This window comes from Furipterus horrens, unplaced genomic scaffold, assembly GCF_987537825.1.
Source record: "Furipterus horrens unplaced genomic scaffold, mFurHor1.1.pri manual_scaffold_3, whole genome shotgun sequence".
Lineage (NCBI taxonomy): Eukaryota > Metazoa > Chordata > Mammalia > Chiroptera > Furipteridae > Furipterus > Furipterus horrens.
This window is the reverse complement of record NW_028327173.1, coordinates 12,001,308-12,072,462: the sequence shown is the minus strand read 5'-3', so window position 1 is coordinate 12,072,462 and position 71,155 is coordinate 12,001,308. Positions and strand designations below refer to the sequence as shown.

The 71,155-nt window shown below is 46.4% G+C and overlaps 2 protein-coding genes across 3 annotated transcripts; one reads left to right on the top strand and one right to left on the bottom strand.

The window, feature by feature from the left end:
* Nucleotides 1-17,595: 17,595 nt before the first annotated feature.
* PLA2G5 (phospholipase A2 group V) lies at nt 17,596-37,578 on the bottom strand. 2 transcript variants are annotated; one of them, XM_090271475.1, is made up of 5 exons: nt 37,419-37,578; nt 23,142-23,191; nt 21,795-21,939; nt 19,464-19,570; nt 17,596-18,860 (listed from the first exon to the last, which is right to left on the bottom strand). In XM_090271475.1, exons 2-5 carry the CDS (start codon nt 23,179-23,181, stop codon nt 18,736-18,738), a joined length of 417 nt encoding a protein of 138 aa, XP_090127601.1. In that variant the 5' UTR covers nt 23,182-23,191; nt 37,419-37,578; the 3' UTR covers nt 17,596-18,735. The 2 variants fall into 2 exon arrangements, with proteins under 2 accessions (XP_090127601.1, XP_090127600.1); XM_090271474.1 differs by lacking the exon at nt 37,419-37,578 and adding an exon at nt 26,360-26,408.
* A 23,347-nt stretch (nt 37,579-60,925) lies between these two features.
* Nucleotides 60,926-65,086, top strand: PLA2G2A (phospholipase A2 group IIA). The gene is made up of 5 exons (XM_090271473.1): nt 60,926-61,005; nt 61,772-61,823; nt 62,019-62,163; nt 62,400-62,506; nt 64,632-65,086. Exons 2-5 carry the CDS (start codon nt 61,784-61,786, stop codon nt 64,772-64,774), a joined length of 435 nt encoding a protein of 144 aa, XP_090127599.1. The 5' UTR covers nt 60,926-61,005; nt 61,772-61,783; the 3' UTR covers nt 64,775-65,086.
* The last annotated feature ends 6,069 nt before the right edge of the window (nt 65,087-71,155 follow it).

Here is a 71,155-nt window from a genome sequence, read left to right as displayed (position 1 = left end):
TGAGAAGGTTTCTAGCTGCTGGGCTGTAAGCATCTTTAGATGATGGAGTGAGGACAGGCAGTGGCAACCTGACACATTTCCTGGTTTGCAGTTTACACGTCTCTGGTGATGGTAGCCCGTGTTGCAGTGAACTTTCTCAATGGTCCACATGACAACAGGCCCCAAGGTGGCCCATTCATGATCTTTGGTGGTGAATTCTCTCAAGTTTATGTCAAGCCATCCAGCTTCTGCTTGCTAGACTTCTGGACAAGGGCAGTTTTCATGCTCAGTGATGCCAAGTCAGGGAGGTGGGAGAATAATTAGACACTTTAATTTGGAGAATTGCAGCCAGATATGGGAGAACCCACAGGGTGTGCTATGTAGTTTTTCACTGAAACACAAAATGGCTCTCTACAATGACCTCCTCTTTGGATCAAAGGTAATGAAAGTAAAGCTATTCCTGTTTACAAAATAAGTCTGATCTCCTTAGATTACTAACAAAAGGACAGCAAGAATGGCAATTGACCATACAGGCGTGTTTGAGTTTGCATTGCTGGAATCTTTCATAAGGAATCTCAGACTAGACTTTTAAAAGCCTTTCAAAGCAAAGAAGCTAAACCAGGAACTCATTCCCAGACTTTGCCTTCAGTACGTACAGATTTGAGTGAATTCTTCTCTTCTTGAGGTCCCCAAGATGTCCTCCATTTCCTGGGCTTGCCAGGAAGTGGCTTTCCCTACTTCCCTCTAAGGCTGGGAACCCTGTAAGCCAGGTACCAAACAAGTTTTCTCAAGAGGTCTTTGTAAGCACTGGCTCCATAAGCAACCTTAGTTCCTTAAAACTGTCTCATCATACCTGAATCTATGCACGACATTCCAGTCAAAGCCTTGGTGACATAACCAGTGTTTCCAATCATTACCTGTTGCAAAGAGGACACACGTTATTACCAGGAAAATAAGAACAGTCAGTAAGAGTTTTTGAATGTTGGAGGAATCTGGTCAGGAGAAAACATAAATGTTTCATTTCTGTTTATGAAAGTATAGTTTACTAAATGGTGACAAGCACCGATACCTTAAGAGACAAGGGGAAAGGGCTCCTTATACCTGGAAAATTCGATTTTAAAGAATCAGCAGTGCTGCAAGCAAAAACCACAATGACCCTTCCTCAATTCAGTCAGTCCCAGGTAATTAATTCTTGTTCTACTTGCTCTTGGGTTAGCAGTGTCATGAAACCATCAGTCTCTGATGAATTGTGAGCATCCTTACTCAGTCCAGCAGTGTGGGCACTCAGCTACGTAAGCAATACGATCAGGAAAGAGATTGCAAGTGTTCTCAGAGATGAATCAGAGTGAAACAACAAAAGGCTTAAGATGGTTGTGGTTAAATACGTGATGCAAGTTCCTTGGGCCAAAAATTTGGCTGTTTCTGTGACACCTGAGATTTTAAGATAATAACTAAAAATATGACTAATAACATCAAATCAGGACATGTCACTGATAGCAAGGGCACTGACAAATTTCTGAGAGTTTGCACAATTTCTGAAATAATATTTTACACACAGACATATATCCTAGACATCCATTCTTTTGACATGGCCGAGCCACCTGAGGCGTCTCTCGCTAAGAACTGCATGCAAACTGCTCATATTGGCTCGCTTCAGCACCTCGGTGTTGGGGACCTTATCCTGCCAGGCGACATGCAGGACGTGTCGCAGGCACCTCATGTGGAAGCTGTTGAGTTTCCTTTCGTGCCTTGCGTAGGTGGTCCACGTCTCGCTGCCATAGAGGAGAGTGCTGAGTACGCAGGCTTGGTAGATGCGCAGTCTGGTTTTCTCAGTGAGGCTGGAATTGTTCCACGCTCGCCGGTTCAGTCTGGCCATAACTGTGGCTGCCCTGGCGATTCTCCGGTTGACCTCCAAGTCGACTGACAGAGAGCTCGAGATGGTGGACCCGAGGTAAGTGAAGTCGTTGACAACCTCCAAGGTGTATCCGTCGATGGTGATGCATGGGGGAGTCCCCGTGCCTTGAGCCATAACATTCGTCTTTGTCAGGCTGATGGCTAGTCCGAACTCCTTGCATGCGTGGGAAAGGCAAGTGACTAGCTGCTGGAGTACCTCTTCGGAGTGTGATGTCAAAGCTGCGTCGTCGGCGAAGAGCATCTCACGGATGAGCACCTCTTTGACTTTGGTCTTGGCTCGTAGACGGGCCAGGTTGTAGAGCTTGCCATCGGATCTGGTGTGAATGAAGACACCCTCGCTGCAGTCCTTAAAGGCGTATTGGAGGAGCATGGAGAAGAAGATTCCGAACAGCGTAGGCGCGAGGACGCAGCCCTGCTTTACTCCGCTGTTGACTGGGAAGGCCTCAGAGGTTGCGCCGTTGTAGGACACCGTGCTGTGCATGTTGTCGTGAAAGGACATGACCACAGCAAGCAGATGTGGTGGACAGCCAATCTTCCGTAGCAAGCTGAAGAGTCCGCTTCGACTGACCAGATCAAACGCCTTCGTGAGGTCAATAAAGGCGAGGTAGAGTGGTTTATGCTGCTCGTGACACTTCTCCTGCAGCTGGCGTAGGGAGAAGATCATGTCCACTGTTGAGCGGCCAGCTCTGAAGCCACACTGGGACTCTGGGTAGACGCGGGAAGCAAGGGTCTGCAGGCGGGCAAGAGCGACCCGGGCGAATACTTTGCCGACGACGCTGAGGAGAGAGATGCCCCGGTAGTTGTTGCAGTCGCTGCGGTCTCCTTTGTTCTTGTACATGGTGATAATGTTGGCGTCTCTCATATCCTGGGGGATGTAACCCTCCTTCCAGCAGAGACAGAGTAGATGGTGGAGCGGCTGTAGCAGGACTGGTTTCCCGCTCTTTAGGATTTCTGGAGGGATTCCGTCGCTTCCTGGTGCTTTCCCGCAAGCAAGGCGGTCGATGGCTTTGCCGAGCTCTGCCGCAGTAGGTGGGGTGTCTAGCTCCTCCATGACTGGTAGGTCTGGGATGGCTTTAAGAGCAGTGTCTGTTACGGTGTTCTTCATTGCGTACAGCTCGAGGTAGTGCTCGGTCCACCGCCGCATTTGCTGTTCCTGGTCAGTGATGACCTCACCTGTCTTGGACTTAAGGGGGGCGATCTTGGAGGGGATTGGGCCTGTTGCCTTCTTGATACCCTCATACATTCCTCGTGCGTTGCCTATATCGGCGGCTTCCTGAATGCTTCTGCACAGGTTTAGCCAATAGGTGTTGGCACAGTGGCAGGCGGTCTTCTGGACTTTGTTCCTGGCAGCCCGTAGAGCTTGAAGTGTACTGGGAGTGGGCGTGACCTTGTAAGCCAGTAGGGCCTTCCTCTTAGCCTCGATCACGGGTTCCATTTCTTCCCAGTGAGCCTCGTACCAGTCAGCGTTCTTCCGCTCTTTCTTCCCGTAAGCAATAATGGCGGAGTTGTATATGGCGTCGCGGAGACGTGGCCAATTGGATTCGATAATGTCATCTGCCACCACTCCCTCGCCGAGTGCATCTTCCATCTTGTTGATGAATTGCTGGGTCTTAACTGGGTTGCTGGCACAACTGGTGTTGATGCGTGGGCGACCCTTCATCTTGGAGTGGTGCAACCTCTTCGGCATTATGCGCACCTTGCTTACCACGAGGGCATGGTCCGTGTCGCAGTCTGCACTGTGGTAGCTGCGGGTGAGGAGGGTGCTGCCAATATCCGTTCTTCTGGTGATGACGAGGTCAAGCTGGTGCCAATGACGGGAGCGGGGGTGCCTCCATGACACCTGGTGGATCTCTTTGCACTTGAAGAATGTGTTTGTCACGCACAGGCCATGGTGACACAAAAGCTCAAGCAGACGCTGACCATTCTCATTGATCTTTCCTCTTCCAAAGTTTCCAAGGCAGGTGGGCCAGGCCATGTGGTCAGCTCCTACTCTTGCGTTGAAGTCTCCAAGGAGATAGAGAGCGTTACTTCTGGGAATCTTGGATAACGCTTCGTCCAGTGCATGGTAGAACTGTTCTTTCTCTTCGGTGGTGGCGCAGAGGGTTGGGGCATACGCGCTAAGAATGCTGACTGGGCCGAAAGTTGTTGACAATCGGAGGGTAAGTAATCTCTCTGTGCCTCCTGTGGGTGGCTCTATGGAGTTAACAAGCGTGTTCTTCACAGCGAACCCAACACCGTGCTGTCTTGGTTGGTCCGGAGACTTCCCTTGCCAGTAGAAGGTGTTGTTGGTTTCTCTGATAGTTCCGTTGTCGGCCAACCGGGTCTCCTGTAGAGCCGCAATGTCGATGTTTAGTCGTGCCAGTTCCCTATCGATGACAGCGGTTTTCCTGGTACCCTTGATCCACGGAAGGTCTGCAGTAAGTCCGGGGCACATGGTCCTGATGTTCCAGCTAGCGAGGCGAAGAGCCGGAGGCTTCTTTCTTGTTGTTTGCTTGGAATTAACTGGTGCGGGTGTTTTGTGGCCCACTTTTCGAGAGGCGCCTCTCTGATCCCCACGCACCCAGTGGGGCAGGCGAGCCATGGCGAGACGGTAGCTGTCCAGTGAGGTGCGATGACCTCTCCCACCGTCAGAGGAGACCCCTGGCGCTCGTTTCCTTCGCCAATCGGATGAGCTTATAACCGGTATCTGTCTCCTCCCGTGTTGAGTCGACATCTTGCGATGACGCTGGAGTGTCCTCTCCAGTGAAGCTGAAGCTACAGAGCCTGGGCAGGGTGATATGGAGGGTCTGCTGTTGCCCATGCAGCAGACCCCCCCTCTCTTCGCAGCTGAAGGGTCCAAGGGAAAGACAAAGTCAATACAGCTTGGCTTCAGGTGCGCCGCAGGAGTTGCCGGTGTTGACTACAATGTCAAACCGCCTTAGGGACTCCGGCTCCGGATTTTCTGTCGGGGTTTACTCCCTTAGCCTTTCCCCTGAAGAGGTATGCCGCAAGGCAGCAGAGGTTTTTTGGAGTCAGAGTTTTCCTTCTCTGATTTTAGAGATGTCCTTCCTCTTTCCTCCTTTACAGTCTTGAGGGCAGCATTTACAGGCTAAAATAGAAAACTGGCAGTGTAACCTTCTAAGCAGATACTACCAATACCCTGCTTGGGTATACTCACCCAACAATAAACATCTCTTAAATGTCCTCCAAGTGCCATGCCTCGAATTAGTAAATGGCAGTGCAATGGCAGCCAAACATTTGGATCAGTTTCACTAAGTAAACCACCAACACAAGTACGTTTTTAAAACAATAGAATAGTGTCTCATTTTATTAAAAATAATAACTATTTTTAAGCAACTTACCAGCAACACTGAATAAAAACCTGGCTGTGTTTCCCACTGTTTCAACTGCTCCTCAGCTGGCTTTAACACAGCAGTATCCTAACTGGTGGCCTGAGTTAAGACTTGAAGAACAACAGTGCTGGCACTATTGAGATCCGTGGAAACCAATTGGCTCAGTCCGAATAGCCCGGCTCTCCAGCTTCCACTGTCCAACACGAAGTGGCGTCGGTTGGTCCCGCGCCCCACGCTTGCAAGTCCATGCGCCGCCGCCCACTGATGCCGAAAGCGGCTTCTAGGAACGCGCCATGTTCTGAGTCGCAGCTCTAAACGATGCGGACGCTAGAATATCGCGTCACAGACATCCACAGCAATAAAAAAGATCAAAATACTGATACACAAAACAACACAAATGAATCTCAAAAAGCATTACGCTAAGTGAAAGAAGCAAAGCATAAAAGTCTACATGAAGTTCTAGAAAATGCAAAATTATAGAGACAGAAAGTAGATCACTGGTTGCCTTGGGCTATGGGGCTAGAGGAAAGGATGATACAACAAGACACAGGATAATTTTTAGGGAGATGGAAATGCTTTAATCTTGATTCAATAGTAGTTATGCTACCGAAAAGCAATTTGGGGTCCTGCTGCCTGCCGCCACCCTCTAGGCAAAATTCCAGAAGCAAAGGTTTGGTGATAAAGAAAGTCTATCCAGTCACAGCTTCAATTACTTAAGCCTATCAATTAAGGCTAAACTCTAACACCTGGGCCCTGCTATCATTTCCCCCTGTTTTAATCACCTTATTTCTATAGGGCTAGTTACAAACTAAAACAGCATAAAATACAAAAACTACACAACTTTGGAAGAATGACAGGCTTCTGCCTCATAGCCTGTTCCCTCTAGAACACCCAAAGAATAAACCAGGGACCCTCTGCCAGGCCAGCCCAATCCTTTAGAAAAATAGGAAGCCCCACACTTTGTTCTTCCACAGAGACACGAACTTAACAATATACTGTCTAAAAACGCTTTAAGAGAACTCCAGAAACCAGTTAAAAAGTCATAATATCCCAGGAAAGTGCAAAGCCAAAACCAGCTACATTAAAATGGTTAAAAAAATTATTTCACCCATGAGAGCCCCTCCCCTAAGCCAGCACAGAAACAACCTTAAAGAAATGAAGACCTAATAATTATGAGACAAAAATAAAAACGACCATCTTAAAAAAGTTCAATGAATGGATGCAGGCCGTATCCCCAAAGACCTCCTCTACGGCGAGCTAGCAGAAGGCAAGAGGATGACAGGGCGCCCAAAACTGCGGTTCAAAGACATCTGCAAAAAGGACATGACACAATGCTCCATCAATCTCAACACATGGGAAGTTCAAGCAGACGACCGCCTAGCCTGGAGGCTCGCGGTCAGGCAAGGTACGTCACGCGTGGAGGCTGCGCGCAACGAGGAGGCGGTCCAGAAAAGATCGAGGCGGAAGCAGCGTCAGCAGCAGCAACAACAGCCATCTGCCTTCACCTGTAGCAAGTGCGGCAGGGATTGTCACTCCCGAATCGGACTGCACAGCCATTCTCGGCGGTGCAGATAGACTCTCAAGAAGCTACGCCATCGTCTCTCGAGACGGACGGCTGCCGACGACGACGATATATCCTAGAAAAGGTTAAGTATCTCTTCTGATTTGACAATGCTTTCCATGCAACTTAATATATCAAATAAACCAAATTATTTGCAACAGCTCTCCTTTGGGGGAGTGGTCATCTGGGCAATCTCAAGGTCAGTTCAAGCACAAGAAGATTTCATTCAGGATTTAACTATGGGAAGTCTAGATTGTAAGAAATGTTTTTAAAATACCTTAGATCTTCTATATGTGAGAACCCAGTTCTCTTAAACAACCAAGGACATGATAAAAGTTAACATAATGTACAGGACAATTCTGATAAGACAAAAATCTTGATTCCTAGGCTGATTACCCTTTATAATCTCTTATTAATAGCAGACAAACAATCCAAGAAAACTTGGTTGTTTTAACAGAGAGAAAACCAAATTCTAGGTTTGCATTACTGTACTTTTGATATCAAAGTTAATTTTCAAAAGAACTTATAAATAAATCTATTCAACCTTAGCTGGTTTGACCACCATAAAATTCCTGTTCTGCAGGCCTACAACTTTCTACGCCTACTCAGATTTTGTTCTCTCTTTTTCCTCTTTCTCATTCTGGAATAATCTGTCTTCTTACTTTAACAAAATTACTCTGTCTTTCCTTAATAAAAACAAACCCTTCATACCTTGTATACTTTTCCATATTAAAAATACATCCTAATTTCCTTGCTACATTTTTTCTCTTGTTATTTTTAGTAGTTTTATTTTCATAGTTAAGTGTAATGTTTAACTACTGGTAATCTTTGTTCTACAGAGAAAACTGGAAAGTAGAGAACTGTGAACTATCACGTGCCAGCATTCTGCAGCAGGCTTGCACATTTAATGACTACACCTCAGAATTTCTAGAGGCATATGTTTCTCCTACTATAATTTTCTAATGTCTCAAAAAGAATGTGTTTATTAACAGACTCAAATTTTTTTTCTCTATATACCACATGAAAATAAGAAGCCAAAAATATGTGAACTTAGAGTCATGGTCATTAATTAGTGTTTCGGTAGTTCAGCTTCCTTATTAATGATCTAGACATTTAATAAATATCTATTACTTCATTTAACTTAGCATAGGTCTAAGGTTTCAAGTTATCAAAATGACTTGGAAAATTTTTAAAGCAGAAATGTTATAACATTAAAGTTCAATCTCAAGTTATTTCCCTATCAGCTGTTTTTACAGCCCATGCATGTTAGGCAAGTATCACCAAAGCAGAAAACAAGCAAACAAAAACACCTAAACCCTAAAAACAGTTAAATACATGGATATTTTTGTTTTGCTGCTGTGCTCAATAAACACAACATAGTGGATATCAAGCAATTTTTTAAACACGCTTCATCGATTATGCTGTTACTGTTGTCCCAATTTCTTTTCCCTTTGTTCCCCTTGACCCAGTGACCCCCCTCCCTCTAGTTGTCCCCTCCCTTAGTCCATGCCCATTGGTTGTGCACATAGTTCTTCTCAACATCTTCCTGTCTACTCCACTCCCTCCTACTATGCTTCTTAATTCCTGTACCATCACCCTCCCTTTCCCCCCCTCCCTCTCCCCACTGACCTCCCCCCAATATGTTCCCTGTACCTGTAATTCTTTTCCCACTCTCGTTGCCTACTTAGTTTGCCTTTGTTTCGATTCCCTAGCTTCTGTTGTTGGTTGTTGTGATACAGTTTTCATTTTAATATTCATAGTTTGATCCTCTTTCTCCTAAACAAGTCCCTTTAACATTTCATATAACAGTTGTTTGGATCTGATGAACTCCTTCACTTTTACTTTGTCCTGGGAGCACTTTCTCTGCCCTTCTACTCTGAATGACAGCTTCGCTGGATAGAGTAATCATGGTTGTAGGTTTTTGCTTTTCATTACTTTGAATATTTTTTGCCAGACCCTTCTTGCCTGCAGAGTTTCTTTTGAGAAATCAGCTGATAGTCTAATTGGGACCCCTTTGTACATAATTCTTTTCTTCTCTCTTGTTGCTTTTAAGATTCTCTCTTTATCCTTAATTATTGACATTTTGATTATAATGTGTCTTGGCGTGGTTCTCCCTAGGTCCAGTGTTTTTGGAACTCTCTGTGCTTCCTGGACCTGTAAGTCTATGTCCTTTCCCAAGTTAGGGAAGTCCTGCTTCATTATTTTTTCACATAATTTTTCAATTTCTAGTTCTTCTTCTTCACCTTCTGGTAACCCTATGATTTGGATGTTGGCCCGCTTATAGCTGTCCCATAGGTTTCTGAGCCTCTCCCCATTTTCCTCCCTTTTCATTTCCTCTTTCTGCACTGGTTGACTGTTGTTCCTTCCCTATGTTCTGATTTGTTGTTTGATCCCTGGTTTTCTTTCCCTCATCACTGGTTTTGTATGTGTTTTTGTTCATTTCAGCAGAACTAGCCTCCATTTCTTCCCTGTCTTAAGATCTGCTGTTAGGTCTGTAAGCATTTTTATAACCAAAGCTCTGAACTGAGCCTCAGAAAGATTTCCTATCTGCTGATCCGTTAGATTAGATATTTGCTGTCTGGTCAGCTGCATGATTGGGATCTCTATCATGATCTCTGCCATCCTGACAGTTTTTGTTTACCTTTCCTTCTTGGGTGGGGCTGTCACACCTCCTACGCTATAGGGGGTGGAGCCCCGTGCACTCGTCCCAACTGGGCGACCTGTCTCACCATGCTGTGGCATTTCCTTTGGGGGTGGGTGTCCAAGATGGATTCCTGCCGTTCACTCTCCGCTGAGAGACTGGGAGACTCCTCCTCCGTACCCACACCCTCCAGGCCTCGCAGTCCAAGGCACTGGGGGGTCTACCTTCCCCAGCGTTGCAATCACAAGCTGACATGTCTGGTCTGCAGCCAGGGGTGCTCCCCCAGGTGCTTCTTGCCTCACCTTAAATACAGGTGTCTGTGCTTACCGCTGTCCCGCTGCCGCACAGCTTGACCTCTGCTCTGGCTTCACCCCTCCTCCTGTCTGGACAAGCACCACCTCTTTATAACTTCATACGTCCGATTTCCATTTATTTTCTGGAACTTCTGGTTATTTCTGGTTTTGTGGTAGTTGTATTCCTTCTTAGTTGTGGAGGGAGACAGAGCATGTCTAGGCCTCCATCTTGGCTGAAGTCTCTCAAGCAATTTATTTTTATTGTATCTTTACCTGTACATTTGTTTTTAGGTTTAATTTATGATTTTATAATCTTGACTGTCTAGTAGATATAATATTGGCTTATTGAACTCGTAAACCCAAATAAAATAAAAATGTATGATCATTTTATACTTAATGCTGATTATTCAGAAGACAAGGCTGTTTTTATTAAACCAAAAATATTTCACCAATTGTATTTACCAATGATTTACTCAACTCACATGAACTTGAAAACATTTGAGTTAGTCTCTGTATTTATGGAAGCCTCGGGAATTTAATATATAAAAGCTCTTATTTATCTATAAGCCAATTTGAATAGAATTCCTCTAAGGGACTTTATAAATGAATTAAGTAATACCATCTGGAAGTGGAAAACTATCACACATACATAACATACATACCTAAACACACTGACACACACAAATAGAAAGCTTATAGCTTTCACGCTTAAATTTCTGCCATGAGTTAAGAAACACAGTATTAAACTTTCCCTTTTGTGTCATTTGCACATTTTTTATTAGAATTATATTTCTGGCAGGTGGGACAGGTGGAGGTTCCTCATTCAACATAAAGGCAAAAGCTTTTTACAGTATTTGTGGAGGAGACCTTTAAGACTTTCATTTTTCCTGTGTGTAATCTTAAGAAGGCTCTGGGCTACATTTGGGTGAGAGACTACATGACATCAAGCAGCTGCCTGGATGTCTCCGAACCCATCCGAATGGACAAAATATCCACTCTGTTTCCAATGAGTCGTCTTCCTTGTCAGCCTCAGTAGCGTTTGGGGATCCCTGAGGCCCTGGAGGGTCACACATCGGGATTTGAATATCCACGTGGCCAAGGGGCTGGAGAGGGCAGGGAAAAGGTCTGATGGGTGGACAGAGGAATGGAGGAGGTAGGTGTTTGCAGGGGTTAATATCAAAGGCTTCAAGGGAATTGGATAGGAGATCAAAGTGATAAGAAGGGGAGCTGGGAAGGAAAGTTCTTAGAGGGGCCAGTTTGGGGACATCTCAAGTTTCCCGAAGAGGCCACAGAAGTTCCCTGTTATCCTTAGTAAGGTCATGCCGCCAAGAAAGGAAGAAAACAGTCCTCAGCGATTCAAGACGGGAGTTTCCAGTCCACCGAGAGCTCCTGTGTTCTTAACGTGCCTGTACACCATGAACAGAGACACTTGAGACTCTAACCTGGCAGCTGTTCCTTCCTGAACAAACACAGATGTCTAGGGCTCTGACCCAGCTTCCAGAGTGTACTCAGAACCTTAGGGATCAAAGCCCGTCCTCACCACGCTTCAGTGGACATTTATGCAGAGCGCAGGCTTGGGACTCAGACCCATCAATGGATCCCGAGCCATCAGTCAAGAGTGAAGACAAAGGCCTCACTGGCACACACTTAGGGTCCTGGGTGAGAGGTCCAGGGGCCCAGGGATGAACTGGACCCTACCTGGGTCTTCAGCCCATACTGTTAAAGAAACCAGAGCTGGACAGTAGCTTAAGCAGATTTTAACCAGGAATGACCACAGCAGGGGAAAGGAGACCTCAGTTTGGGACCCCTCTGACCCCAGCCTGCTCCTTGGCTGTAACCCCCATGGCAGGATGGAAAGTAACCAAGCAGAAACGTCATGGGTACAGGGGGATTCTGGCAAACCAACTCAACAGGATTCCTGCTGAAGGCAGGCCAGGGTGATCGGACATCGCTACCTAGGGATAGTGAGCGACAAGGAATTCAGTCAGATAACCAGGGAGGGGGGTTCCCCGTAAACTCGCTGAACAAGATTCTTGCTCTGAAGGAGGAGACCCAATGGTGGGCACAGTCAGAAAAAGTGATCAGAGGCTGACTGACATTTAGTTAAAGAGATCTTGTCAGTAACCACATTTTGAGGGCCATGCTCGGTTTAAAAGGCAGACAGGTGAGTAACATGTTTTAAGAAAATGTTCTACCGTAAAATATGAAAAATGTTTGAAACACATTTTTAATTAAAAGAGAAAGTTACAAAGGGTGCATACCCTAGGGAGATAAGGATGGTGGTGGATAATTGTTTGTTAGGAGGACACACCGCTTATGCTTCTCCCCTGGGAGCACCATACCAAATTTAGAAATGAGTAATGTGAGGATCAGGACCACAGGTTGTCCCAGTCTCTGTGGATGTCATTGGGCTGTACCAGTGGATAGATGTGAGTATATCAGGTAAGCTTTGCTCACCTTTTGTGACACATAGAGCCTCCCAGGGTCCCCACACCTGGCGGCTGTCTGCATGGCTCACGGAGCTTGTTTACAAATACAGATTTGCGGTCCCCAGACCGGAGCTTCTGATTCGGCCTGGGGACTTGTGTTTAACAACAGGTAGTTCTGAAGCAGCCCATCCACCTGGCAGTCCCTAGGGCATCCTTGGGAGGTATCCGGTTCCACCCAGGCAGAGCTCTCCCCTCTGCACTGGGACTAGATCCCTAACCCTTCCCATCCCAATGGAGAATGTGCAGGGCACTGGGCAGCTGTGGTCTCTGAGCTACCGTCACGAGGTGCCCCTCTATTGGCAGACGGGGCCGGGTGACCTCTCCAAGGCCTGAGATGTGTGGGTGAGTCCTGTATGTGTGACACACACGCTCTTTGCTTGCTGTGATGGTGTTGGAGACGGAGTACAGTGGTCCATGACAGACCCCAGGAGAATCAGGGGGGCAGTGAGGGCCTGGCCTGCAGCGTCAGCCCACCACCTTCCTGCTTGGACAGTAGCCTCTGGCTCAACTCAGACTCCCTTTATCAGACACCCCATCCTCACTGTGCTGTGGAGAGCTTGTCTATCATGTGTCTGTCTCCTCCCCTAGACTGAGCTTCCTGGGGGAGAAATTTATGTTCTGTGGTTATTGTTCAATCTCTCGGTCCCCAGGGCCTAGGCAGGCCTGGCACCCACAGGGGCTCCATCAGTGTGTGTGTGGAAGAACTAATGGTGGGTGGGTGAGTGGACAAATGACTGGTGCTCTCTGAGAGCCCAGAAGAGGAAGGATGACCTCTGCTGGGGAAGATGTGACCTGGAACAGATGCCACCTGGAGGTAGCATTTGAGCTCGGCCTTGTGGCTGGGAGGGACTTAGCTGGTGGAGTCAGGGCACAGCATAGACAAAGGTGCAGAAACCTGTGGCCTCTGGATAGGCCGCAGCACCCGCTTGCCTTGGGCTCAGCTTGGGTCTCTCCACAGGTGCTGCTACTCCCTCCTGAGAGCTCCCCAATGCTCCCTAAATTGGGCCACTGAGTCACTCATGGCCACATCCAGTGTGGTAGGTGCTTCACGAGGCAGCTTGGGAGGACGGAGATACCTTCTTCCCTGGACACTGACCTGGCACTCCGGGCCTGTGTTTAGGGCTGACCATTTGCAGTCAGACCCCCTAGCCTGGGGTTTGGTGCTTCTCTCCCATGGCAGATACCACTTATTTGAGTGCCTACTGTATGCCAGGCACTGCAGTGGGTAATTTGTGTGCATTGTATCATCAAATATTTATAACAACCTAGAGCCCATTTGACAGTTGAGAAAACTGAAGCTTGGAGACTTGAAATCACAGGCCTTGAAGTTACATGGCCAGGAAATACGCAGAGTGGCAACATGAGCCCCTATGTGATTCCAAAGCCCTTAAACACTAGTTCCCCATGATTAAACTCAGTGGCTCAGACCTCTGTTTCCCAGCGAGTGTTTATTTATGTTCAGGTCCTGTGCTGGGGGGTTATCACAGGTGTGGAGCACCGCAGCCAGAAGCCCAGTTCTGATCTAATGATGTTTGAAGAGAAGGCTGAGGGCATCCAGAGCATTGCGCCCCAGGGCAACTTTTGGGGGTTTATATAATGAAGGTTAAGACACAGAAGCCATTGAGACACCCACAACTTCAAAGCCAGGCAGACCCTGAGAGGTCATGTGAACAAGGGTTTCTCAATTCCCTTAGACAGCAATTCACAGAACGTCACCAAATTTACAAGGACCCAGCCAGCCCCACACATACACACCCACAATAGAAACACCATGTGCTGAATCAGCACTTTACTCCTTCGTGATATATCAACACATGCACGCACACACACGTATGTGCACATACTAGATACGACCCTCTCTACTGATTTTATGATCCACTAATGGACCAGAGACAGAGTTAAAATGATTTATCAGACTTGCTCTTGTAAAATGGGAAAGCTGAGGTCAGGAAGGGTCAGTGGTCTGCCCAAGTTCACTCAGGACGCGTGCAAAGTCGGGACTAGAGCCCGGTGCCTAGATCGCAATACTTCCAGTTACCCACGATTCTGAGCAATAGAATGTTAACCCAGCTGAGTGTCAGGAGGTGTTTGGATGGTTTGGGTACAAAATGTGTACGGCTAGCGAGGGTTTCGTTCTGTGCTTCTCGTGGGCTCAGGGGGCCTCTAAGACACTGCAGGGCCACAGGGTCGTGACTATGGTCATCCATTCTCACTGAGCTAGTGGGGACTCAGGGGCCAGGCTTCCCCTCAAACCAGGCTTTCTGTATTGAGTTTCTAATTTGGACTCTTAGCTGTGGTTCCCAAGAAGACGCAGACATGGCCTGCTCTCTGGACATCTGGAATCTAAGGCAGCACTGATGTGAGGCAGCGATGTGTGGGGTCTGACTCAGAGGACATTTACAGAGAGCACCCTCTGTGCCAGGTCCCAGGACAAGCAGGTAGGGAGTGGTGAGAGCATCGGCCCTGCCCCCAGAGAGCTTAGGCTCTGGATTTGCACAATCCCAGGTCCACTCTGCCCATCTCGGGTTGCTTGGCCAAGGTTACGTTCTCATGCTCAGAGTACTCATTAAATGGGATCATTGTATCTATCTGTTGGTTTTGGGGGAAAATTAAATGAGATAACCTGATTGAATGTCCCTGGCACACAAAAGGCAATCAGTAAGTATTAGCTTTTATTATTATTATTATTATTATTATTATTATTATTATTAATGAGTAAGGATAAGGGGTGAACATTCCAGAGAGGAAGACACCACATGAGGAGTGGAGGCTTTGGGATGTAGGGAATATCGGAAAGGCAGTGCAGCCACTAGGGGGAAGACCTTCAATGTCAGGCTGAAGGACTTGGCAATGGGGAAACCACTGAAGGCTTTGGAGAAGGGAGTGATGCAATTGGAGAATAAGAAAGAAGTGCATACAGGGCTCTTGACTGATAATAGCAAACCCCTGCTGGGGGTTCACTCATTGCATGGTTATTGGCTTTCTGAATTCTGCAGGAAAGGGGATTCTGTCACCATCCTAGGAGGCTTCCAGGAGGTGGCAGGATTTTTGAGGCTCCTGGGTGAGGCTCTTGCTAGCTGGACGACATGTGAGTGGTTGGGTCTTGCTGGCAAACCAGAGGTGAGCACTCCAATTTCCTCCCCAGGCTGGTACGGAGCCCGGTAGCAAGTGCCAGAAGCAGATCTGCAAGCGTGACCAGAGTTGTCCTTGTGTCTGCAGCAGCATCGGGACACATGCAATGGCTGGAACCTTGTTTTCAGGAACAAGTCATGCAGGAAGTCCACACCCCTTCTGGACAACTCCACCGACCTCCTGAGAACACCGCCTAGCATGGTAGTCTAATGGCGCACCCATCCCCTCACCCAGCTTAAGTCCAGACCAAAGAGACATCAGTGACTGGGAGGCCACAGGGTGAGCCCAGCACTTCTCCAGACTTTCTCACCAGAGAAGTCAAATGTCACGACCACTGTCTCATCTGCTCAGTGTCTCAGTTCCTATTCCCAGACTGGTCTGTGAACTCTGTGAGGGCAAGGACTGTTCATTTGTCCCTTCAATCACTCATTCACTCAACAAACACTTGTTGAGCACCTGCTATGTGGCAAGCATGCTGTTGGGCACTGGGGAGCCTGCTGTATCAATCAGAGTTTGATATGAGCGGCAGAACTACTAGGGCAGTGATTTTCAACCCTTTTCATATCATGGCACACAACAACTAACTACTGAAATTCTGCAACACACCAAAAACCATGTGATATTTTTTGTTGATCTAAAAGAAAATTAGGTATACTTTTGATTCATTCATACCAGACAACTGTTGTTGTATTGGCTGTTGTCAATTTTTAATTTGACAACGTGAGGGAGAAGAGGTCTGTGCCCCTGACCATTTTTGGTCAGGTATTGCATGTTTTAAAAATTATGCGACACACCAGTGCACTGCAGCACACTGCTTGAAAATCGCCGTACTAGGGGATACTTTGTATAAAATAAGGAATTTTTTTTTTTTTTTTTACAGTGATTGGACTTTCTGTGACTCTGGGAGCCAGTAAAAGTCTGTGCGAGGCTATTTCTTTTTATGCCAATGCTGCTGCCTGAGGTCTTGCAGCCCAAGTGGCAGGGCAAATGGGGACTGTGGAAGCCCTGAGGACAGCTTAGGACCCCCTTCAGCCTCTCACCACCTCCACGTCTCCAGTGAGAGAAGCTAAGGAGGCCATCTGGCGGAGTGAGTTTCAAATGCCAGTGAATGGCCCACATTTCTAAGGCGACCTCTCTATTGAGTATCTATGTATCTGTGCTGTCTGCCTACTTTTATATAAAGCTCTACCCAGGGAGGCATTTATGGTCTGGCCTGTACATTTCGATATCTCCCCTGAAAGGGGGGCCATGCAATTTTGGGAGAGATGAGCTTCCTGGTGGTTCTCTTGCCAGCCAAGACAGTCAAATAAAAGAATCGAGGAGACCCCTCTTCCCAAGTTCCAGCAATCACATGGCTTTGATGATTTCCTCCAGAGCTATTCATAATTGTGAGGGTGGATCCTGGGCAGCAGGCATGGACAACCTCAGTGGGGTCCCCTTCACTGAAGATGAAACCCAGAGCCCCAGCCAGGCTAACCACACAAGGACAGACTCTGGAATCCCAGGAGACTATTAGATCAGAGAAGAAATGGAGCTGGCTCTCAGGTGGAATCCAGGGGATCCTTCTGAGAACCCCCAATGTGACTGAGTCCCAAACCATTCTAGGTTCTATTTTCTCTCTGTGTGGGCTGGAGTTAAAGACAGTGGGAAAGTGGTCAGAGCCCAGGGTTTAAAACCAGAGTCTGTTTGTCGATGTGCTGTGTGACTTTGGGAAAGTCTCCTAACCTCACTGGGCCTCCATGTCCTGGCAGATAAATGAACACTCTCCATGGACTCTTTGAGGTCAAACCCATGTCAGCTTATAGTGTTGCTTTCATAACTCCACAGCATCCTTCATCCATAACTGCTTATCAGCACCTGACTGAATACCATGTCTCTGAGCTGGGACACCCCAGAGAAAAGGGCCTCTTCACAGCCCCTTCCTGCAGAACTTACCAGCAAGGTACCAGATTGCCTGCTGCCTGACCTGAAGGGAAGGGAGAAGCCTGGGCTGGGCCTTTCTCCAGCATCCAGGGTATTGCAATGCAAGGGAAATAGCATTAAGAGTGAAGCTCCCCATTTCCTCCACATACCTGGTTAAAAATGGATTTGGGAAATGGCCTTGCTCAAAAAAAATTTATGTGAAAATTGGACATCTGAGCTCCATTCTGTGTTACATTGTCAAATATAGACATGAGTTCATATCAAACTTTTCTAAAATACCAGTACATTCAGGGTAATCAAAAAACCAAATTTTATTTTGAAAATGGTTAACACTGGAGGTTTTTTAACATAGATCCCATTTATCATGTGGTTATTTTGGGATTAGTCAGTGGAAGAAAGCCAAAGGTCTTTTCTTGGATAGGACTCTCCTTTGTTTTAAGATATGTCCTTCCTTCCTGCTGTCTCGGTATTCTTTTATGAATTACCAGATGAGTTGGGCTTTTTAATGTCCTTACTTGGTAAAAATAAACCTCATAGCTGAAACCTATTTTTAAAAATGGTCTGCTCTGTGAAATCCCAGGACCTCAGCATCCCTGTGTCAGCATCCCTTGGCTTCAGGTTCCCCAATTTACATTGCATGAAACGTGACAGTTTCTTTTTTTTAAAAAGCCAGTGTCAGAGATGATCAGAAGTGGGCTGGCCTCACCCAACCGGAGAAGCCACGCCAGAACTTGAACGTGATCCTCTCTCTGCCCGGGAATCCCCAGCTGGTGTAACCATTAAGCCTCTTCTCCCCACCCCCTCAAGGAAAAATGAGACCCGATGCTTGACCCCAGAGGACCCCCAAGATTTAAGGAGATGAGCCCCACAGAAGGCTTGACACTCATCTCAGAAAACCTTCTATTTACTCATCGGCACCTTCTGCCTCAGAGAGCGAGGTTAACTTTGGTCTCAGTGGCCCAGTGGCAGAGAAGGAGGTGCAGGAACCCCCCCCCCCCCAGCAGAGGAAAATGCCTGTGTGGTTTGTATTACTCTTGACGAGACATTTTATTTACTGTCAGGTTTATGGAGTCAATTTTGCTTCTTGTTGAGTGAGATCCTCTAGAGAGTGGCAGAAACGGAAAAGTCAACGCATCCCAGGAAAGTCTTCCTCCTGGAGATGGGGCTCTGTCTTGAGAGGCAAGGGCGCCTGGCCTGGAGTTAAGAGTGAGCTCTGGCACCCGAAGGACTGAACTCACAAGTGGAGGCCAGGACCCCAACCTTGTCAAATGCTATGACCAGCGTCAATCCCTGGGGATTCTATGGGTGGTGAAGGGTAGCCACGGGGCTCCTCCAAGCCCAGTGGACCATCAAGAAAAAACAAAGGGTAGGACCCGGGAGCCTCTCTCAGGAGCCCAGCAGAGTCGGGAAACTCCATGTTGTAGGGGAAGTGGGCAAAGGTCATGGTCTGGGAGGAGCTCACTGCGGGTCACTAGGTGCAGAAGATGTTGGGGAAGTACTTGTACCCGGGGTTGTAGCTCCTCAGGTTGCTCCTCAGGCAGTAGACGAGCCTCCGGTCGCAGAGGCAGAGCTGCACCTGGCAGCGGGGCCCAGGCTCTACAAACGGGATGCCACGTGTAGAATAAGGAAAGGAAGATATGCTACCAACCTGGACTTCCAGGCTGGCCTCAGTCAGGACTTGCGTCTAGGCTTCCTGCCCTGAGGGGATGCTCAATCTGATGAGGAAGGCACAGCTAGGCTGGAGGGGTGCATCCTCTGATGGAAGAGGCCCAGCTGCTGCCCGGGGTGAGGCTTCAGCCCAGGGAGCCCCCAGTCTGAGGGTGGAGACCACCCCTGCTCTGGAGGATCCCCAGTTCTCATAGAGACACCACACCCAGAGAGACCTGAACCAGAATCCCAACTCGAGCTGTGTGTACTGGCAAGCCTTTGAGTTTCAGTTTCCTCATCTGTAAGAGGGGGAGACGGAACCTACTCACAGGGTATTTTCAGGGAGCAAGGAAAAAAGAAAGTCTGCAAAGCATTTGGCACCTACTGAATACTCGCTCCCAGAGGTCAGATACAGCTGCAATATTTCTGCCCCACGTGCCCCCAGCACTGCCCACCAAGATACAGGCTGACTGACATCTAAGGGCAGCTGAACGCAGAGCCAGCAGGGACCCAGGCTCTTCCAGTGGCCTGAATGGGGAGACCCAGCCTTACCACAGGTGACCAGGCCCCGTGAGAATCTGTATTTGTAATACTGTGTCCGGATGTTGCAGCCTTTCTCCTCCAGGTGCCCATAGCAGCGGTCATGCGCCCAACAACACCTGTCAGTGCGAGACACTTAGATCCTAAGTGGAAGGGGTGTGTCACTTAAGCAAAAACCACACTGGTGGGTGTGGTCTGGCAGAGAAAGGATTTAATAATAATGTGCCCATCCTCTAGGGCTGCCTACCATTGGCCAGCAGCTCACTGACCTGCTTTTTCTCCCTGAACACATGGTGAGACTACATTTCCCAGCCTCCCTTGCAGGTACTTGTGGTCATAGAACCAGGTTCCAGCCAGGGGAGTGCGCAGAAGTGAGGAATGCCACTTCCAGACCTACCCATAAAAATGTTACATGTTATCCTCCACTCTCTTTCTCCATCTCCCAGCTGGATGAAGATGATCCAGCCAAGGACTCTGAGGCCATAGGGGAGGGCAGAGCCACAGGACGGAAGGAACCTGGGTCCCAGAATCAACACATTTGATTGAACTGTTATAAGTCCGAATAGTAAACTTCCACTATGTTAGGTGTAGCAGGTTGCCTTAAATATTTTTTTTTGATTTAAAGAAAAATTGAGAACATTGTACATAGTGTTCCCATTTACCCCAGATCCAGTTTCTCCTATTATTAACATCTTATATTAATAGGGTGCATGTGTTACAATTAATAAACCAATATTAACTAAATAATTCAACTAATTACTAAATCATACTATATCACTATTGATTCATTATCGTAAAAAGTTCGCAGCTTATTCAAAGCTCCTTAGTTTTTACCTAACATCCTCTTTTCTGCTCCAGGATTTCATCCAGGACCCCAAAGTACATTTAGTTATCATGTCTCTTTAGGCTCCTCTGGGCTGTGCCAGTGTCTCACACTTCCCATGGTTTTAATGACCTTGACAGTCTTGAGGAGGACTGGTCGGGTATTTTGCAGCATGCCCTACTACTGGGATTTCTCTGATGTTTCTCTCATGATAGGACTGTGGTTATTTATTTATTTATGCATTGATTGATTTATTTAGTTTTGCTCAGGTTGTTCCAGCTTTGGACACTGGGAGCTCTTTCCATTGGCCCTGTACTGTTTGACACACCTCTACCAATGCGGGGTCTGTCTGGGATTTGTTTTGTGTTGCTTGAGGGCATCCTGACTTTCTGCATTGTAAGAAGCTGCAGGTTCATCTTGTATATTTCCTGCCTTAGTCCCAGCATCAGCCATTTCTCCCAGGAGCCTTGGTTCCTTGGAGAATGATATTAGAAACCAGTTCTGGGCACTACATGTTGTCTATTGAGACTGAGGGGTTGTTTCTTTTAGGTTGTCTCAGCTGACAGAGTAAATACAGAGATAATACAGCTGTATTATCAATAGCCCCATGTATACACATGTGTACACATACTCCCCCTGTAACCGTCTGCATCTATATTAAACTAAGTGGGAGTTAATACTGACGTCTCTGACTTTAATCCACCCCCACCTAGAGCATTCCAGCTTCCTGTTCTCACTCCAGCGGTGAGAAACTTGGCTCCAACCATCTGCCATCCATGGGCTTCATTGCCCCATTCCATCACACATGTCTCACGGTATCAGAACTGTTAACCCAGCAGGCTGCATTTCCCAAAGAACAAGCTCTCTCATCTCCCATGCTCTGGAACGTGAACACTTCCCAATCAAGATGTGGATGCTAGGTCCCCTCCCTCTTACAGCTATTGTGACTGCCTCAACCTGGAGAATACTGGAAGGATCACCATGACACTTCTGAGGCCTCATCACAAAAATGCTGTACCCTCTTATCTAGCAGCCTGGATACTCTCTCTTGGAACCCAAGAGCCACCGTGCGTTGAGACAGAGCAAACAACCTTGGAGAGGCCTGAGAGAGGGGACTGGAGGCTCCCAGTCCCCAGGCTCATCTGAGCTTCCAGCCAGCAGACAGTGACAACATGCCAGCTACCGGAGTGACCCATCTGGATCATCCAGCCTCAGTCAAGGCGCCCAAGCTGACGCTGGTTGGAGACATCCCACCAAGCCCTGGACAAATGGCAGATCCTTAGAAAAGTCAATGGTCATTATCGCTTTAAGCTGCTACATTTTAGGAGGATTTGTTATGTAGCAATAGACCATAGGATACGTTAGGGCAGAGAGATTTAGAGAGTTACCAGAAGTTTCTTGGGCAAGTCAGTTAACCTCTCTGAGACTCAGTTTTTTAATCTATAAAACGGTGCTCTAATATTCACGGAATGGGAGGAGATAATGTGGGTGCATAAGGGCAGTCATGATACTCAGCTCACCAATCGGTACCATCCTTGGGGATCCCTCGACCGCCCAAGCCACAGTAACAGCCGTAGAAGCCATAGTTTATCAGGGCGTTCTTTCCCGTCACCTTCTCGATCATTGACTTCAGTTCCAGCAAGCCCCCCAACACAGCAGGCACACCTGAAAGATGACCCATGTCCCCAGGTGAAACGCAGGCCTGCCTGCTGCAGGCCCGCCCTCCCAGCATGTTCCTGCCCTTTTCTCCCACCCTGGGGCTGGGAGAGGCCCAGGGGGTCTCTTTCTTAATCCTCCCCATTAGTGGGAGAGGGACAAGGAAGGTGAGGGCAGCCAGTATGGGCACGTGGTTACAAGTCTGGACTTGGAGAGTGAGCAAGCCTGGGTTCAAATCACAACCCTGCCACTAACTCACAACATGATGTTCAATGGGTCACTTATCTCTCGGAGCCTCGGTTTCCTTTGCTCCCTAAAAAGAACGCCTAGCTCTTAGAGTTGTCATGGGGGCTAAAGTAGGATAAAGGGTGTATTGTAAATTTTGAGCACAGGGGCAGGTACATACCACGTGACCAAGAAGCATGGGGTATAATTGGTGCGGTGTCTGCACGAAGCCAGCAGGCTCTCCTGCCTCTCCTGGGCACGCCCCTCGCCCCCCTCCCACCAATACCATTTAGAACATAAGACTCTTTGAGCACGGTGGGACCCTTGGAGGTCATCGAAGCCAGCTCACTCACCTTGCAGATTGGGAAACTGAGGCCTAGAGGGGAAAAGTGCTTGCCCGGCGGCGCACAGTGAGCCAAACGCTCCAGGCCTCCTGCTCCTCCTGGAGCCTCCAGGGGTCTGGAGACATCCAAGAGCAGGGCAGCCTGGCAGGGGCTGCAGGGGAGGCCTGAGGACAGACCCCCGTGCTGCGCAGTTACCTCCATCTAGGAGGAGGCAGCCCGGGGTATATAGAAACCTGGACAGGCCTGAGCAGAGAATGACCAGGAATCACGGGATGGACTATTTCTATAAGGCGATTGTTTTTTATTTTTTGTTTGGGCTTTATTTTGTTTTGCATCAAACAAACAAACAAAAAAAATCTGCCTCCTGCTTGTATCTTAATACAATGTGTTCTCCGTGGAGCACAACCTTCCTTGTCACCTAGAACCCTGCCACAGCCTCACCGTCTGACTGTTACCGATGCCACATGGGAGGAAACAGAGGCTGGAAGGGGCCAAGACTTTTGCTGATATCCACACAGTACATGCAGAACCCAGATCCAAACTTAAGTTCTCCCACCTCCAAGACTAGTCTCCTTTCCACTACCCTGTTGTTCTTAGGGGGTAGAAGGTCACAAGTTCAAGGGTTATGGGGCCAGCACTTACTACAGACCAGGAAACAAGCCAGTGTGAGGAGACCCTTCATCTCTGAGGTTCTGGAAAAGAAAACACACCCCATGACATACTTACCAGGAGATGTCCCCACGGCCCATTCAGACTCTACCCCTGGCTTCCCACCAAACCTGGCCCTCTTGTGTTGGTCAAAAAATGGGCAACTTCTGTGAGAAAAGATGAGGTCAACACCCAATGGGTCCCTGGGGGCAGAGAGGCATTTGTGAGGTATTGTTCCCAATAGAGGTGGGAGAGAACTGTCCCATCACAAATGCACCTGACCACGAATATCCCCAACACAACTGCCCCTTCTGTGGAAAATGGCTAACAGTAACCAGAGCGACAGGTGGGATTCTTAAATGGATGGAGACTTGATGGCACAGTGAGGGGCCGGAACTGACACACCTGGGCAGGGTCCTTGGTGAAGGACGTAAGGAGCTGGAAGGGAGAAAAGAATCCTGGACAAAGGGAGAGCCTGGTGCAGAACAGGGAGGGCACAAGGGAAACTGATGGTTTTAAGGGTTTTAAGTCTCGCCTTCCTTTATCAGACGGTGCTGAGGGCCTGTCCAAGGATGTCTTCCCTTCTGGTGTTCTGAGGGCCGAAGCTGGGAGGGTTCACCCTGTCTCCCAGCACGGAGGACAGTGCCCGGCCTCAAGCAGATGCTTCGGGGTGCAGCAAGAGCACACCTTATGTGGTGTGGCTTTCAGGGCCCCATTAGGGCTTTTGTGGGTCCCGAGCTCTTTTGCCTGCATAGCCCTCTTTCTCCCACCCCCGCCCAAAAAAATCTTTTTAAATTATATTTTACAACTGCGTTGGTATAAAAACAAATGCAATCCACGCTGGATTCATTATTGTTATATACCTTGTTTTCTTCAATGTTAAAAGAATTTAAAACTGAAACATTTTCATGGGCCCCAGGCAGGCTGCCTATGATGTGTTGGCCCTGGGCACTCATGAGCGCTCTGAAGGGTAGGTATCACCGTTGCCAGTTTGCCAGCGGAGAAAGGCAGGCTCAGAGAGCTCAAGGAACTTTCCGGAAGTCACATACATCGTAAGAAGTGAGGCAGGATTCAAACCCAGGCCCCGAGCACCCTCGATGCACCGCGCAGCCTCCCTCCTCAGAGGGGTGAGCTCTCCTTGGAGCCACAGAGCCCTACCCCATGGGCCCACCGGCCCCAGCTGCCCTCCGCAGCAGACACATGAATCGCAGGCCTACCTTCCAAAACAGTCACACCCAGAGGTGGAGGCAATTCCTTGTGCCTTGGGCCAGTGACTGATTCTAAGTCAGCCTCTCAGAGGGCCCTCTATCGGCGGCTGCCTGCTTCCCCTCCCTCGCTCCATCCCACAGTCCTTGCCCACCTACAGCTGCTCAGCTGGCCAGTGGTCTGCCAGAATTCCCCCTTTGGTGCCCCGCTCGCTCTGATCCTTGAGTTCGGTGGTCACTTCTGCCGTGCTCTGCTCTGAGCCCCTGGTCCGTCCCCAGCCCCAAACACATGACCCCCAACCCTCCAGGGCTCCTGGCTACCTGGATGGCCTCTCCACGCAGCTCCTCTGAGTTCCAAGAACATTCCTGAGGGTTTTGTTGACCCATGGTCTCCACTCGAAGGGCTCTAAATATTCCAGGACCCTGCCCTTCCGCACCAATCTTTCTCAGCTGCTTCCTGGGGCTGTGCTAGGAGCAGGACACCCACCTACAATGGGCCAGACACTGCCCGCTGCCTCTGCAAACCTGCCGATGACTATGGCAGGTGAGAATTGTTAGACTAGGTGGCGCAGTGTCTGTCCCTTCAACAGTTGTTCGTTGAATGAGAGAATATCAGTTGTTGGTTATACAGACAAGGAGATCGAGGCATAGGAAGGGGAAGTGAGCGGCCCAAGGACTCAGCCCAGGAACGTGACTTGCCTCCTTTGACTGCCCGGACTCTACTGCCCAGAGCAGCCCCTGTGTAGCGACCATGTTTCTCCTTTTGTACATCTTAGGATGCTCTGGCACCATGGGGACCTTGCTGGGCTGGGAAGAGACAGTCCCACTCAGGACTAGCTAATTCCTAGAGATAGCCGAAGACAAACCAACCAATCCTAAACTCCCTTACCCCACCACCTCCTTTCGTTAAGGCTCCAGCTCCCAGCCAATATTTTCTCTGCCCTAAATCACCCAAGGCCATGGACAGATCACTAGGCGCCCCCTGCCCCCTAAACTGTCCTTTCCTGTGCTCTGGACCTCGCTTTTGCTCATTTCTTTTGCCTCCTGATCAACCCTGGTGCTTCCAAGTGGCCCTGCGTGGTGCTTTCTCTTAGAAACTGTGACTAAAAGACTATCCTTGAAATGGCACATCTCCTGTGGACTGCAGCATACCTGAGTAAGACCAAAACCCCAGTGCATTTTAGAACACCCTGGGCCATGCGCTGTGGCTGTGAGTACGAGACCCCATGCAATGGGTCTGAAAGGGAACAAACATTTCCCAGAGGAGGGGGCAGAACCCTCGAACCAGCTGCTCTGGGGACAGAGAAGATGCACCATCACTGAAGCCCATAGCAGACCCTTAAGGGGAGGGTGTGGGCTTGGCTATTTTTATGAAGCGACCACAGGGGAGAATGAGTGCAGCCAGGAGACAGTTTGGGAGTGGAGCGGTGGCTGCAGTAATGAGAGGTGGGGAGAGCGGAGACAGACAGCCCAGCAGAGCAGGAAGATGTGGGAGCTGGGCAGTGGCGGGTCCCTGGACAGACAGATCCTCCGAGTCCACATGCAGCAGCGCCGCCCCGTGCTCCTAGGACCCCCTCGGTTCACGTCTTCCAGCTGGAAAGGATGAACGGTCCCAAGCCCCACTTACAGAAGACACATGAGACCTCCCTGCACTTTGTGGGGCAAGCGATGGACGGCCAGGTGTCCCGTCTGAGCTGCTTTCTGGGCCCGACCCTCCCACCCCCCCAGAATGAGATTGCTCACCAAGATGCCTCACCGGTGAGACCTGCTCTCCGTCGTCCCTGTTGGGCTGGGAGAAGATGCGGAGCTTGGGCCTGCCTGGTTTTAAGGGTCTCCCTGTCCCCTCCCACGCCCGTGCCAGCTCCAGGACTCCTGGTAACTCACATAGGAAGTCTTACTTCTCTCTTCTTGACCCCTGAGGGGTTTTTTTCCCCTCTCAGCACTCAGAAGCATCTATTTCCTGAAGGACATCACGGGGCCTGGGTGGCTTTCAGGAGGGATATTTACCTCAGTCTGGCTGGGCCACTCCCAGCCCAGGGTTCTTCTCCATCCAGAACTGGAGATCTGGAATCCCCCTCTGGGTGCAGCCGTCCCCTCCCCGCCAGCCCCCCTCTCCCCCCGCCCCTCGCCACGCTGGGTCTTTGTCAAAGCCTCCAGCCCACGCTCCTGCTCCAATTTCATGCTGTATCGCTGGGCCTCATCCCAGGGACAGCCAGGCGGCACCCCTCTAGACTGCCTGTTCTCTTCCTGTCGCTCCCTGTCTGCCAACACCAACTCTCCCTGTCCTGGAGTCACAGCAAAATGTTGTCTCCAAGCCCAGCTGGCACCTTTCTTTTGCACCAAAGTCTACCAAATTCCTGCATTTCTTCCCTCTGAGGAGAACGAGAAACCACCGCCTTGCAATTAAAGAAGTATAAGCTGGATTCCTCCCTGCCACTAAGTAGCTGTGTGACCCCAGGCAACTCACCACACTTCTCTGTTCCAGTGACATATGAAAATAATGATTCCTGGTCACCTGAGAGGCTCACGGAGAGGAACGAACTGTAGAAAATAAGGCCAAGTAGGGAGTGTGTGGCTCAGGAGTTAACATCACAACTCCAAGTCCAGGGTTCAAATCCTGGCCTCCCCACTACGAGCTGTTTCACCTCATGGCTGAGTGTAGTTTTCTTGCCTCCGTTACTAGGATTAAATGATTGAATGCATTTGTAACAGACCTGTGGCAAAATAATGCTAACAAATAATACCCTCCTAGAGAGTTCTCACAAGGACACAGGCAGCTGTTATTATTTTCCATCCTCCACTTGTGTTAATCCCCATGTCCCCATCCTGACCCCCACATACACACACTTTTCCGAGAAGACGTGGGTGCCCCCACCCTCCTGTCTGAAAGCCCCTCCTTCAGGCCCTCCTGAGCTGTCTCTTCCTGGGACCCAACCACAGGCACTCTGTGAACCCTGGGAGTTCAGTTGAATACAAAAAGTAGCCACTGAGGGTCTGCTGCGTGCCCAGCCCTGCTGGAGACCCACTGTGAACAAGAGAGACCTGGCTCCCACGAGCTGCCCTTCTGGTGGGGAAACCAATAGTAAAGGCATCAAGCAAATAAAATACAGCATGCCCAGGGGCTGTGGGAAAACTCCTCTGCTCTGCATTTTGAGTTTTCTTCTACCACCACCAGTTTCTGCCTCTGCCTGCTGGCACCCACAAGCCTCACCATCCTAAACCAAACAAAAGGAAGCCGCAAAAAGGGAAAACATCCCTTGCCTCTGCTGACCTCTCTCCAGCTTTCTTTTTCCTCTAAAAGCCCCATTTCGGGGCAGAGAAGCTTCCACTTACAAATTGCCCTCTCCTTTCTCAACCCTTTGCTGCCTGGCTTCAGCTGCACCCCTCGTGCTGCCCAAGGCTTGGGTTTCACCCCCACCCCCAGTCTCCCGGGCACTCCATCCCACTGACCATCAACTCCTTCTCAAAACTGTCTCTCCCTCTGGCCTTCAAGAGGCCACCATGATCTGCCACCTGCCCTCCTGCTACTCAGCTCCCATCTCTGTTGGCCCCCAAATGCTGGTGTTTTCAAGGGGGACTGCTGCCCCTCCCCTCATCTCTTCTGGGGTGAGCTCATCTGCTCATCTGAGGTCAGGGATTTGGGTCTTACTTCTGTGCAGACTCCAGGAGCTTTTGCTGGCCAGGCAGCGCCTGGCACTACCTCTAAATCCACAATAACACCAGGTGAACAATGATTGAATATATAAATGGAGAGAAAGCACAGGGTTGGGTCAAAGAGCCTGAGCTTCAAGTCAGACAGAAGTGGCCTCAAATCTGGGTGTCACCTCTGACTGCCTGTGTCCCCCCTGGCTTCTTCAGGTCTCAGTTTAATCACCCGTGAGGCAAGACAATAATAAAACCTGTTCATTTGGTCATTTTGATAATCCAGTGAGATGAGGCAGGCCAAGGGGCTCAGTACCGTGCCTGGCACCTATCAGGCACTCAGTGATTCATAAAAATTATAAATATGATTGTGGTTATGTCTTTCCACTAAGCTGAGGGTAGGTACTATGTCTGTTTCATCTCTATATCCCCAGCACTTGGCACATAGCAGGTGTTCAGTTAGGTTTACTGAGTGAATACATGACCTCTTGGCTCTAGCTTTCATACTTACCCCACGGCCCCAGCCTACACTTCTAATATAATTTGAATTATTATCATATTTAAATAACAGGCAGGTATTTGAGTATCAGGCAGGTATTTGAATTTTAATAATTATACTATAATTAATGTTATATTAATTATATATTTAAAGAAATATAATTAAAATTCAAATACCTGCCTGCTATTCTAGCTCAGTGGCCCACAAGAACCCCAGAACTAATTTACTGTCCCACCCATAATCCAGCCCCTTTCAGTTACCCTCTCTCTAGTAATGAATCCAGTCCTTAACACATCATCAATTAAAATATCCCTCTGGGACAACTTTAAACGTGCCAACTTCCAAATCATAGGGGTGCCAGAAGGAGAAGAGGAAGAGCAAGAAATTGAAAACTTATGTGAGAAAATAATGAAGGAAAACTCTCCAAATTTGGGAAAGAAAATAGACATACAAGTCCAAGAAGCACAGAGAGTCCCAAACAAGCTAGACCCAAAAAGGACCACAGCAAGACACATCATAATTAAAATGCCAAAGGTTAAAGAGATAGAGAGAATCTTAAAAGCAGCAAGAGAAAGGCAGAGAGTTTCCTACAAAGGGGTGCCTATAAGACTGTCAGCTGATTTCTCAAAAGAAACTTTGCAGGCAAGAAGGGAGTGGCAAGAAGTATTCAAGGTGATGAAAAGCAAATACTTACAACCAAGATTACTCTATCCAATAAAGCTATCATTTAGAATGGAAGGACAGATGAAGTGCTTTCCAGACAAGGTAAAGCTAAAGGAGTTCATCATCGCCAAGCTATTATTATATGGAATGTCAAAGGGACTTACTTAAGAAAAAGATAAAAATTATGAACATTAAAATGACAACAAACTCATAACTATCAACAACTGAATCTAAAAAATAAAAACAAAATCCAAGTAAGCAAACCAGAATAGGAACAGCATCATAGGTATGGGGAATCATTTGGAGGGTTGTCAGCTGGGAGGGGGAAGGGGGAGAAATGAGGAAATGGTGCAGGGATTAAGAAGCAGAATTGTTTGGTACAAAATAGACAGGGGGAAGGTAAGAATAATATAGGAAAGGATGAAGCTAAAGAACTTATATGCACGACCCATGGACATGAACTAAAGGGGGTGGGATTGCTGGAGGGAAGAGGGGTACTGGGAAGAGGGGAGCAAGGGAAAATAATTGGAACTACTGTAACAAAATAATCAATAAAATATACTTAAAAAAAAAAAAAAGGTAGACCCAGCATCTTAAGCCTGACCTATCTGTTACTCAAATCCACAGTCTTTCTACTATAGAAAGGGGTTGAGATCCAGTGAAGACATAATCATTGGGATTTTCACTGGAAATCTGACCAAGGTATCATGTGATATCTTAATAAACAAAATGGAGAAGTGAAGGCTGAGTTAACAGTATTGCTCATAATTTAATTCCTAATAATTAATTACTTGATGAATGAAACCAGACCCTGGGGTATAAACTTTCAGCTAAAACTACATGCAACCCTAGGAAATGCTTTGCCTCTCCTACACAGTACCTTAAAAAATGGGATCAATTGTTAATGTAAAAACATTAGGAGACTCCAGAAATCCAAATTTTCAGCTTCTCTTTTAAAGATCTGGCAATCCTGACTCTGGATTCCTACATGTCAACAACTGACTGGAGCTGAGAAATAGCTGCACCCATAGACTAGACATGTGCTTAGCTTTGCCCTAGTCTCTGCCATTCCTTATTGTCTTATGTCCAACCTGCCTCACTGTTGCTCTCTGCCTAGAGAACTCTCTAGTGGCCTGGCATAGAACTCAATCTTGAGTCCTGTCCTCTCAACATGTTCATCATTAATGGGGCAGTGAGTATCTGAGAGCAGAGATCATCTCTTAAGCAAAACTTTGTTTCAAGTGCTGAGCTCAGAGTCTAGTACAGAGCAGTTGCTCAATAAACACTGCGTAGCCCTGGCCAGGTGGCTCAGTTGGATGGAGCATCGTCCTTCACACCAAAAAGTTGTGGGTTCAATCAGTCCTCTGTCAGGAGGCAACCAATTATCAGTGTTTCTCTCTCTCTCTCTTTCATTCTCTCTGTCTCTCACTCTCTCAAATCAATAAACATATCCTAAAGTGAGGATTTTAAAATAATAAAGTAATAAATAAATAGTGTGTAAGCACATTAGAGACACCCATCCCAGGACAGAGGTCACTGAGGGCTTTCTGGAAGAGGAGGTGCCTGTACTGAATCTTTTAAGAGGATTGGAGCCCTTGTGCACTATTGGTGGGAATACAAAATGGTAGTTTCCATGGAAAACAGTATGGCAGCACCTCAAATAATTAAAAATAAAATTACTATATGACCCAGCAATTCCACGTGTGGGCATGTGCCCAAAAGAATTGAAACAAGAGTCTCAAAGAGACATTTGTCCACATTGACAGCAGTATTATTTGCAATAGCAAAAACATGGAAGCAACCCAAGTGTCCTTCAACAGGTGAACGGATAAGAAAAATGTGGTATTTGCATACGATGGAATAGTATTCAGCCTGAAAAAGGAAGGCAATTTTGCAATCTACTATAATGGGGATTAAAGTTGATGACATCACACTAAGTGAAATAAGATAAGTCGGTCACAAAAAAGACAAATATGATATGATTCCACTTACATGAGATACTTAAGAGTCATCAAAATCATAGAGACAGAAAGTAGAACGGTGGCTACCAGGGACCATGGGAAGGGACAATGGAGAATTATTATTTAATGGGGACAGAGTTTCAGTCTTACGAGAGCAAAGGAGCTTTGGAGATGGGTGGGTGGGGATGGTTATACGACCTTATGCATGTATTTAATGCCACTGAACTGTGCCCTTACCATGGTTCAGGTGGTGAATTTTAGGTTACGTGTATCTTACCACAATGAAAAGAGAGTGGACTGGAGTTGAGCAGGACAAGAATGTAAGGAAGGACATGCCGAGTAGAAGGAGAAGCCTACACGAGACTCCTCGGCACGCATTATAATGGCTCATGAAGTAGTCGAGGGTGTTAGGCAGCGGTACTGATACTCTAGTAAATATCTAATAACTGGCTCTCCAGAGGGGAAAGAAGACCTGATTTTTAACATTTGCCAATTTCTGAGCAATTTCACGCTACTAACATGTCAGAGTTGGGAGAAACATGTGCAGAGCTTCCTACTGAGGCAGGATGCAGGTAGTTCAGGGCCCATGTTCTGGAACCCCCAGTTCTTAGCTACGTGACCTTGGGAGAAATTTTTAACTGCTCTACGCCTTAGTTTATCAACTTGAATAATGAGGTTAATCCTATTTCCTGCCTCATCGCTACGGCAGAAGTTTAGAGTTTTGTTGGCACATGGCAAGGGCTCCATAAGTGTTTGCTATTTTTCACTAGAAAGATGGGACACGCCCCTACTTGATTTCTCAGAAAAGGGAAGTTTCTTTATGTGTTGAGTAAGAATTTAGAAACGGTGGGAAGGACTGGCCGAAGAGATGCAGCTGGGTAGCCTTGGGTGTCAGGCTAAGGAGTTTGGACTTTTCTCCTGATGGTGTCCCCAGATGATGTGAGTTTAATAAGAAGAGACTGAAGAGGTCCTATCCTGAGATTCTCCCAATCTGAATGCACAAGGACAGGGACAGGTAAACACAGCTCAGCAATCATACGTGTGAGCCCCAAGTGTGAGACCAGTCAGACAACAGTGATGACAGGAATCAAGTGCCCAGGGCTCCCAGCAAACCTATCTGGGGGGTCCTAAGGGGGTTTCTAGAAACCTGGTGTGTTTCTGGGTCATGGGATGCCTATCAGAGGGAGGGTATGGGGGCTGACTGGTATTTGGAAGGGGGTTCAGGGCACCCAGCCTCTGTGTCCAGATTTCTGAGGAGCTGTCAGGGCAAACAGCATCACCATTTCCACGTGTCTCCAGAGCCAGCACGGGGGTGGGTGCACTTCACAGTCAGATTTGGGTTCGAGCCTAGAAAGTGTTTTCTAGCAACCCAAGTGTCCTGGGAAATGAATAAGCTGTCTTGGGGGTGGTGAGTTTCCTGTCCCCAGAGGCACTTTTTAGAAACTGAACGCAGTGTGGGTGGTGGGGACTGAGGAGGTGGGACAGGCCCGCACTTGACTTCTCAGGAAAACGGAGCTCTCCTTAAGTGTGTGGAACCTGAGAGACCGGTCAGAGGCAGGAGAGTCAGCTTCGTCAGTTATGAAGCGTCGGCTCTAATCTGTAAAAGTGTTTTAAAAATTAGATTTACCAAGGTTTAAAAAACAACAACAAAACAAAACAGAAAACTCAGGAGTCTTTCGGTGGCTCTATGACATGGAGAGGGCTGTTGAATATTCTGTGCTCCCTACCATCTGGGTCCCAGCCCCTGAATATTGACTCATGTGGAGTCACGGTCAGGGATCTCGCAGAGAGTGACATAGGTTGAGTGGGATATGGACTGAATGAGCTCCAGGGTGGCCTCCAGGTCTGACATTCAGTGACAGCACATACTATCATATGAACCTATTCTTGAACATCCCACGCCTTTCTACTGAGGGCTTTGGGACTCGCTGCTCCGCCTGCCTAGATACTAATACCTAGCCTTACTATTAGCTCCAGGTCTCATCTTAAAAGCCCCCTCTTCCAGGAGGCCTCCCCTGACCACCTACCCAGGGTGGCTCCTCCTCCTCCAGTTAATTTCATATCACTCTGTGTTTTCCCTTCAAGCACTTGTCTTCAATTCTCTTTATTTCCTTACTTGTGGCTTATGTCCCCCACCCCTTTCACTAGAAGGCAGGAAACTCGTCAGTCTTGTCCATCATATTATCAGCAGCTAGCACAGAGCCTAACACATAGTGGGTGGGTGGTGCTTGTTTGTGGAATAAAAGAATGATTGGATAAATGAACCAATAAGATGGGAGGGAGCAGTAGCCCGCTGGGTGTCGGCCATCTTATAAGTTGGCAGCTTGCTCTAAAGACACACACAGCTAGTCCTGTCTTGGCCTCAGTTTATTCATACATATGTGACAGCTACTGTTCAATAACAGGCACAAGTCCAACTTTCACCAAAATTTCTGCTAAAAATGCAAATCTAAACACCTACTCCATAGCAAGTGCCTGTTGCGTTTTGTTTTTGAAAAACTAATTAAGCTGTTCACTCTCAAGAAAATTACCCTGAACTAGGGTATTATCTTTCTGTCTTTGCTTCTGGAATGTTCTTCATTCTCTTTTTTACCTGGTAAAAGCCTACTTGTTTTTCCACGATGCCATGACACCTCTTTTTTGGAGGAGGGAGAAACCCTAGAATAGGCTATTACTCTGATAGGCAAGAATCAAGATGGCGCCCAATGTTCTAGGCCCGTGATCCTGACACTCACATGGTCTCCAATCCCAATCCAACCCAGCAAACGTTTCCCAAGCAACTTCTGTGGGCAGAGCTCTGATAAGGCACCAAGGAAACAAACGCAAAGGTAAACCTGTCAGCTGCTGTACTCAGGAGTTTATAATCCACTGTCTGTCTGTTGGGCTGGGGGCATTCAACTAAATAATGAAAACCTCGGACTTCTGGCCAAGACGGCGGCCTAGACTGACACGCTGTGTCTCACTCCACAACTAAGAAGGAATACAACTGCTGCAAAACCAGAAATAACCAGAAGTTACAGAAAATAAATGGAAGTCCAACGTATGAAGTTATAAAGAAGTGGTGCTTGTCGGACGGGTAGGAGGGACAAAGCTGGGGCGGAGAGTTCAGGCTGTGCTGGCGGTGGCAGCAGCAGTGATGGCAGCGGGACATTGATAAGCACAGACACCCATATTTAAGGGGAGGTGAGAAGCACCTGGGGAGCACCCCCGGCTGCAGACCAGACCCGTCAGCTCGCAATTCCAAAGCTGGGGAAGGCAGACCTCCATTGCCTTGGACTGTGAGGGCTGGAGGGTGTGGGGACAGAGGAGGAGGCTTCCGGTCTCTCAGCAGAGAGTGAACAGCAGGAATCCACCTTGGACCCCCGCCCCCACACAAAGCGCCACAGTGTGGTGAGAAGGGTCACCTGGTAGTGACGAGTGCACGGGGCTCCGCCCCCTATAGCATGAAAGGTGTGACAGCCCTGCCCAGGAAGCAAAGGTAAACACAAAATTGTCAGGATGGCACAGATCATGATAGAGACCCCGGTGACGCAGCTGACCAGCCAGCAAGTATCTAATCTAACAGATCAGCAGATAAGAAATCTTTCTGAGGCACAGTTCAGAACTTTCGTTATATGAATGCTTACAGACCTAACAGCAGGTCTTAAACAAGACAGGGAGGAATGAAGGCCAGTCCTGCTGAAATGAATGAAAACATATACAAAACAAGTGGTGAGGGAAAGAAAATCAGGGATCAAATCAACAAATTGGAACATAAGGAAGGAACAAACAGTCAACCAGTACAGAAAGAGGAAATGAAAAGGGAGGAAAATAGGAAGAGGCTCAGAAACCTATGGGACAGCTATAAGTAGGTCAACACCCGAATCATAGGGTTGCCAGAAGGTGAAATTGAAAAATTACGTGAAAAAATAATGAAGCAGAACTTCCCTAACTTGGGGAAGGAAATAGACTTCCAGGTCCAGGAAGCACAGAGAGTTCCAAAAAAACTGGACCCAGGGAGGACCACATCAAGACACATTATAATCAAAATGTCAATAATTAAGGATAAAGAGAGAATCTTAAAAGCAACAAGAGAGAAGAGAATTACGTACAAAGTGGTCCCAATAAGACTGTCAGCTGATTTCTCAAAAGAAACTCTGCAGGCAAGAAGGGACTGGCAAAAAATATTCAAAGTAGTGAAAAGCAAAAACCTACAACCAAGATTACTCTATCCAGTGAAGCTGTCATTCAGAGTAGAAGGGCATAGAAAGTGCTTCCAGGACAAAGTAAAACTGAAGGAGTTCATCAGATCCAAACCACTGTTATATGAAATGTTAAAGGGACTTGTTTACAAGAAAGAGGATCAAAACTATGAACATTAAAATGAAAACTGTATCACAACCACCAACAACAGAAACTAGGGAATTGAAACAAAGGCAAACTAAGTAGGCAACAAGAGTGGGAAAAGAATTATAGGTATGGGAAACATTATGGGGAGAGGTCAGCGGGCAGAGAGACGGGAGGAAAGGGAGGGAGATGGTACAGGAATTAAGAAGCATAGTCGGAAGGAGTGGAGTAGACAGGAAGATGTTGAGAAGAACTATATGCACAATCAATGGGCAGAAACTAAGGAGGGTGGACAACGGGAGGGAGGGGGGTCGCTGGGTGGAGGGGAACAAAAGGAAAAGAAATTAGGACCACAGCATAATCAATAAAGCATATTATAAAAGAAAATAATGAAAACCTCCTTGGAAATGGAGTCGAGAAGCCTTGAAGGAGAACATCTCATGTATATAGCACTCAGAGAAGCCTGCACAGCCAGCAGGAAGAAGAAAGATAATTATTTTGACAAGGGAGGACATTATTGCACGGCGACTTTACCTTCTGCTTTAAGAAAAAGGAGGAAGACCTCTCCCTGACCAGCAACAGCCCACTAACCACTGCTGGCAGCCAATGAGCAACCGCCACAACTTCCAAGTCTTCTGCTCTAAAGAGCTTTTGTTCAAAATGATCCTCTGATCCTCCACAATTTCCTCCTCAAACCTAATAAAAGCAAGCCCCTCTCCTTTGTTCTCAGGAGTTGCCTACGGGTTTGCCAAAGCTTGCTTGTTCTGAGTTGCAGTTCTCTGCTACTCCCCGATAAACACATTTTGCTGGTAGAATAACTGCCGTTTTACCTTTAAGGTCAACAAGGGACATGAGAGTAGGCCTTCAGAATGTCTGTGACACCGAGAATAACAAGACAGAGTTTGTGGCTTCTTCTCTGTTTCTGGGTCAGTCTTCTCTGTGACAGTACGTACTGCGTGCTGCCCAGGTCAGAGGTACCTGTCTGCCCCACAGGGACACAGACCCGCATGATCTGGCCCCGCTGCCAGCGTCTCTGGCCTTGCCTTGGGTACCACCCCGCTCCCCAGTACATTCCAGGAAGAAGCCTCATGTAAGCCTTTTCAATTTCCCAAACTCACACTCTCCAAAGAAAAAAAAAAAAACCTACCCCCAAACCCACAATGTTTGTTCAATGACTAATAAAACTAACTAATGCTTTTTAGCACAGATACCACGCTAAGTTCTTATGTGCTTATCCCATTTTATCCTGTAAGGGATCCTATGAGGTAGGCACTGCTCTCATCCGCGGTTCACAGATTAGGACGCCCAGGCTCAAAGGAAAAGGAGTGGCTCACCTATGTCACCGAGCCGGCAGGTGGCAAAGTTCTGAGTTGAACCTGATCAGTTTGACTCTCAAGGCCACATGTACTTAGCCCAAAGCCTTTCTGACTTCTAGGGGCGGGTGGGGGGCATCTGGGTGTGGAAAGAGAAGAGGGCTAGAGAGAGATGGGGGAAGGGAGGGCAACTTCCCCATCTCTGTATTTCTTTCTGCGGATTCCAAAGCGTGTGATATGCAGGGTGTGCTCAGAAAATGTTAAGAAATGTTAACTAGGGATTGACTATTCCTGTTCCCAATGACAAATATTTTCATATGGCTTGAGTTAAAAAGAAATTCCAGGAAGGCCTCGGATTCACATAAACACAAGTCTCACCTCTGACTGTTTATGACCCTGCCCAGCTCTGCCCCTAATTTTACAGGTGACCTGCGTGACCTCCGTTTCCCCCTCAGGTATGACCTTGCCTCCTTAGGAAGGCCACAGCTCACAAGGGTTGACACCTGATGGCTGAAGGACCCCACTAGACCCAGGGATCTCCTCTAACAGGGTCTGCGCCTCGCCCCCACCTCTTTGTTCTCCGAACCCCACCTTCCCCAGTCCCTCCAGCTGCAGCTGGTGTGTCCTCCCTGGTCAGTGCAGCTCCCATGCCCATAACTGACCTCTTTGGTGTGGCCTCAGCTCCTGCTCCTGCAGCCTGTCCCCAGGAGCAGCCTCATAGGGCAGAGCCTGGAGGCCCTGGCCCTGCGGACTCCCCGCCCCCTGCCCCAACATCGGGGTTCTCGGGCTGCAGATCCCAACAGACTCGTGGGCTCCAGAATCTTAAAGCCGTGAATGGGAGCAAGCGGTGAAGACAGGCCCGGAGGTGGCGAGGAGAAACTTCTGCCTGGATGCAGCCGGACATTCCTCCACTCGGACTTCACAAATGCAGGAAGTCCGGCAAAACCCCGGGGACTGGGGCTGGCGATCCTGCCCAAGAGGCCTGGCTATCACCCAGAAAATTCTGGTGGTGGCTCGATTGGAGTCCTGAATTATCCAGCTCACAGCCTTATCAGCTTTGAGAGGCCTTTGCTAATCCTTTCAGCGTAGAACTTTCTTAAGGACCCGAAAACTGCTCAGTCCCTTGCTGACTTACCTGGCTGAGGCAGGAGCATGAACACAGCCCCCAGGGATGGGGGATGAGGTGCCCAGGAAAACAGGTGCAGAGGGAGGCAGTCAGAGTGGGAGGCCTGGGACCACCAAGGAAACAAACGAACTCCTGGAAGTGAGTTCTGAGGATGGGGAAGAGTTGCTAGAGATTGGGTGGTGTCATTCTTGCAAAAATAATTTCCTGAGTACCTGTCGTGTGGCACACCGGGCACAGAGATGAATAGGGGAGGGGCCACTCCTTGCTTGGAGTTCAGTGGTGGAGGCAGTGCCTGAATGAGCGTGCCCCCAACACCATCGCAGACATGCAGGGATGGGCAAGCCCAGAGCAGCAGCGTGGAGAGGGACACCCCGCCCAGCCAGGCCAGGCGGGAGAAAACATGATCAGCAGCCGCAGCAGTAATAATGGTGGTATTAACATTTCCACGGGGCTTCCTGTGTGCCAGGCGCTGTGCTAAGCACAGCACATGAGTTATCCTGTCTAATACAGGTCTTAACCCTACCGGGAAAGGTGCCCTTCAGACAGGGGTCCAGGAAGTTGGTCAATGTCACACAGCTAACCAGAGAGAGACTCGCAAAAGCTTAGAAAGACTTTTTTTTTTTTTTTTCAGATTCACAACCCCTAGTTTGACTGGTCTAGCCCTTGACCCAATATAGATAGTAAATCTTTTTTTCTCATAACCAGAGAGAAGAGAAAAAAAAATCATTAAAAAATAAACCAGAAACGTACAAAGTTAAAAGGAAAACTTTCCTATGTCCACCCTAGATAACACTGTTAAAAATTTTTATTTTTCTTTCTATTTTTTTCTATATTGGCTTTTGCTTTAGTTTGTGTTTATTGTTGTTGTCGTTGTTTGTTTGTTTAAGAATTAAGGCCTTACAGACTAAGTGGAAATTCCTCGTTGTCCCCTCTCCCGCCCTGTTTCCATCCTTCCTTCTCTGACCACAAGAAACAGCGTTGTGAAACTAATGTGGCCACTCCAGAGTTTATACCCCTGCTACATATTTGTATCCGTAAACTATATATTTCCTATTTTTATTTTTACTTTATTCATATTGATCCCTATAGACCTGATTTATTCAAAGCTCAATATTGAAAGTAGCAGTGCAGGGTCTATGGCCATACCGCCCTGAACGCGCCCCATTTCGTCTGAAAATAGCAATGTCGAGTCGTAGAGTAGTCACGTGTTTTCACAAAATTTTATTTTGAAAAATTTAAAATCTACAGAAAAGTTGTGAAAGTCCTATAATTAACGCCCGTTAACCCTTCAATTCGCCAGGTGTTAACATTTTGCTGCATCTGAGAGTGAGTTTGCAGACACTTCATCTTGAATAATTCAGCATCTGTCATTAAGGACAAGACATTTTCTTACATAACTCAACACACTCATGACAAGAAATTTAACATTGATACAATACTGCTATTATCCAGTATCCATTCAAAATGTCTAATATCAATTTTGCCTTATTGTCCTAAAAATGTCATTTATATCCAACTTGTTTGCTCTTTTTTTCCAGTCCAGAATCCAAATATGAATCAGGCATTGCATTCTGTTGTGTCTTCTTAGTCTCCTTTAATCTACAAAGTTCCTTCATCTTTTTCTTAAAATCTTTCAAGACATGGACATTTTTTTAAATCCAGGCCATTTGTCATATAGAATATGTCAATTTGTCTGTTTCCTCATGGTTATCAGGTTGAACATTTTGGGTAAAAACCCTACACAGGTCAGGTCGGGGGCATGCACATTATCAACTTTCTTAGTTGTTCCAAAATCCTGTCCTTAAGGAATGTGCCAGTTTACACTCCTGGCAGGACCATAGCCAACCCGTGATAATGTCACATTTGTCATTTTTTCCCAATCTGATGAGTATGGAATGGTACAGCACTGTTGCTTTAACCCGTTCTAACTCCCTGGCCATTAGTGCAGCTGAGAAGTTTTGCAAACCCTCAGTGGCCATTTGGACTTTCTCTTTAATGCATAGTCTGTACATGTCTGTTGTGCCCATTCTGGCCCTATCTGTCCTCAGCTCCATTCCCTATCTTTGCCCTACTCAGCTCTATTTGGGGGCAGGAGCAGGGAAGGGGTGTCTGCTCCTTCCAGTATCAGCCGCTCCCAGGAAGCAGGACGCGGGAAGATATCAATCTTTTGCTGTGCATGTTGCAAATATATTCTCTAAGCATGCTTCTTGTCTTTCCATGTTTTTATGGCATGCTTTATAGTATAAGTGCTTTTGAATTTTTATGTAATCAAAGTTATCAGTCACTTTTAGTTTGAAAAGTCTCTCATGACTTTGAGGTTAAAAAAAAAAGTTTTTGTATTTTCTTCTATTGATTCTCGAATTCCAGTTTTTACCCTCAGGATTTAATTCTTTGATCCATTTGGACATTGCTTTTGTGTATTGTAGGAGGCAGGAGTGCAATTTCCTGTCTCCATAGGGAAGGTCAATTACAATACATTTTGTTGAAGAGCCCAGCTTTTCTCCTCTGAGGTTAATGCATCCCTCTGTCTTGAGTTCCCACCTGTGCATAGTAGGTCTGTTCTGGGCTTTCTTCATTTCACTCTGATCTACCTGTGTGCACTCCACCAAGTTATTGTGACTTTTTAAAATTTCCACATATACTAAAGAAAGTCCCTCTTCTTTTTCCTCCTTCTTTAGAAACTGATTTTATAATTAGTTTTTCGAGTTACATGACAACTCCAACTGGGATTTTTACTGGAATTCAATTAAATTTTATAGATTACTTGATGATATTTAATCTTGCCAACTCTGAGCATGACATGGTCTTACTCTCTATTTATTTAATGTTTCTCATATGTTTTTCAATAGCGTTTATGATTTTTCTTCATAAAGATTTTTCACATATATTAAAATTTTTCTAGAAACTTTATACTTTTTGTTCTTATTGTGAATGGCATCTTTCCCCCACCTCTCAAATTACATTTTCTAACTTATTATTGTTAGTATGTGGGGATGACTTTTTCTTTTTGAATGTTGTTCCTGGTATTTAACAACTTTGTCAAGTTCTCTTAGTTTATAATGTTAATAATCTCTTGGAATGTCTAAAAAGAAAATCATGGTGTCTTCCAAAGACAATTTTGTCATTTTTTTCCCTAAATTTTATACCTATTCATTTATGTTGTCTTATTTCATCACCTAAGACTTATAGTAAAATAGTGAATTCCAGGTGGGATAGCACATTTTGTGTCTTATGTTTGATTTTAATCGATTCATTATTTCAATATATATTTAGCAAGTGCCTACTACATTACAGGTGCTTTACTGAGCATGCAGTAAAGTAAAACAGGAGGATATAGTCATATCAAATTGCACTTAATTTCTTATATTCAAGTGATTTACAAAGTTAATTATAACATACACTTTGAAAGATTTTAGATATTTTCAAAAAATCAGTTTTCTGAAGTTATAAAAATTCTTTATTAATTTAGTTTAATTAAATCATCTGCAATTATTAATTTTATGTATGAATTTGTTTTATATTTCTCAAACAAATAATAATTTGTAATGAAATTGCACCAGTAACCAGAACTTTGCATAATCATTAATATCAAAGTCATTATTAAAAAAACACAATAACAATTGAGAAAAAAATACCAATTTATATTACTCAGGAATTGCTACCCAGATAAAAAATGACTATATTTCTAACTCTTATGTGAATGAGGAAATGTGAACAGTAAGAGCAATTAAATCAAAGGAAAATAAAATATCAACATTTTACTCAAAACAAAAAACTTCTCTGGTGCATAGAATTAAAATCATTAGTAAAGTCACAGTCAGACCAATGGATGATTCAATAGAAGGTTAACAGGAGGCAGTAGGGTGCTGGCGAATGTTTTATAATAACCATTTGTGAGACAAAAACAAACTTTGATTTGTAGAGTTTGTCAGCTTCTGAAGTATTAAGTACTCCCACGTGGCTGATTTCAAGCTGCCCACGTGAAAACAGCTGAATGTGGAAAACGAAGAAGAATTGTTAAGTTGGACTTCATTAAAACTTAAAACTCCTGCTGTGTGAAAGACTAGCAGTAAGTATTTGCCAAACACATATTTGGCAAAGGACTTGCATCCAAAATATACAAAAAAAAACCTTGTAAAACTCAATAGTAACAAAACATGGTAAAAGATTTGAGCAGACACCTCATCAAAGAAGAAATACAGATGGTAAAAAAGCAGCTGAGAAGATGCTCCACATCATCTGTCACCAGGGAATTGCAAATTAAAACCAGAACAACAGTTATACACCTGGTAGGATGGCTAAACTTCAAAGCCCCGACCACAAACGCTGGCTAAGATGGGGAGCAACAGGACCCATCACACAATGCTAGCAGGAATGCAGAATGGTACAACCCCTTCCGAAGACGGTCTGGCAGTCTCTTACAAAACGAAAGAGCGTCTTACCGTACCACCCAGCAATTGCACTCCTTTTTGCAACTCAATTGAGTTGAAAAGTCACATGTACAAAAAAAACCTGCACTTGAGTGTTTATAGTGGGTTTCTTTCATAATCACCAGAAACTGGAAGCAACCATGTTCTTCAGTAGGTAAATAGATAAACAAACTGTGGTACATCCATATACTATTCAGCGACAAAAAGATATGCCCTGTCCAGGGACTTCCGGCCAAGATGGAGGCTTAGACGGACACGCTAGGTCTCCCTCTACAACTATAGTGGAATACAACTACTTCAAAACAAAGGATAACTAGAAATTCCAGAAAATAAAGCTACACGGAAGCCCAACATATGAAGTTATAAACCAGCAGTGCCATTTGGGCAGGTAAGAGTTAAAGAAGGCAAAGCTGTTTGCGGAGCGGCAGGGCGGGGCAGCGAAAAATCCTGGAGGCAATCAAGCCCCTGGCGTGCCGGACTCAGGCGCTGGGGAGCAGCCGCAGCATCGCCTTGAACAGTGAGGCCCAGGGGGGCGGGAGGACGGATCCCGGTCTCCTAGCTGAATAACTGTGTGAATCCATCTTGGACCCCCGCCCCCACAGAAAGCACCACAGGGCTGCGAAATAGGTCGCGGACAGGCAGGCGACTCCGATCAAGCCCCTGGCGTGCCCGACTCCGGCGCTGGGGAGCAGCCGCAGCATCGCTTTGAACAGTGAGGCCCAGGGGGGCGGGAGGACGGATCCCGGTCTCCTAGCTGAATAACTGTGTGTGAATCCATCTTGGACCCCCGCCCCCACAGAAAGCACCACAGGGCTGCGAAATAGGTCGCGGACAGGCAGGCGCCGGCGGCCGCTGATTTGTGACGCGTACGCAGTCACTGCCCCCTGCCCCCGACAGCCGGCCCAGGAAAACAAAACGCATCTGTCAAAATGTGGCAGACAAATATAGAGATCCCGGTGGCACAACTCACCAGACAGCAGATAGAGAACCTGACAGATGAACAGATAAGAAACCTGTCAGAGGCTCAGTTCTGGGCCATTGTTATCAGGTGGCTTACAGAATTCACAAAAGAGCAGGAAAAAGATATGAAAGAAGCGAAAAACTTTCATAACGAAAGGAACAAAACCACATACGAGACAGATGGTGAGGAATCCAGAGTCCATTTCAACAAACTGGAATATGGAGAAGGAACAAGCAGTCAACCAATGCAGCGAGAGGAAATGGCAAGCAACAATGAGAGGATCAGAAACCTCTGGGACAGCTATAAAAGGCCCAACATAAGAATCATTGGTTTGCCAGAGAATGAGGAAGATGAACTAGAACTTGAAAAATTGAGTGAAAATATAATAAAGGAGAACTTCCCAGACTTGGGGAAGGGAATAGACTTGCAGGTCCAGGAAGCAAGGAGAGTTCCCAAGAGACTGGACCCAGGGAGAACCACTCCAAGACACATTATAATCAAAATGTCAAAAATTAAAGATAAAGAGAGAATCTTAAAAGCAGCAAGAGAGAAGAAAAGAATTATGTACAAAGGGGTCCCAATTAGACTATCAGCTGACTTCTCAAGGGAAACCCTACAGACAAGAAGGGACTGGCAAGAAATATTCAAAGTAATGAAAATCCAAAACCTACAACCACGAATACTCTATCCAGCGAAATTGTCATTCAGAATAGAAGGACAGAGAAAGTGTTTCCAGGACAAAATAAAACTGAAAGAGTTCATTAGATCCAAACCACTGTTATATGAGAAGTTAAAGGGACTGGTTTAAAAAACAGAAGCTAGGGAGATGAAACAAAGGCAAACGAAACAGGCAACGAGAGTGGAAAAGGAACTGTGGGTAAGGGAAACATAGTGGGGGGAGGCCAACAGGGAGGGGGAGTGGGGAGAGGGAGGGAGATGATATAGGAATTGGGGATCATGGTAGGAGGGAATGGAATAGACGGAGAGAGGTTGGGAGGAACTGTAAGCACAACTAATGGACATAATCTAAAAGGGGGGGACAACTGGAGGGAGGGGGCCACCGGGTGGAGGGGAGCAGAGGGAAGGGAAAGTGGCACAAATGTAATATTTTAATCAATAAAACACATTAAATCTAAAAAAAAAAAAAAAAAAAAAGATATGCCCTGTCCAATGTGGCTCAGTTGGTTGGAGCGTTGTGCCGTAACCTAAAAGTTGCAGGTTCAATTCCCAGTCGTGGCACATACCTAGGTTGTGGGTTCAGTCTCGGGTCCATGTGCACACAGAAGGCAACCAATCGATGCTTCTTTCTCTCATCAATGTTTCTCTCTCTCCCTTCCTCTCTCTCTAAAAGCAATGGGGGAAAAAATGTCCTCAGGTAAGGATTAAAAAAAAAAAGACATGAACTATCAAGCCACAAAAAGACACTGAGGACCCTTAAATGCATATTACTAAGGGAAAGAAACCAATCTTATAAGTCTACATACTACATGATTCCAATAGTATGACATCCTGGAAAAGGCAAAACTCTGGAGACCATAAAAAGATCATTGGTTGCCAGGAGTGCAGGATGGGAAAGCAAATGAGCAGGTGAAGCCCAGGAGAATTTTAGAGCAGTGAAAAACTATTCGTAAGATACAATGATGGTGGATACATGACATTATACATTTGTCAAAACCCGTGCTCAAAGTGCCAATCTTAATGTAAACTATGGACTTTAGTTAGTTAAAAATAATGTATCAACATTAATTCATTCATTGTAACAAGTGCACCACATTTGTGATAGCAGGGAAAACTGTGTCTGATTGGGAGGAAAATATATGGGAATTCTGTACAATTCTTCTGTAAATCTAAGACTGTCCCCCAAAACCCAAAGCCTATTAATTTCAGAAGGACCAATGTTGCAATAAATACTTTTATATGATTACATGCACTCTTGATTACATGGTAAAGATTTTATTCTCTTTTTCAGACCCTATTTTGTGTTTCACCGACTTTCCTGCTCCAGAATAGTGCTTCTCAAATCTTACTGTGCCTACACATCACCCTGGGACCTTGTTAAGATGCAGATTTTCATCCACACATCTGGGATGAGTCTTGAGATTTTATTTTACATTTCTAACAAGTTCCCTGCTGGTATGTGGTCCAGATTCATGGAGTAGCAACGTGCAAAGAGACAGAGACCAGAAGTCCTACTCGCCCCCTTCTGTAATCTGTTATCTAAATAAGGAGGGAAGAAATATCTAATTGGATGACAGTGCTAATCAATGCTTTCTGTGCTTATTTTTTTTAATCTAGCTTTTTAAAATCTGTGTTTGCACTGCCCTTTCCTTCTGAATCACATTCATCTTCTGTTTCCAAAGGCACTGGCACTCCTTGTTCAACTAAATAATCAGCTGAAATTGGAAATCCATGTGTCTCCGAGAAAGTCCACAAAGGGTCAGTAACACTGCATGGCAGCCAAAAGGGAAACCAAATATTTGTGTTTGTGCAAGTCAAGTGCCTGTTTCAACCTCGAGGCTATGAAGGTCACTGCTGGGGTTGCCCAGACAATGGCTTCTTTGGAGTTGGTAAGGACGTGCTTCTGACTTGAAAGAGAGTCCTAAGCCAGGTGGCAAACACAAGGAGAGGGAGGCGGGTGAGTGTACAAACTTCCTGTTCCCAGATAGCCATGACCTGGTGCAAAGGCACAAAGGAGAGTGGAGTCTCAGCTCTGCCGTGAATTCTCTGAGCATCTGCTTCCTGGTCTGTAAATTTGATGATTGAGCTCCATCCTCATTAAAAGTCCTTCCCACTCTGTGTTCTTTATTTTTATTCTAAGCACATTCATTCCAAATCAGGGCCCTGCTCTTCCTTTTTCAGGGCAGGAGTTTCGAGTTTCCAACTGCATCTTCCTCTGCCCCCACGCTCATCCCTCCATTGGTCCATTAAATAGTGTGCAGACAAGGCTCCCGGCCTTCCGCTACCTGGCTTCATGTCTCAAAGCCAAGGGGGAATCCGGTTCTGGGCCAAGCAGCCTCTCCTGGGAAGGCTGGATCCCCAAGGACTATGAGCATAGATAGAACACCTTTTTCCCCCCCGCAGCTCTGACCACAGTCTCCACCAATCTCAGATGGCCTCGGAAACATTTGGCTGGAGAAGTTCCTGGCTCCATCCTGTAGCCAAAGAAGATTTTACTACAATTGAATAGGCTCAGAAAGTCATCTAAGGAAATGACTGAACAGGCAGCCAGCACAAGCCAGAGCCTCTACTCGCTGTGAGCAAATCAAATGCTTGATTTCAACCAAACACAAGCTCTTCAAGAAGCCATGAGCAGGCTTTTTCCAGAACCTTTCCTGGACCTTCTCAGCTGCAGATCCTAAGATTCTAGAAACTTTGGACCACAATTCTCTCCAGTTATGAGCAAATCATGCCCCAGACAAGCAGTTTGGCTCTCAGTCAGCTCAGAGCCTCCCAGAGGTGGGGCCTAGAATTAATCTTATTGCCCCGCTGCCTGGTGTCTGGGATGGGCCCTCTATGGGATATTTCCCATTCATTCATTCACTCATTCATTCACTCAGCACACATTGGTGGAGCGCCCCCTCTCGCAGGCCCTGGGCAATGTGCTAAGGAAAGGAGATGAATGACAGCTAATCACCTCCCCTCATCCGCTCAGGGGGAGTCCCCTCTGAGTTTTGAGGTCAGGAGAGGAGCGGGGACTGAACTTGATCCCCTTAATTCTAACAGAGCTTTTCCTCTGCAGAGGATTTCCGTGCTCACCTCCTAGGTCCTGGCAGTCTCCATGTGGTTGCCATCAAAGGGACCAGTTTCTTACACCTTCTTGGGGTATGACATGGGGTGATGTCAGTGTATGAGATGCAGGGGGTTTCCTATCTGAGGGAAAGACCATTCCACATTCTCGAGGGGTCCTCAGTCTACAGGGAGAGACACGGCTCTATGCTCGGAGAGCCCCTAGACTTTGAAGAGCCCCTTGTTGGGTGGAAAAATTGTATACAAAAATACTAATATCTAAAGACATGCAGCACCTTATAAAAAAGAAGTAGGAGCCCTGACTGGTGTGGCTCAGTGGATTGAGTGCCAGCCTGTGAACCAAAGGGTCACTGGTTCGATCCCCAGTCAAGGTACATGCCTGGGTTTCAGGCCAGGTCGCCAGTTGAGGATGGGCATGCGAGAAGCAACCACACATTAATGTTTCTTTCTTTTTTTAAAACTATATTTTATTGATTATGTTGTTACAGTAGTCCCAATTTCTTTTCCCTTTGCTCTGCTCTGCCCAGTACTTCCCTTCCTTCCAGCAATCCCACCCCCCTTAGTTCATGTCCATGGGTTGTGCATACAAGTTCTTTGGCTTCACCCTTCCCTATATTATTCTTAACTTCCCCCTGTCTATTTTGTACCAACCAATTATGCATCTTAATCCCAGACTCATATCCCCATTTCTCCACCTCCCACCCCCCAGCTGATAACCCTCCAAATGATCCCCATACCTTTGATTCTGTTCCTTTTCTGGTTTGCTTAGTTGGACTTTGTTTTTGCATTCATTCTTTAGGGTCAGTTGTTGATAGTTGTGAGTTTGTTGTCATTTTAAAGTTCATAGTTTTTATCTTTTTCTTAAATAAGTTCCTTGAACATTTCATATACTAATGGCTTAGTGATGATGAACTTCTTTAGCTTTACATTGTCTGGGAAGCACTTTATCTGCCCCTCCATTCTAAATGATAGCTTTGCTGGATAGAGTAATCTTCGTTGTAAGTCCTTGCTTTTCATCACCTTGAATAATTCTTGCCAGCCCCTTCTTGCCTGCAAAGTTTCTTTTGAAAAATCATCTGGTAGTCTTATGGGAACTCCTTTGTAGGTAACTTTCTGCTTTTCTCTTGCTGCTTTTAAGATTCTCTCTTTATCTTTCACCTTTGGCATTTTAATGATGATGTGTCTTGGTGTGGTCCTCTTTGGGTCTAGCTTCTTTGAGACCCTCTGTGCTTCCTGGACTTGTATGTCTACTTCCTTTGCCAAATTTGGGAAGTTTTCCTTCATTATTTTTTCACATAAACTTTCAATTTCCAGCTCTTCTTCTTCTCCTTCTAGCACCCCTATGATTCAGATGTTGGAACGTTTAAAGTTGTCCCAGAGGTTCCTAAGCCTCTCCTCATTTTTTCCAATTCTTGTTTCCTCATTCTGTACTGGTTGAGTGTTTTTTTCTTTCTTATGTCCAAAACCATTGATTTGAACCCCTGTTTTCTTCCCTTCATCACCGGTTTTGTGTGGATTTCCTTTGTTTTAATATAGTCTTCACTTCTTCCTTTTTGTGTTTACCATACTATCAAGTCTGTGAGCATTTTTGTCACCAGTGTTTTGAACTCTGTGTCTATTAAATTGTCTATCTCCTCATTTGTTAGGTTGGCTATCTCTTCGTCGCTTAGTTCTCCCACTGCAACCTGATCCATTCCCTCTTTGGGGCTATACTTCTCTGTCTCACCTGGACAGGCTCCTCTGTTTGCCTCTGTGTCTTAGGTAGAGCTGTCACACCTATTACTTGTAAAGGGTGGAGCCTTAGGTATTGTCAGTACAGGGCAACCTGTTTCACCACATTGTGGTGCTATATGTGGGGAAAGGGTCCTAGAGGGAACAATGACGCTTGTTCAGCACTCACCCCTCTTCCAGGCACTTCTCCCACTTCCATATGGGACTGGTACATTTCTAGCTGTTGCCCTGGCCATCGTTCCCAGAGTGGGTGGGTCTGCAGATGTTCTAGGACCATGGGGGCCCTTTAAACAAGTAGACTCTAAAGAGAAATTGCAGTTTCTCCCTTGCCCCAACCCCCACTGGTTTTCACAGTCAGAAGCAATGAGGCTTTATTGTCCCCAGTACTAGAACCATGAGCTGCATGGTCTTGTCTGAGGATGGGAGTGCTCCCCAGGTGTCCCTCCCAACTACTTAAAACATGTGACTGCACTTTCCGCTGGCCTGCCACTGCCACCTCCACACCACATCCTCTCTGCCCCAGCTCCACCCCTCCTACTTGTCTGGATGACTATTTCTTCTTTATATCTTTGTTTGTTGAACTTTCATACAGCTCGATTTTATGGAACTTCTGGTTGTCTCTAGCTTTGAGGTAGTTGCATTCCTTCTTAGTTCTAGAGGGAGAGTCAGCGTGTCTGTCTAGGCCTCCATCTTGGCCACACATTCATGTTTCTCTCCCTCTCTTTCTTCTTCCCTTCCCCTCTCTCTAAAAATAGATAAATAAAATCTTTTTTTTAAAAAAAGCAGTAGGGTGGCTTGTTCTCCAGGAAAGGAAGGGAGGTGGTTTATCCCTAAGAGAGGGCCTTTGACATAAGATATGTGGAAAGAGGATTCTTTGGGGCCCCACCCACTTCAAGCATGAAGGGGAAGCCCACATTCATAACTGCAGAGGTTTGTGACATGCAGACAGCAGGCAGGCCAAGATGGAGTGCATGTGAGGTGACCGTTCTGGGTGCCAACTTCTTTTAAAGTGGAAAACAGAATAAAGCACGCTCTCTGGAAAACATGAAAAGATGGATTTAGTTGTGTCCCTGGATCAAATCCCAGAGAGAAGGCTGAGCAGTGGAAGGATGCAGCCAACCCGGAAGAGATGTACAGAATTGGTAAGCTTCATGGTCCACGAAGGGTCATTACATCCAGCCCCCTGCTGCAATGAAAAACTTGCTTATTCAGCCCTCAAATGAGGTCTTGGCTAATTCCATAAGGTCATACTGACACTAGCCTCTGATTGTCTTTGGGTATTAAAACCACCCCCAAATGTTCTTCTCTTCACATCTATCCTAACCCTGCCACTCCACTATTCATTTTCTCTCTCTCTCTAATATATATATATATATATATATAATACTGAATTGATTGAAAATAAGGACTGATCAATAATATTTTACAACATGGTTTCTCAGTGTCATAGGTTGAGCCAAGAAAGCCAGAAGACCCGCAACAATCTGACCCCTTCTGACCTCTTCACCTCCATTTCATTCTCTGTGGTCCATCCAGCTGGCTTTTCCCACTTCTTCCAACAGCCCCCTCCCCACTGTAACATTCGTGGTACCTACAGCCTCCTCTCACTAGAATGTCCCAAAAAAAGCTACCCCAAGGGCACCACACAGGATTGACGGTCTAGCTTATTTAGGATAAAAATATTTAGAGAAGGGCACTGTATCCTTCACAATCATTGGGAGTCCTGAAAACACAGGCTGAGTTTCCAAAAAAGACTCCCAGAGACACATCACAAAACGAGTCTGCCAAGGAAGCTGCTGGTGCCACAACAGAAAGCTGCTCCTCAAACCACAAAGGTATCATCACTGCTTCCACCACCAGGGTCACACCTCCACGGCAGTGCTAGGCCACCAGCTCCCACTCACTCAGTGACCTCACACAAGAGCTCACCCAAGAAAGTGTAGATCATTGAAAGAGATCAATATTTATTAAATAAATTAAATCAATAATAACTTCCCCAAAGAGAAACCACAAGGTCCAGATTATTTCATTAGTAAGTAATACCAAATATTTAAGGAAAAATTATACCAATCTCTTCCAGAAAATAGAAGCAGAGGGAACTCTCGCTAATTCATTCTATAAGATTGCCATTATTCTGTTACTAAAACTGAAGAAATGATTACAAGAACAGAAAACTACAGACTGATCTCTCTCATGAAAACAGGTACAAAAATCCTCAAAAATAGTAGCAAATTGCATCCAATAATGCATAAAAAGAACTCTACCTTACAATCAGGTGGGATTTATTCTAGACATGCAAGGTTGGTTCAATATTTGAAACTCAATTAATGACTTCTGTCCCATCAACAGGTAAAAGAAAAAAAAACCACATGATAGTAACAAAAGATACAGAAAATGCATTTGACAAATTCAGTACTTACTCATGATTTAAAAAGAACCTCTCAGCCAACTATCAATAGAAGGGAATTTCCTCAGATTGATAAAGAATATATACAAAAAACCCTACAAAATCATACTTAATGGTGAGGAAACAAGACGTTTTTCTGCCAATATCAGGAACAACACAAGGATGTTCCCTCTCAACACTCCTGTTCAACGTTATACTGGAATTCCTAGCTAATCCAATAAGAAAAGAAAAGGAACTACAAGTGTTCCAATTGGGAAGAAAGAAATAAAACTGTCTTTTTTCATAGATGACATGACTGTCTATGTAGAAAATCCCTAAAAAATCAAGAACAACAAAGGAAAACCTGGAACTGATAATGTTGTGAAGTGCAAACTTTAAATTCTTAATGCTGAAGGGATGAGAGAAATAAAAAATGCCAGTAATAATTGTTGCAGGCAAGAACATGGATTAACGATAAAAATTGAGTAGAAGTATGAGGAGAAATGGAGTACTTGCATGGTTTCAAAGTAACTCTCCCCAAGATACTTGCTAATTACGAAAGAAAAAATAGTAACTTTACAGTGGTGATACCTGGCAGACACAACCTTCACCAAGTGATCAAGGTGAATATTGATAGTAATGAGACCGATCAATATCACGGACCAGACTTCCAGTCAAGATGCAGGCACAGGTAGACACACTCAGCCTCCTTACACAACCATAAGAAGGATCACAACTAACCTCAATACAAAAAATACCAGAACTGCCAGAAAATCAAACTGTATGGGACTCCAACAACCAAGGATTTAAATAAGCTAAGTTCATCCAGACAGGTAGGAGGGGCAGAGACGGGGATCTAGGGCAGTGAGGCAGTGGAATGGATGATCCCACATTCATGTGTGGTGGATAAAAATTTGGGGGATACTGGGACTTCCGGCCAAGATGGAGGCTTAGACGGACACGCTAGGTCTCCCTCTACAACTATAGAGGAATACAACTACTTCAAAACAAAGGATAACTAGAAATTCCAGAAAATAAAACTACACGGAAGTCCAACATATGAAGTTATAAACCAGCGGTGCCATTTGGGCAGGTAAGAGTTAAAATGAGCAGTGCTGCTTGCGGTCGCACCCAGAGCAGCCGGCGGTGAGGAATCCAGGCTGCGCAAGCCCCTGGCGGTGCGCGACCCCGGCGAGGAGTCCCGGCGGCCAAGCCCCTGGCGGTGCACGACTCCGGAGCTGGGGAGAGCGGCAGCCGCATCGCCTTGAACAGTGAGGCCCAGGGGTGCGGGAGGACGGATCCTGGTCTCCTAGCTGAATAACTGTGTGAATCCATCTTGGACCCCCGCCCCCAAAGAAAGCACCACAGGGCTGCGAAATAGGTCGCGGACAAGCAGGCGCCGGCCGGTCGCTGATTTGTGACGCGTACACAGGCACTGCCCCCGACAGCCAGCCCAAGAAAACAAAACGCATCTGTCAAAATGAGGCAGGCAACTTTAGAAATACCGGTAACACAACTCACCAGGCAGCAGATAGAGAACTTGACAGATGAACAGATAAGAAACCTGTCAGAGGCTCAGTTCTGGGCCATTGTTATCAGGTGGCTTACAGAATTCACAAAAGAGCAGGAAAAAGATATGAAAGAAGCGAAAAACTTTCATAACGAAAGGAACAAAACAGCATATGAGACAGAAGGAAAGGAAATAAAATCCAGAGTTCATTTCAACAAACTGGAATATGGAGAAGGAACAAGCAGTCAACCAATGCAGAGAGAGGAAATGGGAAGCAACGATGAGAGGATCAGAAACCTCTGGGACAGCTATAAAAGGCCCAACATAAGAATCATTGGTTTGCCAGAGAGCGAGGAAGATGAACTAGAACTTGAAAAATTGAGTGAAAATATAATAAAGGAGAACTTCCCAGACTTGGGGAAGGAAATAGACTTACAGGTCCAGGAAGCACAGAGAGTTCCAAAAAAACTGGACCCAGGGAGAACCACTCCAAGACACATTATAATCAAAATGTCAAAAATTAAAGATAAAGAGAGAATCTTAAAAGCAGCAAGAGAGAAGAAAAGAATTATGTACAAAGGGGTCCCAATTAGACTATCAGCTGACTTCTCAAGGGAAACCCTACAGGCAAGAAGAGACTGGCAAGAAATATTCAAAGTAATGAAAATCCAAAACCTACAACCACGAATACTCTATCCAGCGAAATTGTCATTCAGAATAGAAGGACAGAGAAAGTGTTTCCAGGACAAAATAAAACTGAAAGAGTTCATTAGATCCAAACCACTGTTATATGAGATGTTAAAGGGACTGGTTTAAAAAAAAAAAAAAACAGAAGCTAGGGAGATGAAACAAAGGCAAACTAAATAGGCAACGAGAGTGGAAGAGGAACTGTGGGTACGGGAAGCATATTGGGGGGAGGTCAACAGGGAGGGGGAATGGGGAAAAGGAGGGAGATGATATAGGAATTGGGGATCAAGGTAGGAGGGAATGGAATAGACGGAGAGAGGTTGGGAGGAACTGTATGCACAACTAATGGACATAATCTAAAAGGGGGGGACAACTGGAGGGAGGGGGGCCACCGGGTGGAGGGGAGCAGAGGGAAGGGAAATTGGCACAAATGTAATAATTTAATCAATAAAACACATTAAATCTGAAAAAAAAAAATTGGGGGGATACTTTGTGAGGGAGTGATCCCAGCCCCAGGCCAGACCATGCAGCCCAGGTTTCCAGCACTGGGAAAAATAAAGCCTCATAAAACCAATGGGGGTGGAGTGGCAGAAGAAAGTGCTGATTTCTCAGGAGAGTCTATTTATAGGGACTGCAGGGGCCAGAACATATGCAAACCCACCCATTCTGGGAACCACCAGCAGGGCAGCAGCTGGAGTTATGCCAGTCACATGTGGGAAGTAAACGAAGTGACTGGAAATCGGGCAAGTGCCAGGCAAGCCTCCAGATGTCAGGCAGCATTGTCCCCTCTTTGATCCTTCCCCCACAACATACACACACAGAGCCACAAAGCAATGAAGAGGGTTACCCTGTCCTGGCAAATACCCAAGGCCCCACCACATAAACTTAACAGGTGCTCTAAGACAGGGAGTCAAAGTGGCTCTATCTCACACACAAAAACAAACACAGGGAGGCTGCCAAATTGAGGAGATGAAGAAATATGGACAGGACATAAACCCAGAAAAATAGCTAAATCAAGTAGAGATAGCCAACTTATCAGAGGTAGAGTTCAAAAGACTGGTGATCAAGATGTTCAGAGAACTCACTGAGTATGGCAAATGCATAAGGGAAGATATGAAACTTTTAAAAATCCACAAGAAATCAACAGTGAAGGGAAGGAAGCCAGGATTCAAATCTATGATTTGGAATATTTGGAAGAAATAAATGTTCAACCAGAACAAAATAAAGAAACAAGAATTCAGAAAATACAAGGAGAGTTTAAGAAGATTCTGGGACATCTCCAAAAGTGCCAACATCCAAATCATAGGGATAGCAGAAGAGGAAGAGCAAAAAATTGAAAACTTATTTGAATAAATAACGAAGGAAAACTTCCCTGATTTGACGAAAGAAGCAAACATACAAGTCCAGAAAGCACAGAGGGTCCCAAACAAGTAGGACCCAAAGAGGACCACACCAATACACATCATAATTAAAATGCCAAAGTTTAAAGATAAGCAGAGAATCTTAAATGCAGCAAGAGAAAAGCAGAGAGTTACCTACAAAGTAGTTCTCATGAGACTGTCAGCTGACTTCTCAAAAGTAACTGAAGGGAAAAAGGGACTGGCAAGAAGTATTCAAAGTGAGGAAGAGCAAGGACCTACAACCAAGATTACTCTATCCAGCAAAGCTATCATTTAGAATAGAAGGGCAGATAAAGTGCTTCCCAGACAAAGTAAAGCTAAAGGAGTTCCTCATCACCAAGCCATTATCATATGAAATGTTAAAGAAACTTATTTAAGAAAAAGAAGATCAAAACTATAAACATTAGAATGACAACAAACTCATAACTATCAACAACTGAATCTAAAAAACAAAACAAAACTAAGCAAACAACTAGAACAGGAACAGAATCATAGATATGGGGATCATTTTGGAGGGTTATCAGCTGGGAGGGTGAAGGGGGAGATTGGGGGAAAAGGTACAGGGATTAAGAAGCATAATTGGTAGGCACAAAAGAGACAGGGGGATATTAAGAATAATATAGGAAATGAAGAAGCCAAAGAACTTATATGTACAACCTATGTACATGAACTAAGGGGAAAAGGATTGCTGGAGGGAAGGGTGATACTGGGTGGTGGGGGGCAAAAGGGGAAAAAATTGGGACAACTATAGTAGCATCAATAAAATATACTTTGACTTCTGGCCAAGATGGAGGCATAGACAGACACGCTGCATCTCCCTCCACAACTAAGGAGGAATACAACTACCCCAAAACTAGAAACAACCAGAAGTTCCAGAAAATCAAACTGCATGGAAGTCCAGCAGACAAAAATATAAAGAAGAAATACTCATCCAGACAGGTAGAAGGGGTGGAGGTGAGGTGGAGAGGACACGGTGGTGGTGGCAGAAGCGGTGGCAGTGGCGGCAGCGGCAGGCCAGGGGAAAGCACAGTTACGCATTTTAAAAAGTACCTGGGGAGCGTTCCCATATCCTCACCAGACTGTGCAGCTCACAGTCCCAGCACGAGGGAAAATCAAGCCTCATTGCTTCTGACTGTGCAAACCACTGGGGGTTGGGGCAGAGGCAGAAACTGCTGGTCTCTTGGCAGAGTCCGCTTGTTTAAAGGGCCCCCACAGTCCTAGAATGTCCACAGTCCCATTCACTCTGGGACCAACAGCCAGGGCAACAGCTAGAGAGGCACCAGTCCCATAGAGAAGTGGGAGAAGTGCCTGGAAAAGGGGTGCATGCTGGGCTAGTGGCATTGCTCCTTATGAGACCCCTACCCCACATAGAGCACCAAAATGTGATGAAACAGGCTGCCCTGTACTGATGAATCCCTAAGGCTCTGCCCCTTACAACAGCTCTACCTAAGACACAGGGGCAAACAAACACAGGAGACTTCCGGCCAAGATGGAGGCCTAGACTGACACGCTCTGTCTCCCTCCACAATTAAGAAGGAATACAACTGCTGCAAAACCAGAAATAACCAGAAGTTACAGAAAATAAATGGAAGTCCAACGTATGAAGTTATAAAGAAGTGGTGCTCGTCGGATGGGTAGGAGGGACAAAGCTGGGGCAGATAGGTCAAGCTGTGCTGGTGGTGGCAGCAGCAGTGATGTCAGCGGGACAGCAGTAAGCACAGACACCTGTATTTAAGGGAAGGAGAGCAGTGCCTGCAGAGCACTCCCAGCTGCAGACCAGACCCGTCAGCTTGCGATTCCAGTGCTGGGGAAGACAGACCCCCATTGTCTTGGACTGTGAGGGCTGGAGGGTGTGGGGACCGAGGAGAAGGCTCCCCGTCTCTCAGCAGAGAGTGAATGGCAGGAATCCATCTTGGACCCCCACCCCCACACAAAGCACCACAGTGTGGTGAGAAGTGTCACCCGGTTGTGACGAGTGCACGAGGCCCCGCCCCCTATAGCATAGGAGGTGTGACAGCCCTGCCCAGGAAGCAAAGGTAAACACAAAATTGTCAGGATGGCACAGATCATGACAGAGATCCAGGTGACACAGCTGACCAGCCAGCAAATATCTAATCTAACGAAGCAGCAGATAGGAAATCTTTCTGAGGCACGGTTCAGAGCTTTCGTTATACGGATGCTTACAGGCCTAACAGCAGATCTTAAATAAGCCAGGAAGGAATGCAGGCTAGTCCTGTTGAAATGAACAAAAACACATACAAAACTAGTGGTGAGGGAAAGAAAACCAGGGATCAAACCAACAAATCGGAACATAGGGAAGGAACAAACAGTCAACCAGTGTAGAAAGAGGAAACAAGAAGTGAGGAAAATGAGGAGAGGCTCAGAAACCTATGGGACAGCTATAAGTGGGCCAACATCTGAATCATAGGGTTGCCAGAAGGTGAAGAAGAACAACTAGAAACTGAAAAATTATGTGAAAAAATAATGAAGCAGAACTTCCCTAACTTGGGGAAGGAAATAGACTTCCAGGTCCAGGAAGCACAGAGAGTTCCAAAAAAACTGGACCCAGGGAGGACCACATCAAGACACATTATAATCAAAATGTCAATAATTAAGGATAAAGAGAGAATCTTAAAAGCAGCAAGAGAGAAGAAGAGAATTACGTACAAAGTGGTCCCAATAAGACTATCAGCTGATTTCTCAAAAGAAACTCTGCAGGCAAGAAGGGACTGGCAAGAAATGTTCAAAGTAGTGAAAAGCAAAAACCTACAACCATGATTACTCTATCCAGCGAAGCTTCATTCAGAATAGAAGGGCAGAGAAAGTGCTCCCAGAACAAAGTAAAACTGAAGGAGTTCATCAGCTCCAAACCACTGTTATATGAAATGTTAAAAGGACTTGTTTAGGAGGAAGAGGATCAAAACGATGAACATTAAAATGAAAACTGTATCACAACAACCAACAACAGAAGCTAGGGAACCGAAACAAAGGCAAACTAAGTAGGCAACGAGAGTGGGAAAAGAATTATAGGTATGGGGAACATTATGGGGGGAGGTCAGTGGGGAGGAGGAAGGAGGGAAAGGGAGGGAAATGGTACAGGAATTAAGAAGCATAGTCGGAGGGAGTGGAGTAGACCTATATGCACAACCAATGGGCATGGACTAAGGGGGGGTGGGGACAACTGGAGGGAGGGGGATCATTGGGTGGAGGGGAACAAAGGGAAAAGAAATTGGGACAACTGTAACAACACAATCAATAAAGCATATTAAATATATATATACTTTTAAAATATCACAGACCATTGATACGTTTCCCTGAGAAAGGCACGACATCACTTCTGTGATAGTCTTGCCAGAAGTGCATACACTCAATCTGGTCGTGAGAAAACATCAGATAAAACCTGAGCAGTGTTCTTCAAAAGTTTCAAGGTCATGAAAAGCAAAGAAAGGTGCGGAGCTATCACAGATTAGAGGAGACCAAGGAGACATGAAAATGACATGTGATATGGAATCCTGGATTGGATCCTGGACTGGAAGAAACATATTCGTAGGAAAACTGATGACATTCCAAAAAGCTCTGCAGATTAGTTTATATTGTTCATTTCCTGGTTTCCGTAATTGTACCATGACCCTATGTAGATGTTAACATCGGGGAAGCTGGAACTTCCCCAAGTACACAGGAAGTGTCCCACTGCAACTTTTCTATAAGTGTAAATGTATTTCAAAATAAGAAGACCCCTCTCAAAAAATAGTATTGAGTAATTTTTCTTATATGCAAAAAAGAAAATAAAAAAAGGAAACAGAAAATAACGGAAACAATTTCAACCATAATCTTGAGATTGAAAATAACCACTGCCAAAAAGCTGAGTCTTTATAAGTATAAATAACTTCAGGAACCTTTTCTGAACACTGACTATGTTCAAAGCATGTTGCATTTGAGAATGCCCATCCTACAGAAATTGCAGCCCGCCCTTCACCCACTCACTCCTGTGAGGCCTTCTCCTGCCCTGTTGCTTCTTTCTCCATTGCATCATCACGACCTAACATACTATTCAATTCATTTATTGTCTTTGGTTTATTCTTTGTCTCTCTCCCATGAAATGAAGAGATGATTGTTTTGTTCACTGATGTACTCCCAGTGCTTAAATTAGTCCTCGGGTGAAGGAGGCTGACAAGAGGCCATCATGGCCTTTGAATTCTTGAGGGGAAATCCTGAAAAGATGGAAAGAGAGAAGCAACGTGTGATGCCAACGGAGTCCTTGAGTGTTGCAGCCAGGATGCAATACCAGGGCACTCCAGGATCAGGATACCTGAACGGGAGGCCGTTTGCCTATTATAAAAGTGTCATGTGCCAAAAGCTGAGATGCTTAGCAAAAGGCAATGGTCTAGCCCATCACCTCTGAACCTTGACTTAGGCCTAAAACAAACAGTTATGAGAGCAATAATCCCAGACTGACAGAGATGCCTGGAGCATGCGTTAGTTTGCTAGGGCTGTGTACTTGGTTCAAAGTCCCACAAACTGAGTGGCTTAAACAGCAGGATGTATCATTTCATAGTTCTTGCAGCCGGAAGTCTGAGATCAAGGTGCCGATGTGGTTGGTTGCTCCCAAGGCAGAATGTTCTATTCTCCTCTAGCTTCTGGTGGTCCCAGCAATCTTTAATGGTTCTTGGCTTATAAAAACAACACCTCAATCCCTGCGTACATCTTCACATGGTGTCCTCCGTGTGTGCATGTGTGTGTGTGTGTGTATTCAAATTTTCCATCTTGATTAGAACACCAGTAATATTGGATTAGGCCCATCCTAATGACCTTATCTTAGCAAATCACAGCCTCAAAGGTTACATTCTGAGATACTGGAAGTTAAGACTTCAACATAGAAATTTGGCAGGGAGCCCACTTCAACCTAACACAGGTCTAGCACTTGAAGTAAATGGCATCTTCAAGGTCAAAGCTGCCTAGAAGGCTGTTAGCATAGACCAGGCTATGCTGCAGTCTCTACCAATCACTATGATCAGTGACTTACAACAACAACCTTTCTTCCTGTCTGAGTCCATTGAGGGTCTGTGGGACACTCCGGGACAGGTTTTCTTCCTGCCCTGACTCAGGGATCCAAGGTGCTTCCATATTCTGGTTCTGCCATGAGGGGCAGAGAAAGACCAGGGTGCCACACATGGTTGTGTCCCTTGGTTCAGGCTGAAGTGACCCTCGGCACCAAAGCTCATGTGTTGTAACCAGAGCCAGGGTCCTGGGCCTGTATACCTGGACGAGAGCCAGGGGGAGGTGGGGAGCAGGTGGAATGTTTATGGGCACCATGGCCTCTGCCACGCTGACTTTTTCAGGACTGGCGTCAGGGAGTGTTTACTCAAGGCCATGGAAACTAAATTCTTATCATGTATTGGTGGGCAGGGAAAAAAATATGTGCTTTAGAAATGAATATTGGACTCACTGCATCCCTGACTGTTGAAGGAGAAAGAACAATAGATCCTGGAAGCATTCATCAGTTACATCTCCAGAAAGGTAAGGACTGGGACCAGATGGAGGCAGTACTTTAGGGCCAACTCCACAGCAGTCTCTGGCTTTTTCCAAAGGGGAAGAGGAGGAGGAGAAGAAAGGGAAGCAAGAAGAGAGAGTGGAGGCGCTGACCCAAGTCAGTGGGAAGGGATCATTGGCTTCATTGCCTCCCTTTCCCTGCTGTTGTCCCCAAGGCGGCAGGACAGGTCTTCATCACTCACCTCTCAGGGCTCACATGGGTCCTGACACTTTGTGGAGGTTGAATATGTACTTCCTGTGAGTGAGTGATTGATGGAATGAAGCAGTAACAATAAATGCCCCTTTTCTACACCCAGATGCCGCATTTAGCCAAGGATGGGAGCCATGGCCCCGTGGCCCTGCAGATGAGCACATGGCCTGCGGCAGCAGATGCCTCTGCCTCTCATGAATGTGACTCCAGGGCCAGTTAGGGGAATTTACTCAGCAATGAGGCCCATGGGGAAGACTATAAAGTAATCTAAAATTTTGGCACCAGCTAACAGTACATAGGTTTTTCCATCCTCAGTTCTGTCCCATGAGCTAATGAGGAGGGGAAAAAAGCGGATTGCCCCAGGGGTGTGGGCATCGCAAACTTTGAGTCCACCAGCTGTTGGCACTCCTACCTCATTTGCATATCCACCAGCTCCCCACCTTGCCCAGGTGGCAGCTATTTAAGGGGAGCTGGTGTTCAGAGTAAACAGGGCAGTCACTTCGGGCTATCAACTCTGGATTCCTCTGAGAGGTAAGCACCCAGAAATTCATGTGCAGTCGGAAGTGTGAGTCCTTCCTATGTTGTGTGCCTGTGTGCTTGTGTGTTTATGCATATGTATGTGGGCATGCATGAACATCAACACGTATGCACAAGTGTATTGTGTGGGTATGTGAGTGTATTGTATGACAGGAGGTCTGTGCTAATGGGTGAGCTCAAGAGTGTGTGTATGCATGCATATGTGTGCGAGTACATGTGCATTCGTGTCTGTGTGCGATATATGTGTAAGGGGTTGGAGAGTCTTGCAAAGAGAGGATGCTGCTTTAGTTTTGGAGAAAAATATTGGGGATCAGACTCCATGGATAGAAGTCCCAACCCTTGAATCAGCTGGAACAAGTAAGATGTGGCTAATGGGGGACACATAACCTATGACCTTAGGAATCTTCCACTTGGCTGAGATGGCCTGGCTGCAATGCCCAGGCACTCTCAGTCTGAGGGGACCGTGCAGGTCTCCTTAGTGTGTCATCGGGGGTTCTCGTCAGGTCTGAGGCCTGCGTGTACATGAAAACGTCCAACAGAGCTGGGAAAGGTCAGGAGGTCCTGAGTGTGCACAGTCCTTGGGTGTTCTGCACGTGACCAAGGCAGCCATCCTGGATTGAGGAGCATGTCTGTGTGTTCCCTTGAAAAGTCCTTTCTCCAGGGTTGCTGAGTGTGAGCCAGAGAGCAGGGGCCCAGGGCAGAAGCTGGGACCACCTGGGATATACAGGTCTAGGCCAATCTGCCTGCATTTCTCCCAGAGGGAACTGTCGACATGAAGACCCTTCTGTTGTTGGCTTTGACCATGGCCTTTGGTAAGAGCCGACCCTGACCTCTGGCCACAAGGGGGCAGCCCAGGATGGAAGCACCCTCAATTCCTTTCCTTCCCATTTAGACAGGGACTCTCTCAGTGGGTGGGAGAGAGGCCATGGGGGGAGGGGGAGGGGCAGAGAGGGCAGAGAAGGAGGACACAGGGTTCCAGGCCCCATCACCAGGCGATTTCCCTCTAGGCCTGCTGCAGACCCATGGGAACTTGCTGGATTTCCAGAAAATGATCAGTTTGGTGACAGGAAAGCACGTTGTGTCCAGTTATGGCTTCTATGGTTGTTACTGCGGCTTGGGTGGCAGAGGATCCCCCAAGGATGCAACAGATTGGTGAGGCCACCCCAGCACTCCTCTTCCTCTGCCCACTCATGGCTCCTGCAGGGCTGGTTCCCACTGTCACAGAATCCCAGGAAGTCCTGGCTGGAAAAGCAGCCAGTGTGTTGGAAACTGCTCTAGACTATTGCAAAGTCACTGGGTCTCTGCCCAGGGTCAAGGGCACGAGACCACGGGCACCAGGCTCCCTGGAGCTGTGGGGAAGCAGCCCCAATAATGTATTCTCGTCACAGGTGCTGCGCCAGACACGACTGTTGCTACAAGCGTCTGAAGAATCAAGGGTGTGGCACCAAGTTTCTGAGCTACAAATTTGCTTACCAAAACGGCCAAATCATCTGTGGTAAGAGTCCTACAGCTTCACCCCACCTCCTTCATTTCTCTTATCAAGTGTCCGCTGTGCTGGGCACCAGAGATAGAGATACAAGGGGTCAGTGGCCCTGCCCCAGGGAGTTCATAGGTGAGTGCGAAGTGAAGAAAATGAGAACGCAACATGGGAGACTCCGATAGGAAGTAAGTAAAAGGGCAGGGCCCTGAACACAGGCTGAGGTTCAGAGAGGCTCCTGAAGGTGGGGACATCCAAACTGAGTCTTCAAGGCTGAGCAGGCATCAGGGGAGAGGTGGGGTTTGGGGAATTCCTACAAGAGAGTTCAGCAGGGTCAAAGGGATCGGAGAGACCTGTAACAATTCTGTGAGGCTGAAGGAGAGGGAGTGATAAGAAATGATGCTGAAGGAATGGGAAAGGGCCAGATCAAGCCCAGGGCCATACTGTATTTAGATTTTTGTCCTGGAGCAGTAGGGAGCTCTTGAGCAAAGGAGTGACATGATCCGATTTGCATTTTGGAGGACTCACCATGGCTGCAGAGTAGATGGAGAGACCAATGGGGGCGGGGAGGGGGGTGTGCAGCAAGAAAGCCATTGCCATTGGACATATGATAATGGTGGTCTTGATGGAAGGCATGGGAGTGACATTAAGATGCATTTCAGGTAGAGCCAGCCGAGCTTGGTGATTGGCTGGGTAGGGGGAGAGGGAGCCTTTGATTGGATAGGCGACTGTGTGTTCAGAACAGGAGGCCATCCTGGTGGGTGAGGGGAAGAGGAGTGCAGAGCACGTTCCAGAGGCTTCCAGCACACCCAGGGGATTTGAAGCAGGCAGCTGGGTGTAGGAATGTGCTGCCCCAGGGAGGGGTCTGGACAGGGGCCCCAGATTCAAGAGTCATCACCTGTTTGGCGTTTAAAGGCCCAGAAGGAAGGCAGGAGAGGAGAGTCAGAGAAGGAGGAGGAGAGCTGAGAGAGAAGGTCAACGTGTTAACATCAGTCAATTTAAAAGCGGAGTCTCTGGGATAAGGACTGAAAGGGTCCTCCGATTTAGAGGCGGGAAGACACGAAGGACCTCAGTGGGGGCTGTTGCCATGGAGCGTGAGGGCAAAGCCAGATTAGAGAAGGTGAGGAGGGAGCGGGAAGTGAAGCTGAGGAGGTACGTATAGACAACATTCTGGAGCAAGTCTGGCTCTGAAGGGGAGGAGAGAGCTGGGTGGTCCCTGACAGGGTTTGCCCAGTGCCCCCAGACAGCAGATCCACAGGTGGGCCTTTGAGAAAGCGTCGCCTCTCACCCAACACCCTGGGCTCTTTAAGATCAGAAATTATGTCTCCCTATCACACCCTCTCCATAGGGTCCTGTATTTTAACAGGGTTGGGTTGCAAGCAACAAGATGCCCCACTGCAAGAGGACTGCACAAAACAGAGGTCTGGGAAGGCAGTGCCGGGGCTGGGGCAGCTTCTCAGCTGTGTCATCAGGGACCCAGGTTTCCCCACCCTCCGCTCCGCTGTGCAGGCAGTGTGATACCAGGACATGTGGTGCCACTCCAAGCATCACGGCTTTACCCTTGGACATCTCTCTTTTTTTTTTTTTTTTTATTTTGGTTTTTCAATTACAGTTGTCCCCTTTTCCCCTAATTTCTCTCCCCCACCCAACCCACCCCATCTCTCTTTTTGAGGGAGGAAATCAATCCATCCCACAGCCCCCAGGAGATTTCCCCTTGTGGCTCATTGGCCAGAAACAAGGTCACGTGCTACTCAGAGACCAGTCATTGGAAGGAAAAAGGGATGACTGTGACTGGCTTACACCAATCACAACCCATTCCCTGGCCCTAGAGACTGGGGCTTTGCACCTGAACACATCTGTTGGCAATAAGAAAGAAATAATGGCTGTCAGGGAGGTCTAATTGAAGAGTTTTAAGAGTCTCCTAGCGCTTTGGTGCTGATGTGTCCCCATCAGATTGGGTGCTAGCTTGCCAAGGACAGGAATTCTGTCTTCCCATCCATCAGAAATACCTGGAGCATAGGTGCTTGTCTTAGACCAGAAGCTTCTGGAGAATGAGGGCTGTGTCTTTCCCCTCAGGGTTCCCACAAGGAGCCAAAAATGTTAACAACCCCCCCATCTGGTGTTTATTTTCTTGTGATTTCAGCAAATCAGGACAAATGTAGGAGCCAACTGTGTCAATGTGATAAAACGGCTGTCGAGTGTTTTGCAAGAAACCTGAACACCTACAATAAAAAGTACCAATACTACAACAATATACTGTGTTTTGGGAAGGGCCCCAGGTGCTGAGGGCTGCCTTTCCTTGGAAGCCACTGCCGCCGATGCAGGGTTTCCTTCTCTGGCCCCCACCCGTTCTGTACTCTAGCTAGTCCCCCGGCAATGAAGCAATGGAGGAAACACCCCTCTCCTGTCCTAGAGACAAACCAGGAGCCCTTCTATCCAGAATGAGAAGTCCTGAGTCTTGTATTCCTGGCACCTTGTCCCCCTCTTCCTTGGGTGGCAGATTTCCCCATTCCCACTATTCTCCAAGTCCTGCTTCCTGCTTAGCTGTGGCGGCTACACTCCCAGGGGTTCTTCTGAATAAAGTAGTTCATTAGCAAACTGTGTCTGTGAGTGAGTGCTCATGTGCGTGAGATAGCACCTGGCACGGTGTTTTTTGACAAAGGTCTTTTTCACCAATGGTTTCATTTCATTTCACTTATCTGGTTCAACCAATATGGACAGACTGGTACAAGGCAATAGTGCCGGGGGGGGGGGGGGGGTAAAAATACAGATTCTGGAGTCTGACTGGCTGAGTCAGAGCCCCCAACGCCACCTCCCTGAGCCTTTCTTCCCTCATCCAAATGGAGACGGCTTTGGTACCAACTGCAGGGGCTCGTGGGAGAATTAGAAGACATACCACCTGGGTGCTGTGGCTCAGTGGATTGAGCATCGGCCTGCGAACCAAATGTCACTGGTTCGATTCCCAGTCAGGGCACATGACTAGGTTGCACGTCAGGTCCCCAGATGGGGGCGCGAGTGAGAGGCACCCACACAGTGATGTTTCTCTCCCTCTCTTTCTCCTTTCCCCTCTCTCTAAAAATAATTAAATAAATAAACATATAAATTAATTAATTAATTAAAAAAAAAAAAAAAGACATACCAGATGCAAAACACTGCGTCAGACAGAGGTGGAACCCAGTCATCCACCGCTCTGTCCCCAGGCAAGAGCGGCTCCTGCTGGCCAATTGGGGGACCCAGGACCGTTGGTCTTGATGATTTGGGAGCTATAGTTCACATCCTCCACGGAGTATGTTCTTCTCCTGTGTTGCCAGCCTGGGGGAGGTGGCTTCATATACTGCTGGCCACCAGCTAGATACTGAGACATTATCCCCTCACCTAGGGCTAGTTTACTGGGCTGTGACCCATGCAGAGTCACACAGGGCTCTGTGCTCTGAAGGGCACCATGCCTAGTTGAATGCTATGCCCAAGCCACCTCAAAATTCATAATAAAAGGGTCCTGCTTTTTATGTTGCACTGGGACCCAGAAATTAGGCCGCTGGCCCTCCCCTCGCCTGGATGCTTCTGCCCCTCCTGTCATCCAGGGTACTGCTGGGGCTGGATCCTTTAACCATCCTCCTCCAGGCTGCTGGGTTTGGATCCCTGCACAAAGGCACACCCCATGGGGGCACAAGTGGGAGCTGAGCTTTCACCCATGCACAGCTCAACACATCTGCATTGCCCCAGCAGCACTGCCTTTCCGTAACTCACCTTCCCAGGAGGGTGTCTTCCTCTAATTCTGCATGGAGAGGCTTCATTTGCTGGCGGTAGCCCTGATCATGTTCACGGTCTCTCATAATAAGAAAAATGCAAATTAAAACTCCACTGAGGTATCATGTTTATGTTATTAAAATAGATATAAATCCAAAAGTATGACAACCTGTTCCGTAGGCAAGGACCCGTGAGGGAACCGGCACTCTCCTCTGTAGCTGGTGGGAGAGCAAAATGCCCACAGAAGGCCAACTGACATATATATCAACATTATAAATGTGTTAATCCTTTGACTCAGCGACCCCAATTCTAGAAATTTACTCTATGAAGGCACACAGGTGCACGCACCCACACGGGCATGTGCACACTGATTTGTGAGAAATTATTTTATTGCCACATTATTCTGAATTGGGTTGGAAATAACCCAAGTGTCCATGTAGAGCAGATTAATTCAATAAACAATGATACAACCTCAGAATAGATGCCCCTGTTTAATGAGGGGCGCTTTCTCTGTTGCAGTATAGAAAGTCTCCAGCATGGCAGCAAGTGAAAGGAACAAGGTGAAGGGCATTATGAAAGGTGCACTATATTTATGTAGGACAAGGTTGAGATGGGAGTACGTATTTGCTGATATTGCCATAAACTGTAAAAAAAACACACAAGAAGTTAATGGCAAGATGGAGGCCTAGACAGACACGCTGCGTCTCCCTCCACAACTAAGAAGGAATGCAACTACCTCAAAACTAGAAACAACCAGAAGTGCCAGAAAATCAAACTGCATGGAAGTCCAGCAAACAAAGATATAAAGAAGAAATACTCAGCCAGACAGGTAGGAGGGGCAGAGCTGGGGCACAGAGGACAAGGTATGGTGGCAGCAGCAGCGGTGGCAGCGGCAGGCCAACAGAAAGCACAGTCACACATTTTAAAAAGTCAGGAGGGACACCTGGGGAGCAATTCCAGTTCCTTACCAGACCTCGCAGCTCATGGTTCCAGCACCAAGGAAAATCAAGTCTCATTGCTTCTGACTGTGCAAACCAGTGGGGGTTGGGGCAGAGGAAGAAACTGCTGGTCTCAGCAGAGTCCACTTGTTTAAAGGGCCCCCATGGTCCTAGAACCTCTGCAGACCCACCCACTCTGGGAATGACGGCCAGAGCAGCAGCTAGAGGGGCGCCAGTCTGGTGTGGAAGTGGGTGAGGTGCCTGGAAAAGGGGTGAACACTGGACAGGTGGAATTGTTTCCTCTCAGACCCCTCCCCCACATACAGCACCACAACGTGATGAAACAGGTTGCCCTGGACTGATGAATCCCTAAGGCTCCTCCCCTTACAATGTAACAGGAGCTACAGCTCTACCTGGGACGCGGAGAAAAGCAAACACAGGAGCCTGTCAGAATGAGGAGACAGAGAAGTATGACCCAAAAGAGGGAACAGATCAAGGTTCCAGTGGGAGAACTAAGCGACCAGGAGATAGCCAACCTAAGAGGTAAGGAGATGACAAACTAACAGACACAGAATTCAAAACACTGGTGATAAAGATGCTCACAGGCTTGACTGATATGCTTGAATATGGCTAACGCATAAAAGAAGTGAAGGCTATGCTAAGTGAAATGAAGGAAAATCCACACAAAACCAATAGTGAAGGGAAGAAAACTGGGGTTGAAATCAATGATTTGGAACATACGGAAGAAAAAAACAGTCAACCATTGCAGAATGAGGAAGCAAGAATTTAAAAAAGTGAGGAAAAACTCCCCAAATTTTGTTAAGGAGATGGACATACAGGCCCGGGAAGCACGGAGGGTCCTGGGCAAGCTGGACCCAGAGGGGACCATATCAGGACACATCATGATTGAGATGCCAAAGGTGAAAGATAAAGACAGAGCCTTGGAGGCAGCAAGAAAGAGGCAGAGAGTTGCCTACAGGGTGGAGCCTATAGGACTATCAGCTGATTTCTCAGAGGACACTTTGCAGGCAAGTAGGGACTGGCAAGCAATATTCAATGTGATGAAAGCAACCTGCAACCAGGATTACTGTATCCAGCAAGTCTATCATTTGGAATGGAAGGGCAAATGAAGTGCTTTTCAGACAAGGTGAAGCTAAAGGAGTTCATCATCACCAAACCATTATTATATGAACTGTCAAAGGGGTTTACTTAAGAAAAAGATCAAAACTATGAACACTAAAATGACAACAAACTCACAACTATCAACAACTGAATCTAAAAAATAAAAACAAAATCCAACTAAGCAAACCAGAATAGGAACAGAATCATAGGTATGGGGATCATTTGGAGGGTTATCAGCTGGGAATGGGAAGGAGGAGAAATGGGGCAATGGTGCAGGGATTAAGATGCATAATTGGTTGGTACAAAATAGACAAGAGGAAGTTAAGAATAATATAGGAAAGGGTGAAGCCAAAGAACTTATATGCATGACACATGGACATGAACTAAGGGGGGTGGGATTGCTGGGGGAAGGGAGGTACTGGGCAGAGCAGAGCAAAGGGAAAAAAATTGGACTACTTTAACAACATAATCAATAAAATATACTTTAAAAAAAGTTAATGAAAATGGAAATGAACATCACAAGCACATTCCTCTCTCTAAGACAGACACTAAATGTCAGAGACAATATAGTCTAATCTCAGGATTGGCAAACTATGACCTGTTGGCCTGGTTTTACACAGCTTACAAGGTAAGAATGGTTTTTACATTCTTAACTGGTTGGGAAAAAAATCAAAAAAAAAGGATAATATTTGTCACACATTAAAATGATATAAAATTTACATTTTAGTGGCAATAAATCAAGTTCGATTGTAACACAGTCATGATCTTTGGTTTAAATATTGTCTATGACTGCCTGCATAGCCTGACAGCAGAATTGAATAGTTATAGCCCAGAATGTCTGTCTCTTTACAGGAAGAGTTGGCTGATCCCTGGTCTAGTCAACTGTTTCTCAAGCTATCCCTGGTCTTTTATCTGTCTCATTTCTACTTTTGCAAAATAAAAGAGGTATACCAAATATGAATCCAAGTGTTCTGTTATTCGATTTAATGAACATGAAATCACTCTGTCAAGTTCCTTTGAAATTGCTAAACACTCTCAATCTCTGTGTGTACCTCACCATGGACAGGAAACCCTGCTCTGGCCCATGGACTGCTCTGTGGGAGGCACTGGTCCAACCTGTACTGAGGAAAAACAAATACCCTTTTTAAATTTTTCAGTATATTATTGACTATGCTATTACAGTTGTCCCTATTTTTCACTTTTGGCCCCCCCCTCCACCCAGCACCCCCCACTCCCTCAGGCAGTCCCCACACAGTTGTCCATGTCCATGGGTCATGTGTGTAAGTTCTTTGGCTCCTCCACTTCCTACACTGTACTTTACACCCCCATGGCTATTCTGTAACTACCCATTTGTACTTCTTAATCCCCCTCACCTCTTCACCCATTCCTCCATAACCCCATCCCATCTGGCAATGATCAAATGCTCTACATGATTCTGTCTCTTTTCTTCTTGTTTGCTTCGTTTGTTTTTTAGATTCAATTGTTGATAGATATGTATTTGTTGCCATTTTATTGTTCATAGTTTTGATCTTTTTTTTCTCAAATAAGTCTCTTGAACATTTCATATAATAATCGTTTGGTGATGATGAACTCCTTTCATTCTTTCTTGTCTGGGAAGCTCTTTATCTGCCCTTTAATTCTAAATGAGATCTTAGCTGGGTGGAACAATCTTGGTTATAGGTCCCTGCTTTTCATAACTTTGAATATTTCTTGCCAATCACTTCTAGCCTGCAAAGTTTTTTTTTGAGAAATCAGCTGACAGTCTTATGGGAACTAACTGCTTTTCTCTTGCTGCTTTTAAGATTCTTTCTCTTTAACCTTTGGCATTTTGATTATGATGTGTCTTGGAGTGGGCCTGTTTGTGTCCATCTTGTTTTGGATTCTGTGCTTCCTGGACTTGCATGTCTATTTCCTTCACCAAATTTGGGAAGTTTTCTTTCATTATTTTTTCAAATAGATTTCCAATTTCTTGCTCTTTCTCTTCTTCTCGTAACCCTTATGATGTGAATGTTGGTATACTTGAAGTTTTCCCAGAGGATCCTTACACTATCCTCATTATTTTGGATTCTTTTTTCTTCTTGTTGTTCTGATTGGTTGTTTTTGCTTCCTTATGTTCCAAATCATTGATTTGATTTTCAGTTTCACCTACTCTACTGTTGATTCCCTATAAATTGTTCTCATTTCAATTAGTGTTTGCTTCATTTCTGCCTGGGTCTTTTTTATGCTGTTGATGTACTCACTAAGTTCCTTGAGCATCCTTATAACCAGTGTTTTGAACTCTGCATCTGATAGATTGCTTCTCTCCATTTTGTTTAGTTCTTTATCTGGAGTGTTTATCTGTTCTGTCATTTGGACCATGTTTCTTTGTCTCCTCATTTTGGCAGGCTCCCTGGATTTCTTTCTATGGGTTAGGTAGAGCTGCTATGACTCCCTGTCTTGGTAGCATGGTCTAATGTAGTAGATATCCTGTAGGGTCCAGTGGCACCCAAGCTGGGCACTCAGGGTGTGCCCCCCTTGTGGGCTGAGTACACCCTCCTCTTGTAATTGAAACTTGATTGCTGTTGGCAGGCCAATGGGAGGGATTTTCCCAGGCCAGTCAGCTGCAAGGACTGGCTATACCACTGACCACCAACCTCCACCCTCCGTGGAGGATCAGCTGTGCAGGGGCAAGGGTGGTAGTGCTTTGACATGGTCTGTAGCTGTCCACCAAGTATGCAGGCTCTGGGGTTTCCTGGGTGGTGCAGGCCAAGGTTATGCACCACCTGTGTTCTGCCTGGGGCCACCCCGCATGAGCTACAAAGCAACCTGAGATGACTGCTACTTGTGCTGTGCTTGGAGCGTCCCAGGCAAAGCCAAGCTG

Coding starts and splice junctions, on each gene's coding strand:
- PLA2G2A (XM_090271473.1), top strand. CDS start 61,784: ATGAAGACCCTTCTGTTGTTGGCTTTGACCATGGCCTTTG. Junction 61,824..62,018: donor GGCTTTGACCATGGCCTTTG/GTAAGAGCCGAC, acceptor ATTTCCCTCTAG/GCCTGCTGCAGACCCATGGG. Junction 62,507..64,631: donor AAACGGCCAAATCATCTGTG/GTAAGAGTCCTA, acceptor TTGTGATTTCAG/CAAATCAGGACAAATGTAGG.
- PLA2G5 (XM_090271475.1), bottom strand. CDS start 23,181: ATGAAGGGTCTCCTCACACTGGCTTGTTTCCTGGTCTGTA. Junction 21,940..23,141: donor GGCTTGTTTCCTGGTCTGTA/GTAAGTGCTGGC, acceptor GTCATCTTTCAG/GTGTGCCTGCTGTGTTGGGG. Junction 19,571..21,794: donor CCCAAGGATGGTACCGATTG/GTGAGCTGAGTA, acceptor TCGCACTGACAG/GTGTTGTTGGGCGCATGACC.